We start from the raw sequence: 68,242 nt of genomic DNA on the forward strand, positions 1-68,242 counted from the left end.
CTACCTCAATAAAACAACGACGTGGTGGGTGTTTGTGATACTATCGACGAATAACCATATGATGTTGTAAAAACCAGATACATCAACATTGATGACGAAAATGGTGTCGCCATCGATGTCGTTAGATGTGCCGACATCTGTGTTGGTATTTGCGTAAGCATTGGAGAATAATATGTAGGGGATGGAGGTGCCCCAAAATACGTACCTGTGAGAGGTACAAATGTAGAGTGTTGTGGTGGCGCATAGTGTGGTGTACAATGTGGTACTTGTAAATAAAACATGTGGTTAATGAAATGAACAAGAAAAAATGGAGTGAACTGGTTGGGATGTGGTGTAGACATCAGTGGCATTTGTTGGGTTGGAGCCGAGGACAAACTTGTTGTGACACCTCCTCCAAACTTACGCCATTGAGGCAGTCATCATGGCCTCTTTTGACGAAGTTCCTTACTCATCGCTTCCACTAACAGTAGATATGACTTGCTGGTGACTTTGTATCAAGGCATTTACTCCAAACAGGCCACCGTGTCCGATAAGAAGAGTTCACGGATGGGTAAAAATTTCATCCTACGATCGCAAATGTCGATGTACTCATTATGGTAATCTCGCCAATTTTCATTGATCTTCCCTCACAAATTAAGTTTGTGTAATACTTCCATGTTTCACGGCGGCAGTGGAATTTGTTGTCTCCACTCGAATTTCTACATTACTCTATTCGATTCATACATCTCCATCATTATGTGAACAATCAATGACACATTTGTTTCCCACATACTCCAAATGGTTAAAAATTTGAGCGGCACACATTCTATGATATTCAGATTGACATATGACATCTATACAAACTCTGGTGCACAATTATAAAAATTTTTATGTTCAAAATTTAAATTTTAAATAATTGCGTAATTATTATAGGTTTGAAAAAAAATCAATAACTATCACCAGCTTTTGACCGTTGATCTAACAATAGTCAGATATCTTCGAGTTGCTCCGATAGTCCCACATAACTCAGCCCATGATGTCACCTATTCAAGCAATATGTTAATTCAAACATATAATAAATAAACAACATTTACTATATTAACTACGTATTATTATCAAATGAATTTTACCTTGCCACCAATGGAAACGTATAAGGGTAATTCCCTCGAGGACGTAGAAATGGTAGCCGTCATTACGCTCATGACTACAGCAGAAGCAAGTAATCAGCTGTTGACAATTATTCGGTTCCGTTGCCCAACACAACTCCCGGTACAACATGACCAACACGACTAATCCCCAACTTAGCCATCCATATTCTTTAAAGTTAACTAGGTGTAGTAGTCATCTTATGTGTACCAAATTTCGAGATTTATTGGGCATTAGTATGCCCCTGATTAACCCCAAGATGAATGCTCTGACATATTGGTCTTTGATGACGTCAGACACGTCCTTAGGAAGTTCTTTGAAATTATTCTCCAACCATTTCAAATCTATCCGGTCACCTTGAAACTTGTTTGGCACCTCCCCAAAACTACCTCACAAAGGTCCTCTTTACTGGGAACGACCACTGACCCTATAACGACTGGCCCATCCACTGGTAAATCGAGTTGTAAAGCTACATCCTCAAGTGTGATTGTACAATCATTGCATGGAAAATGGAACGTGTGTGTCTCGAGTCTCCATATTTCCGCCAACGCACTGATAAGTGTAGGATCCAATTTGCAACCTCCGAGCATACTAGACGCATGTAAGAATCTCATGTCTTGCAGATAACCATGAATTTCAGTGTCTGGGCTCTTTGACGAATTATGTATGAACCCCTCCAAAACACGATCATCCGCCTATTTATATCGATAAAATAAAATATTGTAAAATATTTTTAAAATTAAAAAAAATTAAATTTAACTTAATTGAAAATAACAAAATTTAAAATTTATTCTTACTGTTTTTGATTGAGCTGCGGAAATGTGCTTGTCGTTGAAACGAATCAAAAAGTTTGCTATTCGTGAAAATTTAATCAAAATGAATATATGAAATAATTAAATAAAACTATAGTATTTTTAAACAAGTGTATTCAAAATTTTTGAACAAAACATGATAAAATTGAGAGAGTTGAGAGAATTGAAAGTTTAGGGGGAATAGAAAGACTTGGATTTGAGTAAAAAAATAAAAAATGACATGGTATTTATAGAAAAAAAATATAATTGGCCTTTTTAAAAATTTTACCTCTGATAACGTTCAAAAACTTATTGAAAAAACGACCATTAGAGTAAAATGAGTCCAGTTGAACAGACTCTTTATTTAGTTGGTAGGAAAATACGTACAAGTGAGCACACTTTCACACTTTTTTTTCAAAATCAATCTATTTTATTAAATTAAAAAAAACCAAAAAGAACAATTAAAAATTAAAATAAACATATGCCTCTAAATTTGCCCGCGAATGAAATTAAATAAAAATAATAAAAACGTCCATAACCTCTTAGCATTATGTCATTACAAGAGTTTTGGTTCCCCGCCCTAATTATCAAAAGTAAATAATTATCAAAAGTTTATTTAAAGAAAAGAAAAGAAATCATTGTTAAATCCAGAAGTTTCTTGGGAGCGAGCTGGGTGCCATTGTTTTTGATGGTTGGTATTTGCTAAAGCTTCAATCCTCCATTCCCTCCTCTCCAATATTTTCAGTGACGCCCAAATTTATTACAAGATGCCGAAGAAGATGGGTGTAAACAGCAAAGCCGAGGCGGCGCGTGCGCGCAAGAGCGCCACTGAAGCCGAACGAAAAGATCGGGAAGCACGGTAGGAAGAATGGTAGTACCGGCGCGAAGTCGAGGGTCCTAAATCTAAGGCCACCACGAAACGCGAGGAAGAAGCCGAGAAACGAGCTGAAGCCGCAGCTCCAAGGCTGAGGCGCGCCGTCAAGCCGAGATAGGAGGAGAAAGAGATCGAAAAGGTGTTGAAGAAACCGGATAAGAAGGCCAACCGTGTGGCGATTCCGGTGCCGAAGGTGACCGAAGCGGAGCTACAGAAGGAGGAGGAGGAGCAAGCGGAGGAGGCGAAGAAGAGACAGAGTAGGACCGTGGCCGAAGTAGAGTATGAGAGGCTGGTGTCAGTGACAAACACGAATAGGGATGATTCGTTGATTGAAGCAAGGAGTGTCCAGGAGGCGATTGCGCAGATGTCTGTGGCGGACAACCTTCCCCCGGATCGCCATACTGAGAGGTGGCTTAAAGCTTCCTTCAAGGTTCATTACATTGCTTTGCTCAACTGTAGGTTACTCTCTTCTTTAGATCTAGAAGATAGTATAATTTAGTTCCTTAGTCTTTATCTTACTGCACGGTAATTAGTTATAGTACTGAATTATTTTAATGAATGAATACAGGCATTTGAAGAAGCTGAGCTTCCCAGGCTTAAAGAAGAGAAGCCAGGTCTTACTCACAATCAATACAAGGATATGATATGGAAACTATGGAAGAAATCTCCTGATAATCCTCTAAACCAGGCAAGTCTATATCCAACTTTGAAACAATGTCGGGTCCTATGTTGAAATGATCTATGTGTTAATTTGGTTAGGTTTTGGTCATTACCAATGAATAATTGTCAGTGTTTCTGGTGGCTTAAGTGATTTTTTTTCCATTTGCAGGTTGCTGAGTGAGTGATCTCTGCATAATTTTTCTCAGGCTAGAATGGCAGGCGAGTTTTTTTGTTTATAAACTTATGGGGTTTCTTTCCTTCTATATGAGCAGTGTTAGTTTAAATATCATTTGTTGCCCAATTTTCTATGTACTTGAGGGTCAGAAAAGATTGACTGATGTACATGGAGAGAAATAGTACTTGACATGGATTGTGTAAATTACTGAATAAGTTGCGAACATAAGATAGAAAGCTGGGAACGTTATCCTTTTTCCCCTTGTAGATTAATAAAGATTGTACATGATATGCATGTGTGACAAAAAATTACGTTAGGCTTGCTTCTGAATTATCTACTGATACCCTTGATAACCTAAATTTTCAATCGCTATTGTGTCACTCAAGTGATTGTCATTGCTTGTTTACATCAAAGTCTGCTAGCCCTAGGGAATTGGTGAAAGATAATGGCTTTTGTGGAGGAATGAATTATCAATGCAACACCTCAATGACTGTAAAGGTCAGATGAAGCTTGCCTCCTACTGTATCAATGTGACGGGAGAGCCGGAATTCTTGTCAAATTTTATGGGATAATGCTTTCTGATCCCTAAGTTGAAGGATAAAATTTTACTTATGACTTGGTGCATCGATGAAAAATCAGTACTGCCTGTACAAGTTCTTGTTTTATCTTTCAAGGATGAGCTAACCAAGAAGTTCCTTGCATCCTGAGATTGTGAAATATATTGTTGTGATCATAGAATTCAACCTGATTTTTTAGGTGAGAACATTGCCTCAATCACATTCTTATGAAATGGCTTTAAGCCATTCATCTTTGCATATGATGCAACAAACTCGTATTAAGTACTTACAAAATTTGCTCCTCTTTAGGATATAAATTTAATGGGGACCGATGCTCGGGTGGTATTGCAGCCTTAAGACCACTTAATTAAACATGCATTTTTAGTCTTAACAATTTTTGCCCGACTGCCTTGTCCTTAAGAGACTTGCTTCGTTTCACATGAATTATGAAATCCTGTAATGTATATCCAAATACCTCTCGACGGTTTACGTTATAGATATGGTGCTTGGTAGGGTGTTTCAATCTCACATTAGTCAGGAAAGTAAGGTTTTTTGGGCAAACAAGCATGACTCCCCAATAGGTTGTTTTTGTGGGGAGAGATATATGATCTTGCAACACTTGCTGGAGATTTTGTGCTATTTGTCCTTCGTTTTAAGCATGGATGTTTTAGCCCTCAAGCAGTATGCATCAACATTGTTTCTCTTCCTGCTTATAAGTTTCATTGATATGTATACATGTATCTGATAAAAAACAATTACAAGAATACTCGAGTATACAATAAAAATTCACCCCCCTTATTCTGTATAAGCAGATAAATTGCTCTCAGCTATTAAGGTAGGAGAATTTTATAGATTATACTAAAATTATAGGCACATTCTCAATTTTAAGCCTCTGCTAGTTGAGAAGAGTTTATAGGAGTTGCGAATCTTGAATCACCAATGAAGAGGATAGAAGCTACCAATCTGGAAGCATCTTGTGTGGGGTGGAACATGTCCCAGAACAAGTATTTATGGCGATTTGAGCAAAGGCTTGCTAAGGGAGTGCAAGGAAGTGTACCGTTTCCACAACAAGCATTTTTGACATCTGTAAAACCTGAGGTTTAAAAGAAAAGATGAAAATTGAAGATTTACAACATTTGGTTTGGGGAATGGAAATAGGATAATGCAGAAATGTTACTTGGGAGTGAAAAAAAAGGCTTACTGGAATTTTGAGGGTTATCAATAATGGGTTTTGTGATGTTAAATGCATTTCCAAGAGAATACTTAATGTCCTTGTTTTCGTAGCTGAGGTTGCGCATTAGGGTGTCCATTGTTGAAAAAAAAGCTTCGGCTTGGTCGTTTAACTCCTTCAAACATTCACCGTTGGCCGAAACCCTTTGTGATGGGCAACACCCGACTGGTGGAACACTTATTATGCCAAACTTCCTTGCCCCGAAACTAATTAGGTTCTGCATATTACCTTATCTTCAGTTTAATTGAACTGAGATTATCCTGACAACTTGTATCAAGCATGGCTTATGCCCTCTTAATGATGGTGATGATGATTAAAAGAAGCAAAAAAATGAACCGGGTGTTTAGCTTAGTGGATTCATGCAGTTGATTGCATTCAATACGTTTGGGATTCGAATCCCACTAACTGCAACCCCTTCTCCCTATTCTTAAAAGAAGAAAGATGAACTTCTCACCCTCAAGTGCTTTTCGTACACGACTGCTAAATTGGGTATGACCTGTTCTTTAGGTATCGGGTTCTTCGAATAGTGATTCCCCACAATGTCATTGCTACCAACGCTGATGAAGATGAGAGATTTTGCGAGGAAGTTTTGTGCTTCGGATGTACCTTTGCTTGCCACTAGATCATTGTAGACCATAGAGAATTGGTATACCTGCTCCCCCATTGGGACAACATTCGCTTTCTGGGTCTATGAAATCAACCGTGTTAATGTTAATTGAGAACAATGATCATCTAGCAAGCATGGACTAGATGTGTCTCATTTGCTATCGAGAAACTAACAAAGCCTTACCGATGTTTGTCCGGTAATGTCGAGAAGGCCAGATCCAGCTGACGCGAAGTTTACACCCCTAAATTTACGTTTCTTAATAGCAAGTGTCCCGTTTAGAGACAGGAAGCTCACTGGACTTCTCTTGAAACCAAAGTATTTAGCTGACAAGGAAACCAAAAAATCAGCAAAATTTGAGGAATACTACACACACATATGCATATAGTATAATCCTAACCAAGAAAATCAGCAGTGTTGAGGCCATTGCTGAATCTTCCAGTTGCTCTTTGGAAAGGAAAATCAACCCCGTTGTGCGGGAAATTAGCCGTTATATTACTATCAGGCAAGTAATTATTGGTCCCAACATCAACTGTAGAATCTCCTAGTATGAAGATGGCCGGAACCTCCGCATTTGCTGATTGAAGAACACCTATGATCAATGACAAGGCTACAAAGGCCAACCCTTTTGCCATGAAAATCCAGGGAAGAAATTTTCCTATGTTTCTGTACTATAAGATTCATTTTACGGACTATTTATCTGTAAAGAAGTCATAAGCAAAACTATTGGAATTACCGGTGAGGTGATGCAAGCTACAAGAGAAATTTATTGTCCTATATGCTATTAGCTGGAATATAATAATTCCAATGCTTGTTAACCGTTCCTTTTTTTACAGTTCTTACATTCTCTTCTATGCTCTGAATGGCTTTATCTGAGGTATGATAAAAACAAGGAATCATATTTCATTGACCTAACTGGCTATTTTTCGTGTATCACATATTCTTTATAGTTTCCTGATTGTGTTGCAATGATATTTTGTCTCCCACCCAACTCCCAAACTCGTCTTTAAACACCCAATAATAACATGTTTCATTCACCCTTCATATATCATATATATTATTACAAAGTTGAAAAAAATTAATATTTTACATCATACATGTTTTAAGTTAAAAAATATTATGTAATAGTATAGATATATTATACAGTCATATTATATTTTTTAAAAGTAAAAATAATTTTAAACAAGTTAGGTGTTTTGTTATTCTGATGTTTTAATTTTTATTTTATTATATGGTTATATTATTTTTTAAATTTAAAAACATAATTTCAATTGCATTAGTTAAAAAATATCTTTTAATATTTTTTTCCTTAAAATCACATATTAGATTAAATGAATGTTATAGTATAAATACTTTTTTTAAAAAAATTAATGTCATTTTTTAAAATATTATTATTTTTAAAAAAATGCTTAGAAAGGTTTTTAAAATTAGCATGTTTTAAAACTAGAATACTTGGAATTATTGTATAGAAAAATATTTTAAATTAATAAACACTATTAACTTGTGGATCGCACAGGTAAAAAATCTAATCATATAATATAATAAAGTACAAAAGTATAATATTGTGATGAGTGGTATATCTCTATTTTTTTTTTCTATTTAATTTTATAATTTTAATTATCCATTAAATTTATTTTTAGGAGATTGATAAAAAAAAACTCTGAGGTAAAATTAAACTATTAGTAAAATATTTCCTTTTCAATATTTTAAATGAAAGATAAAACATTTTAATTGAATTATCTATTAAAAATTATTTATTCTTTTAAAGTTTTAAATATTCATTATATTTTATATTATATTTTCATACTTTAAAATAGTTATTAAAATATTATATAAAAATATTTATTACAATAAAATTATAAACCTACCCTTTTTGTTATTTTTAAATATTAACTTTTAAATTAAGATAGAATTTATTTAGTTTATCTATTTATTTTAGTAATGTTATTTATCCTCTATCTCCATATATAGTTGTAGAATAAAAAACTGTACTTTTGTCTGTTTGTTTTAAAATGATTTTTTTTTGTTTATGTAAACTTAATAAATATTTCAATATTTATGATTTTAAAGTCATACCAAAATTAAGTTTTACTAAAAAAATATATATTTAAAAAGCTTATTGATATCAGATATAAATATAGTTTTTATTATTTTAATGAATAGTAAGTTTTAGTAAAGGCACAACTCTTATATATTTGTTTTTTTAAGTTCACATTGTTTTCATTTATATATATTATGTTAAGAATTGTTATCAATATATATGTGCAAAACATATTTTTTTTCATTATTTTGATTAATTTTTAATTTTTAATTATTTTCGTCAGCATCTTTGATGTTTTGTTCAAAATAACCAATACCCAGTCTTAAAGTATTTTATAATTTCTCAACATAGATTTTTTTTTCATTTATATTTTATCTAAATTATTTTAAAATTTATTAAGATAGTAGTTTAGGATAATATATCTTAATTTATTTTTTTCCTTTTTATTTCTTAACAATTTTAAATAAAACATATGTTTCATTTTTGTAAATTTGAAATTATAAAATTATAATAAGGTAATGATGTGCATATATTTGTTTATTTTAAATTTATTATTCTTTAATTTTTTATGTTAAATAAATTTTAAACTTGAATTATTATTATTATTATATATATATATTGAAAAACTCATTTGCATTTACCATTGAAGAGGTAAAATTTGAAAATTGTAAACATGAGATTAGTGATTTATTTTACGACAATGAAAGTAAATTTTGTTAATAGATAAACTTTTATTAATTTAGACATGTATCTAATGAGTTTTTAATAATTTGATTTTAAAATTAAAAAAACTATCTTTTTAATATGTGGTGTAAAAGTTTAAAATATTGTAAACTAAAAATATTTTTAAAAATACAAATTTAATATAATATTATCAAAAAATTACGTATATGAAAAACATATTAAAGATTTTTAAAATGGTTATTGTAGCATCATATGTTTTATATAAACAATTTTATTTATATTTTTAGACTTTATGTTGAATCCTTTTATAGTATTAAACCATATAAAAAAAATACTATCCCTACTGTCATCTTTTTGCTGAGACAAAAAATTAATTAATATTTATCAATGGAGTCTTAACTTAATTGTTACTACTGTATGAGGACATGAGTTTGAGTGTGCTGAAGCACATTATCCTCCTATTTATGAGTTAGGAAGAGATTATGAGTAATTATACACATTATATAAAAAACAACAAATATGATCAATAAACTATTAAAAAAACAACATTTATTAACTTATTTCATGAGAAAATTGTCTTGTCAATTGCTGGCTCTAATTTAAATGCTTGACAACTACTTTGAACAAATAATTTTTTAATTCAATAATATCAATTTCATGTCATTTATTTTTGCAACCATGCCACCCTATTTGTAAATTTCAACAATTTTCTCCACTTGTTAACATTTTGAAACATATAAAAAAAAATTATATTTTATATTTTATTCTGGACCATCATAAGTCATTAAAAAATAAATCATATCGTTGATTAATAGATCATATTAAAATATCGGTAATTAAATCACACTAATTATATGAGATACGAATTGGGAGAATAATTTGATACTTAAATAAGTCTTTCAACTCTTTTTTGAAAAACATACTTATTTTTTAAAATATAATTACAATTTAAAAGAGAAACACGTTCAAAAATAATAACAGAAGATATTAATAACAAGAGATGTAGCTATTGTCTGAATAATTAAAATTTGTTACGCTTACTTTGTAACGTCCAACACCCCTTTAATAAGTAACAAAACTTATAATGCCATCAAAGAATAACAATTTTATGCTTATTTATATTTGAATAAAATGGAAATAAAAAATAAAAATTTATATCATACACTTTCTCAAATTATACAAACACTTTTTCACTAAAATTTAAATTTTATGTTTTTCTATTAATATTACAACAACCAAAAAAACATATGATTGTTGTCTTAATTGAAATGATAAAATCAAAATTTTATGTTTTTTCTTGATATATAGTCAAGTTAGAAATTAGAGAGAAATTACGTTGTTTGAACCCTAATAATGACAAAGAATCATTTGGAAGTGCGGCCGTCTAGAGTCCAAGGCTGAAAGAGGTCCAAAATATTATTTTCTAGTTTTTAAAAGGTCCAATTTTTTTTTTTACTTTTAAAAGTAAATAAAAAAATTTATCAATTTTTAAGGGGCACAAAAAAAGAGTTTTTAACTTTTAAAAGCCCAAAATTTTTTTACTAACTTTTAAAGGACCTAAAAAAAAATTCTCCCAACTTTTAAGAAATCTAAAACTCCATTTTATTGTTTTGCCTAGAGCAAAAAAATGTCAAGGACAAACATGAACTAGATTTGAGTCTAGTTGTAAGAACCATGTGTGAATGAGTTAATTTGTTAAACTGATAATTCAAGGGTTAGTATTTGATGCGTCTATATTGTACTTATTTTTATTTCACAAGTAATTTAAAAAAAATTATCATGTACCTTTTTATTTTTTAATATTTTATTATATATTTGTCAACCTCTTAACTTTACTTGTGGAATTTAAAAATTATCGAAAATTATTTTATTATTTAATTCATATAGTTGTAACTTGTAAGTTATAAAAAAGAAATACAATTTATTGAGAAAGAAAGAGGCGATGGATTTATTTATTAGCATGATATTTGACTTGCAATCAATTCAAAGGAATTAACAAATATGAAAGCTCACTGTCATCATTCTGTCAAAACTGCCCACACAGCCCGCCATTGTGAAACCATTTTTCATTATTTTCTCCGCGTACAAAATTTCCATTGTCGAAGATCCTATCTCCACCCTTCATTAAAATGGGTCCAAAGTCGTAACACCAACATCAGCCGTTGATCAACCCCCCAAGCTTGGAGTTGTTAGGTCCAAAGTCCACAGTAAAGCAATTAGCCCACATGCAGATGCCGTGTGTAGCGTCAGAAATCACGGGCAATACACCCACCTCCGCTCAGCTCAGCTCATGCTTCAAAGCCGCCTTACCCCCACGCGGTTCCCCTATCTATCCTTCCTCATGTCAAGGGCATTTTCATCGACTTATTTGACATGTACCTACGTGTCCATTTCTCAATGGACAGTTTTATGAAATGAAAGACCAACAATTTGGAAGATTTTGTAGGCTCAATCGCCCCCACTAATCACACTATAAAAACATGATAACACTTTGTCCAACCAACACTCAAATTTTCTTTTATCTTCTTCTCTTTTCTTTTTTAGGGGGGCGTTGGATTTTTATTATTTCATTCATTAATTTGTTCATTTTTGCTTTTAAACAAAAGGGGTTGCCATTTTTTTTCTCTTCTTTCATGGCATTGGCAATGCACATTAAATAAGTCACGTATCAGTTACTAAAAGCCACATTGAAGTCTCCTGTTCTGTAAAGGTTGTAACCTTTTTGTTGTTGTAAATTGCCAAAGCCTTTTTTGCTACACACCTTCTATATCTTCACACATTGTACTTAAAAATCATATCCAATTTCATCACGAAATGGTGCTTAAAGGATCAAGCTTATGGCAAAGATTTGCCGTCGTTTTAGTTCTTTCTGTCTTTGCTCTTGTTCAGTCTGAGGATCCTTACAGATTCTTCAACTGGAATGTTACTTATGGTGACATTTACCCACTTGGTGTTCGCCAGCAGGTTTGTAAATTATTATAGCATGTAGCATAATATGTGCGTTATATAAATTATTTCCGGGTTTAGCTGATCTTCATCGTTTGTGTTGTCATTTTTACAGGGAATTCTTATTAATGGGCAATTTCCAGGGCCTGATCTCTATTCTGTTACTAATGACAATCTCATCATCAATGTTTACAACAACTTGGATGAACCTTTTCTTTTATCATGGTGAGCAATTCCCATGACACTAGCTAATGTGCTTTTTCTTTCTTTCTTTCTGAAATCGAGTTTATAATCGAATCGGAAACTGGAGATCTAACTGGTGAAATATAATGAACAAACCAGTAAAAAACTCAAATGGGGATATACTTAAAATTGTCTTGAATATCCACATCATTCCAGCTTTTGACGGTGATATTGCCTATTTTATATCATCGTATTAAGTATGAACAAAATCTTTAACACCTGTAATTTGGGAGCTAATTGCTGATAATATATTATCATTGTTTCATTAAATTTGTGAAAGTGACAATGATCATTTAGACCAAACATTTTGACTTTAGTTTGTTTTTCCGACATGAAAACTCATTGGTTGGCTACTCTTACACGAGGACATAAATTATGAACCAATGTTAGCCTATAATCTACTTGTTTATAGAAATTTTGTATGTATGCTGATTTGGGTTATAAAATAGGAATGGGATGCAGCAAAGGAGAAACTCGTACGAGGATGGAGTGTACGGCACAACATGCCCAATCCCACCGGGCAAGAACTTCACTTACATTTTACAAGCGAAAGACCAAATCGGTACCTTTTACTACTTTCCATCCCTTGCTTTCCACAAGGCTGCTGGTGGATTTGGAGGCATCAGGATCCTCAGTAGGCCCAGAATCCCGGTCCCTTTCCCCGACCCTGCCAGCGATTTCACTGTTCTTATCGGAGACTGGTTCAAGACTGACCATAAGGTAAAATAAACAACTTATACCCATCTAATAAAACAATTTTATAGTGCAACATTGACAAATACTAGAGTTCGAGTGTCACCAGCAATTTCATTTATTGGTCGTTATATAGTCTTTAACATTCATTTTTTTTTTCAGAAACTGCAAGCCAAGCTGGATAGGGGTCATAAACTTCCCTTCCCTGATGGTATTCTAATCAATGGTCATGGTCCTAATGGTGCATTCTTCACAGTTGAACAAGGTACACACTGGGGGTTAAATTGAACCATTTCTTGTGTAAATTTGAACTCATTTTTACGGATGATAACAATTGGTATTATTTTTGTGTGTACCTCTACAGGCAAAACTTACAGGTTTAGGATCTCAAATGTGGGGCTTCAAAATTCACTAAATTTCAGAATTCAGGGTCATAAAATGAAGCTGGTGGAAGTAGAGGGAACCCACACCGTTCAAACCATGTATGAGTCACTTGATGTCCATGTGGGTCAATCCTATTCTGTGCTTGTTACCATGGATCAATCTGCCCAGGATTTCTACATTGTGGCCTCAACTCGTTTCACTGACAAGATCCTTTCAACCACTGCCACTCTTCATTACAGTAACTCCAACAAGGCAGTTTCAGGCCCTATTCCCGGTGGACCAACCGACCAAATCGACTGGTCTCTTAACCAGGCTCGATCCATCAGGTAAAAATCTTGCTCCAATTGTTATTCTTCATGTTTGTAAACCCATTTTTGTGCCATTCATAATATTTCATTTTGGTGCATGTCAGGACAAACCTGACAGCAAGTGGACCAAGGCCAAATCCACAGGGATCATATCACTACGGTCTTATTAACATAACCAGAACAATCAAACTAGTGAGCTCAGCTGATCAAGTCAAAGGGAAACAAAGATACGCAGTTAACAGTGTTTCTTTCATTCCAGCTGATACACCTTTGAAACTAGCTGACTACTTCAAAATTGGAGGAGTTTTCCGAGTTGAAAGCATCTCGGATAAGCCAACCGGTCAAAACATGTACCTAGATACATCAGTCATGGGTGCTGATTTCCGTGCCTTTGTGGAAATTGTGTTTGAGAACCATGAAAGCATTGTCCAGAGCTGGCACATTGATGGATATGCCTTTTGGGTTGTTGGGTAAGAAACCAACTCAAAATATTCTTCTCTTATGCACAATCCAAATATATATATATATTGGCTAAACTTACACTTCATTTCCATGGCAGCATGGATGGAGGATTGTGGACACCGGACAGTCGTAAAGAGTACAATTTAAGAGATGCAGTTTCACGATCCACCACACAGGTTAGTAACTTCCGCCATTTATTTCCACTGAGCTTTTAACAAGAGATGGGAAACTACAACAATGGCTGGTGTTTGCAGGTATATCCAAGATCATGGACTGCTATTTACATGGCACTTGATAATGTTGGAATGTGGAATGTGAGGACTCAATTTTGGGCTCGGCAATATCTGGGACAGCAGTTTTACTTGCGAGTTTATTCACCTGTGAATTCACCGAGGGATGAATATCCTATTCCAAAGAATGCCCTGCTCTGTGGCAGAGCTCAAGGGAAAAGCACAAGACCTCTCTGAAACATTTGCACCTGAAACTGTTCTTAATTATTTAACACCGTTACAAAAGTATAAAATGACCAAAGCTTTAAGCTCTCTTATTCTTTTTTTTTCTTCAGAATTTGTATTTGGTTTGTAACCATAGAATTGTCAATAAATGTATCACATTAAGCATTCTTTTGTTGTGTAAAAGATTATGTTATAAAGTTCAATCTCTGTTATAAATAAATCCTGTAAACCTTACTCTATTTGAAGGCATTCGTTCTGAAGACAATCCCTTAACTTGCTAAGTGCGTGGAGTTCATAATTTTTAGCTGCTGAGCTGTGTGTTGTTGGTTGCGAGAAGGAATTGCTCTCAACTTTCAACCCATTAAAAGCCACCGAAGCTTTTATTTTAATTAACTTCAAACACTTAGTATTAATGAATTTTTTATTTAATATTAATGAATTATGGCAAGCAAAAGAGGTTGCATCACGTTATTTTCACCACTCAATTATTTATAAAAAAAATTATAAAATATATTTATAATTTATTTTTTTATACTATACTTGAAATAACTCTCCGTCAACACTTAAAGCGTGCGGATAAAGAAACTTTCAACATCCTCAAACTTGTATCTTTTTACACTAACAACAATTTGAGATATATAATAACTTTTAGCAAGGGTATAATTAAGTTGAGCCAATTTGTAACTTTTTATGCAATTCACCATTTAACAATTTGACCATTATATTTCATGTTCCATTTATTTAAATCATGAATGTTTTGAGTAAAATAAAAATGTCTAAGTATTTCTTTTATATAATCGATACAATCGATATTTTATTGACGTGGCTCAAACACAATGATTTTATGTCTCTAAAGTCTTACTCAGGATATATTTTTATTCAATCACCAAAACAAATTAACAATACACTTCCTTCTCTATCCACTAAGGCTCATAACTCTTCTACCAAGCAAAATCATTTAGCTCCAATAGAGAACAATCAGTTTCTCAACACACAACGGTAACAAATCAAGAACACTCAAACTAACCAAAACAGCATTCAATACAAGAAAATAACGCTGGAGTGCTCACGGTTTTGAAAGTAATTCAGCTTTAAAAGTTGAAGTCGCATGTCTATTTATAGTTTGAATTATTAACAAGATAAACCTTTAAAATATCTTATAATTATCTCTAAATTAATTCTTTAATCACCAAAAAGATAATGATAAGAGTTAAACACTTATCTAATAACCTCAAGCATATTAAGGAATCGGTTGAAGGTCTTTACACCCAAGCTGAACCATATTACTTGTTTTGTCAAATATAGTAGACTGAAAACAACAAGCTACAACCTTTCTAAGGCCCATTTTAGTGGTCCATGCAGAATATTAAATTCGTTTTAATAGGACATGAAACGAGCCCCAACAAATATGATAAGAATATCAAATCATTTTTTGAAAATTTATTTGCACAAGTACAATTACATTTACAAATTCAACGATCAAATTGCTGATAGATTAATTGTCTAAAGTGTGCGAAACTCATAAAATTTTAAAATTAATTATTGATGATTAATATATTTTTATTTTCTAGAATTTAAACGTATATAACATATTTTTAATGTCCGTATTAGTATTATAGATTTAACTTTTATGTAATATAAATAATATGGTACTTAATTAAAAAACAAATCAAATATTGAGTATTGAAGTATTGGAGGTTAGAGGCTAAGGATTTAAAAAATATTAATTAAATGTAATTTGAATTTGCAAGCATAAATTACTATTACATTTAGCCAAAATTGACTACTTACCTTGATTAACTAAGCTTTTGTCCATAATTTTGAAACGCATGAGGTAAAGGAGCAGTTACAAACTTTTAAAAAGAGAGTCACACTTTGTTCACCTATTCAATTAAGGACCTTTTCTTTACATATTCTACAATTTTGCTCTGACGATTGTAAGGGTGTGAATCCCTTCTCCATTCTTCCATAATAACTCACTCATACTAAATACTACATACTATCTTCAGTTCATGTATCCAAAGTTTTAGTCTGTTATAAGCGTTGAATTAATAATTTTTAAAATTAGACAATATATGAGAGCAAACTAAGTGACGAAACAGATTTTATCATCTTCTTTTAAAAATTTGTCCTCCTTCACACTAAAAGAGAAGCAACCAAAGCTGAAAAGAATTTTGAATCTTGTATTTAGGCAATGTCCAAGTTTGCATTGGCTCTATAAATAGAGAAGAAAGAAATCAATAGTAATAACAATCTCCATTTCATGTTCTAAATTATTAAAGGGACTAAAAGAGGATTTGTAACTACAACTATTCATCCAAATCTCAAGGTTTGAGAGGATTTGAACAAAAATATTAAGTTTGAAAAATGAACTTGACCAAAAAAATAGGCTTGTTAAAAATATGAGTCGGGTTCAAATTTGAACCTTCAAGGCCCGAGCCCGACCCGGAATAATATTTTATATTATGTAATTTATAACACATAAAAATTAAATCTATTATATACTACTATAATGTAAACATTAAAAAATATTAAAGATGACTATATATAAAACTTTAATAAATAAATAATTTATTAAATTAAAAATAATATAAATATATATATTTTTAAAAAAATAAAAAAATAATATGGACAGATTTAAATCGATTTACAAATATGGATGGACTTAGACAAAATGTTAAGCCCATATTTTAGGTTGAGCTAAGCTTAAGTAAACATAAAGAATACTAATGTTATATATAAGCCTGACCCGAACTTAATCCAACTTGACCATGTACATCTTTATTTGTAACTTAATAAGACTTCATAATGAAGAATGATACCAATCTGATTCAAGTTTATCTTATTTTCCTTATTTTTCTTTATTTGCTATGAAATGAAACTACTTCAATTAATACCTACTTTGGACTTACCAATAAATCCTTCTTTCTGTTTTTATATTTTATGGATTTGGAAATGTAATTAATGAATTAAAACCATGCTCCTTATTTGCCCTTCATCCACTTCCATGAGATTTCATAGTCAAGGATGATACTAGTCTGGTTGCAGTTAGTTTTGGAGAAAAAACCACTAGAGAGAGTAATTTTTAATTAAAATCGACTAAATTGACCTTATCGATTTAGTCTATTTTTATTTGAGCGATTTTTTCGATTATAGGTTCAATCTTATTGATTACTTTAGTCATTATTGATTTTTAAATTTTCAAACTGATTCAATAGAAAATATTGATTTAATTTAATTTTTTAAATGATTTAAAATATGTGTACAATTTATAATATATAAAATAAATATATATTATTCAAACCAACAATTAAAGTCAATTAACCAACTGACCTAAAATCAATTCAGTTATTTTGAATTTTGAACTTTAATTCAATCAAATCAATTTATGTATATTATAGTCAATTAAATTGATTTAATAAAAAACTGATCAAAAAACCGAATACTCCCCTCTAAAAAGTACAATTATCTTGCAATACTTTGATATTTTAAAAAATTTTAACTGAATCAGAATTGACTATCAATGGTAACCGAATGAATCAACTAAATTCAACATATATGAAGTAGACAATTAGTTTAGTTCATCAATATTTAAACAATTTTTTTTTAAAAATTACTTCTTACCATATTTTCTTAAAGTTACTTTTATTATTTTTCATTATTATAAATAAATTTTTGTCCAATAGTAAGAGCATTATATTGTAAGTATGGAAGCTTGAATTCGATCCGAAGCAGTCTCACTCCACTCTCCCAAATATTAAAAGAAAGTAATTATATTATAAAAATTAAAATATTTATAAATTAAATAAAATATAAAATTCAATACTGAACTGAAACCGAACTTAATTTAACAAAAGCGAATCAGAATAGTTGGAATCGAGGTAAAAGTACCACAAAACTCCTTGTACTATACCTTAAATTGCATTTTAGCCTCTAAAAAAAGGGCAAATTAGCCCTTATTTGTTAGACGAGTGAGAAAATAGTCTCATCCATTAAAATTTGGTGTTAATATAAGGCATAATAACAAATTTAACCCTCAACCTTTACACATTTATTAAATTTGACCTTTAATAAAAAAATTTAGAATTTTTTGAAACTAGTAAGGCTAAAGGGTCAAAAAGGCCTTAGTAATAATTTTTTTTAAAAATCAATTAAATCCTTTTAATATATTTAAAAATTTATAAAAAATCATAAAATTATAAAAAAAATTTATAAAAAATTTAAAACTATAATCTTTTATTAAAAAAAATAACAATGACCAAATAAAAGAATAGAGGTCAAATTTTTTTAAAATCATATAACCATTAGATTTTAATAGGTCGATATTGTTATTTTTTAATAAGACAAAATTTTTATAATTTTTGTTTATAATTTTTTATGATTTTTAAAATAATTTTTAAATTTGAAAAGTGCTTAGTTGTATTTTTTAAAAAAATATTAGGACTTTTTTTATCCTTTAGCTTTATTAGTTTAATTTTTATTAATTTATTTCTAATAAAAGAGTATGAGTTAAATTGAATAAATATGTAAAGATTGAGGACTAAATTTGTCATCATATCTCATATATTAACACTAAAATTTAACAAAGGGAAATTTTTGCTCACTTATCTAATCTAAAGAGGTTAATTATTCATTTTTTAAGTAAAAAGACTAAAATGTAATCTAAAATATAATATAGGGGTTTTATGGTACTTTTATCTTAGAATAGATTGTGGGGCTTCTATTTATTGTTATTATTTTGTCAACCCTAGGCGACAGAATACGAAATTCCATGGGCCATGGGCGAACAGCGGCTAACGACAAGTCTTATGTATGTGTTAATGCATGTAGGTTTAAGTCACCCAACCCCCAACTAAGTTCAATTTCAAACTCCAACAATGGGCTTATGTTTCTTACTTTTTAATGATTCTTTATTTAAGCCCCATGTTTTCTTTTCCCTTAATCTGCCTGGCTTTTTGGGTTTGACTGTTTTACTCTTCCGTCTTGTAAGTTATGGGTGTTGAATTAATTCATCATTTAATTTAATTAATCGGTTAGTGGTTGAATTTAATTTAGTCGGAAGTCGGTTAATAATTTTTTAAAATTTTATTTATCGGTTAAATCAGTTTGAAATTAAGTAATTAATTGAATTAACCAAACTAATATAGTGTTTTTAATTATAGATAGTTTAAAGACTTAAAATCCCAGTTAATTTTCAAAACAAATGAACACTATAAATGTACTTTTTATATGTTTTATATTTGTTTTAACCAAAACATAAAATATATAAATTTCGGTTAATTCAATTAATTAACCGAATTAATCAAAATATTTCGGTTTGATTAACTCTTTTTGAAAAAATTTCGATTCGATAAACGATTAAATGATTATATAATTCAATTAATTCGATTAATATTAATTCGGTTCAGTTAATAACTAAACCAACTATTATAAATAAATGCAATTAATCAATATCCTCATTTATTCATTTATTGGTAATAATATAATATTTCACGCCTGATTCAAAGCACAACAAAATTTGGCACTACCAACTCAAATTTTATAATTTACATTTGCTTATTGCTTGCTCTATTTTATAAATTTGATATTTGTTAATATTTTATTTTATTTTTAACATTTATATTCATTACTTGATCAATATACAGCTAGCATATTTAAAAAATCTGAAGTTGGAAAAATTCTACATTATTATTTTCTGTAATTTGCTTATTGGTCAATACTCAATATACATAAATTTATTTCTTAAGAAAAGGCAGAATTTGACTTTAAAAGGTCAATGAAATAGAAATAGACAATTTTTTTAATAGGAGGCAAACTTCATGTTATGGTTTAATAATAAATGGTGTTGATTGTCCATGTCTGATTTTTGAGCTCGAATTACAATTACGCTAATTATGTTGATTATTTGAGCTGTAATTAAAGAAACAAACTAATGTTTATTGGTAAATTGAATTCCAGACCTATTCACTATTGTATTCGTGTTTCAGTAAAGTGGAGGATTGATGTAATCAATTACAAGCAGTTACTTTTTAAAATATAAATTAGCTAGACAGTCCATACCCTAGAGGAAGATAAGTAACGGTCCTTCTGATTTGATTAGTGAGTGAAATGATGATTAAATAATGGCCGTTGATTTATGTTCACGTGGGCCAGGCCCCCACAGTAAGCCCAGCCTGCCATTATTTTATCTCTCCCATTTTTATTCCAAGAAGAAGAACACAGACATGGGAACCATCAGACAAAAATGGAACAATTTCCGTGTCTCGTGATACTCTAAAACCTTAGAAACTCCAAAAAGCTAAAGACCCTCCCTTTGACACAATAAACAACGCACCTTCCCCTTCTTCTTCTTCTTCATCTTCTAACATTCCTTGTCTGTCACTTGAAAAAAACCATAGCTTTGTTGTTGTTGTTTTTTTTTTTTAAATCTAAGAACAAAAAAATGCATGCAAAAACGGATTCAGAAGGGACGAGTATCGATGCGTCATGGCCGCCAAGGTCGCCTCGAAGGCCTGTATACTATGTTCAGAGCCCTTCTAACCATGACGTTGAGAAGATGTCGTATGGGTCAAGCCCCACGGCTTCACCAACCCACCATTATTACCATTGTTCCCCCATTCACCATTCCAGAGAGTCATCTACGTCTAGGTTCTCGGCTTCTCTTAAGAATCCCAGGAGTCTTTCTGCTTGGAAGCATGTGCAGCTTGGCCGTGGCGATGATGACGACGACGACGATGATGATGAAATGGAAGGTCGTGATGGGAGTAAGGCTAATAAAATCAGGCTTTATCTTTGCCTTGTTTTCTTGTTTTTCGTGCTGTTTACTGTCTTCTCCTTGATCTTGTGGGGTGCTAGCAGGAGTTACAAGCCTAAAATCCTCGTTAAGGTTAGATTTCTACTTTGCAAAATTGATTCTTTTTTTGAGTTGACTCAGTTGTCACCCGATTGTTCTTTTATTTGACTGAGTAAACGCGGTGATTATATGTGTTTTTACTTTAAATGTGTAAAGCAATATCTTTTTAGCAAAACATCAGTTGGCACTCGGCACTTATAGCATTGAAAGTTCCTAGGAAAAGTTAAAAAGGAATTAACTTTCCATTGGTTGATGAAATTATAAACCCGCACTACATGAGTCAACTCAGTGACTCAGTTAACGAGTTTTCTCATGGAAATAGGGGCATGTACAGATATCTAGGGAGGCTTAGGAATATGGAATGGAACGCCAATGTAATAGCTTTATCCCGTAAATTGAGCCATGTTTTGCTATAAACTTTTAATTAATTTAATCAAATCACCACCAATAAAACATTCTCTAATCTGTGTGTGTTGGTTTGTGGGCAGCACATAGTGTTTGAGAACTTCCATTATCAGGCAGGAAACGATCAATCAGGGTTGCCAACAGATATGTTTTCGCTAAATTCAACGGTCAAGATCTCATACAGAAATCCAGCTACATTCTTTGCCGTCCATGTCACTTCTACCCCTTGGGAGCTTCACTATTTCCAGCTCAAAATTGCCTCTGGACAGGTAAATAGAAAAGGACCCATTTTTCTTCTAATCCTTCCTTATTTGTTATGATTTCAATCAATAGTTAAAAATGATAGCTTAGCTGTGGTTAGACCATTGGGAAAGGGGGCAGTTTTGGGTCAAAAAGACTTTTTTGGGTTAGCAGTTGGCAACCTAGAGAAGTGGGAAACTCCAGCAGAGGGCTTTGAATACTATTATATGTCTTTATTCGAGTGCCTTAAAAAGGCTGCAAAGACTGAACCTAACATAATCTCTATGGGTCCCCACATAGAAACCAAAATGTTATTCGTTTGTTCAAGTTTAGTTGTGAACATGGCCTTTTGCTTTGAGTGTGCCTTTGAAACAGGACACAAATATCTTTGCTCTGCTTAGCTGGCTTTCAGACATTGGAACAAAACATAGTTCACACTTCACCCTGGAATGTTCCATAGTTTTTAAACTGGGGCCTTAATGTTTATCACCTGTCAGGCTTCATTCAAATAATGGCTGGCTTTTGGTTTCGGCTACTGAATTGGGCTTTTATCCTACCAGTTTTGGTTTTGGTCATCATCCCCAACCATTGTATCGACAAAGAGATATGACAATATGTGCTTGCTGATTCATTAACATAATATTGTGAAAATGGTTTGATGTTTGTCATTAATGTATGATACAGATGAAGAAATTTACTCAATCAAGAAAGAGTCAGCGGAAAGTGGTGACGATTGTGAAAGGGTCTCAAGTTCCGCTATATGGTGGGATACCAGTTCTTGTAGCCTCTAGGGAGCACCTGAACACCATAGCAGTACCTCTTAACTTGACATTTGTGATGAGGTCAAGGGCCTACATTCTGGGCAGACTGGTAAAGACAAAGTTTTATGGACGAATCCGATGTTCTGTCACCCTGAGAGGAAACAAGCTTGGGAAGGCCCTTAATTTGACAGATTCGTGTATTTATGAGTGACTGCTCCTCTCCTTTCTTACATGACCAAGCTGAGTTATCATATTTTTTGCTTTTTGAAATTCTTCATTTACCAAGAATTTTAGGAGCTTCAATTTGAGGTAGATGGTCAAACTCTGAATATATGGACGTTGTCTGAGGATTTTTTTTGTTAAATTTGTTCACCTGTTTCTCCTTTTTTGCTGGTTTATTGCTGTTCATTTAATGTACGTTGTATCTAGCATAGGTTTTCTTGCGTATATGGTGGATAAACTTTAGTTATTTTTACCTAAATCTTTGTCTGCTACTTTGATCTTTCTACATATTGCAATGTGAGATTTCTAACTAAATTAAAGGATATTAAGCGTGATGGAATTGACAATCTTTCCCACATGCAACTCTAAATTTTTAGGAACACTTTTTAGAGTTTAAAAACACAATGCAATGCAAATAAGTATAAAAATATTTTATAAATAATTTTTTTTAAAAAGTAAAACAAATAATGAATTGGAATATCCAAACTAATATTCACGAAGAATCTGGATATCTATTATTCAAGTCCACATTTATTATCTACAAAAATAAAGTAGGTTCAGATAGATAATAAATATCTAAAGGTCGATATTCATATCCTTTCCGAATATGTTGTGGATGGTAATTATAATATTTGAATTCGAATGTTATCCAAACCAGTAAAAAAAAGTCGGATATCGACAAATATTAGAATCTAACACTATTAATCTCTACTTTTGTATGAATAATCTAGATTAATTTTTTGAATTATCATTAATTTAATTAAATCATTTTAGATGGATAAACATTCTCCTGTCAAAATGTATATTCAATCAACCATTATGATTTTTTTGAATAGTTAAATCAAGGCAACAAATTCGGAACATCTGGCCAGGGCTTGTTGATGAAAGAAATCCAAATGAGATACGATTATGCATATGTCAATGATACAACAAATTCTACTAGTGATAATCATCAATGTAAGAAATTGCAAGCTTTTGACTTTTGATAAAATAAAGTAGAAAAAGGTTTATACTGAGCTGTTCCTAATTCATTATCAAGTTTTATTGCTAAGCTTTAATCCCAACCTAGTAAAGACTACGAAGATTGTTTCTGTTCTTCTACCTTTTTCCTAAACGATGTATATATATATTTATATATGTGAAAGAATACATAGTGAAAGGAACTCACATAGAAAGAAAAGAATGAACCAGAAACTTTAGCTTGAATATTATTGAACTAGAGGGGGGTATTTATACATATAGAATGAGAGAAATCTAGAGTTTAACCAACAGCATCTAGAGTTTCTGGCTATTTCTCTGGTCGCCTTTTGCTTTCTCACACATATATTATTACGGGCATGTTAATTAATTTGCCTCTATTTTCATGAACAAGAATCATAATAATAGCACTATGATTATGAGTGTTGGAGTTTGCTAATTTTAGGTGAGAAATGGTAATATCTATAATGATTGAGATTTGGACCGTCTTTCCCATACATTCAAAGTGTAATTCCCTTGAGGCATTTCACCTATCACTGGCCACAAAATTCAGTCACCCCTGGTACACGCGTCTCCCGGCTTAAACCAAAGACTTAAAGAAAAAGCCATTTTGCAAAAGAAAAGAAAAAGTGGATATGAGAAAAATAAGTGATGAACACTTGCCTTTGGCATGGTGGGAATAGTGGTTAATGTGTCAGTGTGACTTTTTTTGAAGCAGCGTGGATATGGAGATTTTTGGGTTAGTCAAAGTGGGCGTTCTGGACCTATACATGTTTTTCATGTTCAATAATGGCGATTACGTGTACATATTTTGACCTTACTGAATGTATAGTGTATGAAGCTCAGCAACTAAATTGCTTCCAGGAGAAGAATTGGGGGGGCCTTATTCTTCTCTCTCCTTCAGATTTATTTCTAACTTGGTCCTTGGGATTCGTCTTGTCCACCCTCCTGATTTTGGTCCGTATCGCACTGTCTTCATCACTTACTGGTGTGGTCGAAAGTGTAGGAAACTAAAAAATCAGACAAATATTTTTGCTTTTGTGTTTTTGAAAATGAAATACATTAAGAACAAAATTGGTTGAAGTTATTTTCAAAATTAAAATTTTTGAAAAAATATATTTTTAATTTTGATGGATTGCCATTGGTACCAAATCATCGTAAAAAAAAATTTAATTATTTTTGCAAAATTAAAATTTTTGAAAATATATATTTTTAATTTTGATGGATTGCCATTGGTTCAAATCATCGTAAAAAAAAACCTATTTTTTCAATATTTTTAAATATCAAATCACAAGGTTGAATCATATAAATGTAAAATTTATTTTAGTTCTGAAAAAAGATTTAATTTCTAAAAAAAAATAAAAAAATTCTATTTAGAAACCAAACGAATCTTTCTTTCTCATAATTATTTTGATTTCATGATTATTTTTCAATTAATTCTTGGAATATATTGTTTTTTAGCTTACGAACACATTGAATTATGTTAGTTTATGATTATTTTTCAATTAATTCTTGGAATATATTGTTTTTTAGCTTACGAACACATTGAATTATGTTAGTTTAAAAAAGGAAAGAAATTTCAACTGTCTTTTTAGGATTGCCACTGCATTAAAGGAACATGAGGCTACAAATTTATGTTAATGAAACGAAAGTAAATCCGATTTACAAACTAGTTAATTTCTTAGATTTCAATTATCATGCACACAAACAATGATTAATTGGCCAAAAAGAATTAGATTAGGCCTGATTTAAAGTTTATAAATATCCACATGACATGTATATCTATCATTAAGGCCTGAAGAAGTTGGCATTCAGGCCTTTGTCATCTAATTTCCATACAGCAGCAACTATTAGCAAAAGGCTGAGTATAATGCCAATAGAACCCACTCCCAAGTTGAGACTCCACATTGCACCCTTTGGTCGTGGTTTTCTGATTGAAATCCACATGAAACATGGATATACAAACGTCAAAGGCACAGCTGCCATTCCTCCAATTAAAGGTGCCAATTTTCCCAAGAAGGGAAAAGCCACTGCTATGAAGAACGTGACCCCTCCGAAGAAAAGGCGTATACCGGCACGAACCCACCCTGGGCATCGCCTTTTTTTACTGCTGGCGTAAATAAACTCTAAGTTGTCGAAAGAAGGCATGGCATAGATTTGGTATGAGGTTATGCAACTTATAGTTAACCATATGTAGATCAGGCCTATTACATACTTTGAAGTGTCTTGTCCATGAAATTTTGTAAATGCAGTTAGAATCCCTTCTTCAGGTATCTGGAAGAAATGGAATTACTGTCAATAATGTTAACCAATGAAGTATATTATTAAATCGCAATGTTGCCTACCTTGTTTCCATAAGCCCAAAATCCAACAATTGCAAGTGGAAATAAACACATTGCTATTATCACGTACGATACCATTACTCCTCTCCACATAGATTTCCGTGATGGGTGCTTTGAATCTGATGGCAATGTCCCCTTCACTCAACAATTAAATATAATTAGTTTCCACATGTGATGAACTGAAGTAAAAGAGTTCATAGCGGTTAAGATTATTCACCTGAATCTCAAGAATAAGATTGTGACCTCTGAATGCAAGCATAATGATGCCAATGGCATTCAAGACGTTACCAAATCCAGTCATACCAGTTCTGTCAGCAACTGTTATGCCGTAAGAGACATTATTTGGCCTGCCTTTGCTGATGGATAGAACCCATATCATAGTACAGTACCCAATGGAAGTTATGGCACCGGTTAGAGAAACTCGGGCTATTGAATTTAAATTGGGGAATAATTGAGCAATGATAAGGGCTATGCAAGTAAATATGAGGAACCACTGTGTACCACTCAGGGACATGGATCTACACATGGTTCCTTCTTCACATATGATGTTGAAAAGTTGTTCCATGGAACTTCCTGCTGTGATAATAAGCATAACACAAGAGCCTCCTGATAGATACATTACTGGGAAGATTGCCAGCAACTTCCCAAGCTTTGGGCCTGCAATGGGATCAAATTAGGAAAGTTTTTAGTCCATTTGGGGAGCACAATCAAGATTGGTGAAAGTTGAAGGACCTTTCACTTGGGAAGTGGGGGAGGTATTATTTTAATGAACTACTAACCAAAGGCAAGAATTGACATGCGGACGAATCTGCTGCAACGGATTCCAGGAACAGGTTCATGAAGATTTACTAGAAGCCATGTGGTGTAGAGTTGCCACATGTATGCTATGGACAAACATATGATCCCCCATGCCCTACACAAATTCAAAATTGTATGAAAAAATTTAAGCAATAGCACATGAAAAACAAAGAAAAAGAAAACCTTAGCTTCCAAGTTTTTTTTCCAACTTTTTTTTTGGGGGGGTTCAAAATGGAAGACAAAAGAAGAAAAAATGGGCCATACCAACAATGGTTGTTGGAAATAAAGCTGGAATTATCTGAAGTCTAGGTTCAAACAGAACGACAATTTTCTTTCTTTCAACAATTCTTTTGGGTCTTTGGAGATTAAGTTATTGTATTAATTAGTATTTAGAACATGGAAAAGAGACTCTTTCTTCTTTAGATGGTCCCCCCTAAAGACCCCACACTGAAACTCGGAAATTTTGGAAACAGGTCAGCTTTGTGATCAACAAATATTGCCATATTTGAGTTGAGCAAAACAAGACAGACTAGGACCATGTTTTTTGTTGGATTGTTTGAGAGTGGTGATTTGAAGAGAGTGGGATAAAAAGTAATAACAAAATGAGTTGCAAAAACTCACCATCCAAGACTTGCAAAAGCAACAGGGAGGAAAAGGACCTGAAACCCAATCCCTGAACAAAGCAGATGTAAAATAGAAGAGAAAGTGCTGCCATTTCTGGACTCGGTTAGAGGCAGCCAAGATTCAAGATCACTAAGGTTGACCACACCCTGTGGTGGCGGAGAAACTCCAGCCGCAGCTCCAGACGTGTCCTTAATGGTGATAATTTGGAAAGGAACGGGCCTAGGGGGTAGATAAAGTGGAAGCACATGCTTCGAATTGTCTTCAATGGGTACTACTACTTCTCCCATAATCCAAAAACTCCTTCCAATCTCAAAGCTAAGAATAATAGAAATGTTGGGGGGTTGAGTTTAATAATATAAGGAACCAAGAGTATTGGACATGTGAAACCTAACGCACTGCCCACCAGACCGGGAAATCAACAACAAGACCTAAGATTTCTGCTGTTTCATTTCAACAATGAATTTCACGACAGTTTGTCTCACCAACGAGGGTGTGGCCAACTTTTAAAGGTATAATCAATAATGGCATACGTCATATCTATTACATCATCAATCCTCTCATTTTTTTTTCTAAAATAATAGTCGTATAGATTTATTGGGCTAATTATTAATCTGAAATTTTATTTAACCACCCAAAATAGGCCATTTCAGCATCACACTTTTCTATTTATGCATAAAATATGCAATAACTTTGATAAAAGATAAAAAGTAGTTGACGGCTACGGTGTTTATAACTTTCTTTCTTTTTCTTTATCAATCGATTTAATTATAAATTTTATAAAAAAAATTAATCCTTTCATTTGTCAAAATTTTATTCTCTTATCTTATGATAATGGAGATATTAATTAATTAAAATATTAAATTACTGATTTAGAAATCAATATTTCATCATAAATTTATTGGTGGTAAAGTGAAATAATAAAAGTTTAAATTTTATTTCATCATAAATTTAGATCGATATAGCCAAGATCAATGCACATTAATAGATTTCACCAGTGGCCAATACAAAAAGATTTATTTCTTTAGATCCCAAAAATGATTTTTTTCTACATAAAAATAAATTTATTTAATATACTAATTTAATTTATAATTTAATTTTTACCCTTAATTTTTTTTTTTCATCTTCACCTTTTATTAAGTGTAGCAATTTTACATGTAGGATATATATATATATATATATTATGTGTAGCATCTTTTATACAATTGGTTAGTATTATATATATACATATTTAAAAGAGTAGTGATAAGTCTAAAATGATGCATGGAAATAAATCAGTTCGTTAAATATCGATATTAGTAGAAAAATGGTACATCTATTGATACGATATTAACTATCTTTATCTACCATCAACAGAATTAATTTCTTTAATTTTTATAAAATACGATTATTATACTATGAAAAATCATTAAGTTGTCAACTCATGAAGTGTTTTTATATGTTCGGGTAAAAAAATGAGTCCAATATATCCCAAGAAATATTGCTGGTTGTTGAGTGGGGTCGATTCTTTTGGGAGAAGTCTCCTTGAAAAGACTAGTTATACCTTGATTGGTGGTTTGATATATATCGTGCGCAACTTCATCGGTTAAATATCTACAAGTCCTTTAGGTACGTACTCTCTCCACCAACTAAGGCGTTCCCACTCCGTAAATTCTTGGAGCTCTTCATGAAATTGGGAGACAAAACTTGAATCCCGAAATAATACCAACAATTGCTAAGGACCGTATTAACTGCCCGATAAACAACACTTAAAATGGTGAAGGAGTCAATCCCCTATTAGTATATAGCACAAGTATTTGCGTTAAAGATAAACGTAGGTCGAAAGTGTCGAAAATACGGTGGGAATATGACGGTGAAATGCTGATATAAGGTAATGACGTTTACTGTTTTTATACCAATGACATAATTAGATCAGGCATGGGATTTTCCACACGAACCAGCCTTTTTAAAAAAAAAAAAAAATTATGTGTAGTACATAGGTTAATGGGACAACTATACAAAAATGATTTGATTTAGGGGAAAATGATAGTTTCTTGATACTAATCATGTTAAGGATGGATTAACCACCAAAAAGAAAAAAATCATATCGTGGTTGGGATCCATATAAAATGGAATAAAATCATGTTCAAGATCCTACAAATTTTTGATTAATTAATTAATGGTTTCTGTTCTCACTGGAGACTCTTTTTTTTAAGAAATAAAAATTGTTTCATATTCGGTCAGAGATATAAATTATATATTCTGTCACTAAGTTTATTATTTATATTATATTCAAAACAGTTAATGTGACTATTTATAAAATTTTAATTTGATAAATATTAATTAGGATAATAAGTTGTTAATAATATTAAGCAAATCAATTTATTTTCAAATTACTGTTAATATTAGTAATAATTTTAAAGTATTTTTAAGATTTAATAGATATTAATGTTAAATAATCATGATTACCAAATTAATGATGATAAGAAATGGTTATATTGTTTTATGTCGCATGTAATGTGTTTGCATGGAGCTAAGGGCTTAAATCATTGCTTAAGTTTTCAAATGTGAGGAGAAGAATACAAGATTGTGTTAGATTTATGGGTTTTAGATTGTGAGAACGTCATACGCATGTGCATGCGTTGGGTTGCAGTGGAAAGTTGGTGATGTTCTAAATTTCTTTTTCTTACCAAACTCAAAACTAAAGTAATAAAGAGAGAAAGATGGAAATTAAACTTGGACACGTTGTTTTCACGGCTAATTAAGAAATAGATGACCCGCCAACCCATGTGTAAAAATACAAATCCATACCAAATTTTTATTTTTGGTCAAGTCGCTTGACAAATGTAAATATTTAATTTGATGGTCAATTTTAATGTTGCCTATGATGAAATGTAATTGGAATATTAAGGGGTAACTTTTGTTGACATCCATTCTCTCATACCTATTTACTTTTTTTTATTTTTGTATAATTAATTTAAGTTATTATTAAAATATATAAAATATTCTAAACTATTGTATTTGTATAACTTTTGAAAGATCAACATCTTCTCATTAATAATAATAAAATGTTGCAAATTCCATATTCATTTTGATGTCTATACAAAATTTATTGATTCAAATAAATTAGTTATATTATGAATGAATTAAATAAAGGTTCGCTAAACTATTAATAAGTATACATTTTAGTCATTCAACTTTAAAAATTTATAAAATGATTATTGAACTATTCGAAACTTTTCGTTTAAGTCACTGAATTGTTAAAATCATTATTGTATATAGCTTTCTTTGTTCGCATCGCCTACACCAATCGAAAGTCCTTATTCCCTTCTTTTCTATAGTTTAGGTTTTTTTTTTCTCCATGAAACAACTTTAAACATCACGAATTTATGAACCAAAATGCAAACAAATTTATTTTCCAGTCTCCGACACAAATTGTCATATCGACTTGAATCTAAGGTATGTTTTCCTACTGGTTGATGGGTACTGATCCACCATATCAATCATCAAATCATCACTTAGAACTCGTTAGCTGAACTTTAAAAAATAAATAACAATCCGTGACTTAAATAAAAACGTTCAACGACCATTTTGTAACTTTTTAAAGTTAAATGACCAAAACACAAACTTACCAATAATTTAATTACTATAATTATATTTTACCCATTAAATAATAATGTTATATTGAGTTCTAAAATAAATAATAAGTATAGTAAAACAATCATCCATCTCTCTTGAGTGTTGTTGTCGACTCAGTTTAAACAAACCTTTGACAAATCTATTAATAGCATTTTGCATTGCAATTTGGTGTATGGTTAAGGACATTCTTCAATCCCGAGATTGATGCATTAAAATTTTGTTGTGTTTATATATTTACATAATTGATTAAGAAACTCGAAGCTTAAGATATATATTTCAGGAATATTACGTTCATGAAATTATTTCAATTATAATAGTTAAGGTGTTGATTCATTCAGTTAAATTAATTGACAATCGAAATTTTAAAAAATTAAATTAATTTTGATATAAGATGAATTAATTTAATTTTGTTAATGTAAGTACACCTTTAATTATTATAGGGAAGGGAAGGATTTTAAAAGTGTTTACATTGTTTTGTGCACCATTAAATATTTTGTAACATGAAATATATAAATAGGATGTGAAAAGAAGTGATTCGACATGGGGTACGGATTTGGTGGAATTGCTTTGCATTTGTGCATTCTTCGTCAAAATATAACAAGTTGAGTGGCCACTCTCCACTCTTTCTGTTTCTATTTCCTCTTCTATTTATATATTTATTTATTTCATCTCATATCAGAATAGTAATACTAGAATAAAGTTATTTTATGATTTTTAAAGAAGAAAAAGGATTCTATGAAATAGTTAGGTCACATCATTCGAGTCTCTTTCCAATCAATTAATAACATGTCAGTTAATTTTTACATGTTATTTACATCTCATTTAATTAGATTTTTTAATCATTTAATGACATGTTAGCTAATTTTTACATGTCATCTACATCTCATTTAATTAGATTTTTTAACCATAAATCCTTAAAATCTCAATTAAAAATTACTTAACCCTAATAAAAATTGTATCTTCACGTCTCTGCCCTGCTGCTATTATTTTTTCGGCAATTGCTTTTTTTGCCTCTTCGCGTCTCTTTGCAACCCCCGCTGCTATTATTTTTTTCGACAATTGCTTTGCTGCCTCTTCACCTCTCTCTGCAACCCCTACTGCTATTATTTTTTTCGGCAATTGCTTTGCTGCCTTTTCACGTCTCTCTACAACCCTTGTTGCTATTTTTTTTCCGTCAACTACTTTTCTGCCTCTTCACGTCTCTCTGCAACACCTATTGATTTGTTTTTTTTTTCGATGTGGCTGCTGCAATTGATTCTACAGGTGAGTTTTTTCTTTCTTTCTATTATGCTAAAATAGATAGGAGATCAAGAAAGTCAATGCTTGTTCCTAACAATTAAATGGATAGGTTAAACTATTCTTGAATAGAAAACAAAGATTTAATCTTTAGGCAGCCTTTCATGTAATACAATATATTTAAATAGTTTTAGATAAAATTAGTGAACTCTAGCATTATGCTCCACTAGATCAACATGTTAAGTTATTCAAGGCTGGTTGGGTGATTTAGTTTGGGATGTTAAGTATTTCTACTTGATTTTCATTTGTTTAAAATATAGTTCTATTTAGAATCTTTGAAATAAATGTGATTTTTAATAATAATGACTTAGCGTACTAAAAAAAATTATATGATTTTCAAACCGTGTTTTTATTAGATTTTAATTGTTCTTTTAAATTTGTTAACGATTTCTTGTATTATCATGATTTTTTATTATATATTATTATATATTAAAATTTATTCTCAGGTTTTGTTAATTTATAATTTTCATTTATAGAGACAAATCAAGATGAAATATTTCATCTTGTTAAGAAAAAAGATAATTCCGTTGAAGAAATAAAAGTAGGGCTGAAAGTGCATTCCGAAGAAGAGGCTTATAATCTTTATAATCAATCTGTTTTGAGTAAGGGGTTTAGTATTCGAAGAGGCAATAAGAGACGAAGTATTACTGAACCTATAAGACAACGTGAATTTTTATGCTCGAAATTTAGGTGTCATGAACACTTAAATGCTGGCAAAGTGAAAAAAATTAATCGTTTAGAGACAAGGATAGGTTGTTAAGCTAAAATTTATTTTACAATAGAAAAAAATGTTTGGGTTGATTCTTACTTTAATAATTATCATAATCACCACTTAGCAACTTCAGAAGAAAGAATTAATTTAAGATCAGGAAGAAAAATTTTGGAAGGACATGCAGATGTTATTCGTTCAATACTTGCTACAGGAATTAAACAAACAAGTTCATATTCGTTTCTTAGGAAGGAGATTGGGTTTGAAAATATTACATTTACCAAACGAAATTATCATAATTTCTTGCGAATTGAAAGAGAGAAATTGATTGAAGCAGGGGATGCACAAAGCATTATCAATTTTTTCAAATATAAGCAAGCTGAAGACCCTATGTTTTTCTATTCAGTGCAAGTGGACCAGAATAATTGACTAGCTAATTTTTTTTGGAGAGATGGAAGATCAAAATTGGATTACGATTGTTTTGGAGATGTTCTTGTGTTTGATACCACGTATAGAACCAATAAGTATAATTTGGTTTGTGCTCCATTTTTCGAAATCAACAATCACTGGAATACTGTTTTGTTTGATTGTGCTTTTTTATCGGATGAAACCATTGAGTCATTTACTTGGCTATTTGAAACATTTTTAGAAGCCATGGGCGATTGACAACCGAATAGTATTTTTACTTATCAAGATCAAGCGATGATGAAAATAGTAGAGATTGTCCTCCTAGAATCTGCTTATAGATTATGCATGTGGAACATTTCAAATAATGCTAAACAACATCTTGCTAGTCGTTTTGCCAATGCCGAGTTCAAAGCACAATTCAATAAATGCTTTTATGGATGTGAAAGTGAAACAAAGTTTGAATCAAGTTGGGCTACCATGATTGAAAATTTTGAACTTCGAGATCATGCTTGGCTTAAGAGACTATATGAGTTTCGAGTAAAATGGTACCCTGCCTTTAGCATAGAGTTTTTTTGGCTCGAATTAGATCTACTCAAAGAAGCGAGATTATGAATAGCATATTACATCAGATTATGAATTACTCTTTATCTCTTATTCAAGTTATACGACATTATGAGGAAAAGGCAAAAAAATTTCGCCAATAGAGTTAAATCAAGATTTTCGATGTAAAAATGGAGCACCAAACAAAGTTAATGGACGTGGGATTTTGAAGCATGCATCCAATGTTTACACTCTTGCTATGTTTAAAAGGTTTGAACATGAGTTGATAGATTGCATAGGCTTGAATTGTGTTGAATTTAGTAACATCGAAAATATTTCTTTATATCATGTAACTAAAGATAGAAGTGAAAGAATTTACTGTGTGGAGTTTGACGTTCCAAATAGCATCGTCTCATGCAGTTGTAATATGTTTGAAAGTCTTGGATTACTTTGTTGTCATGCTTTACGAGTTTTTCTTATGAATAACATTAAAGAGATACCCGAAAAATATATACTTATGAGATGGACAAAAAAAGCAAAGTCGTTGCTGGCAAGTGATTTTAGAGCTTCATTAGCACATGAAGAAAAACCTAGTTGTTTATTGCGCCTCAGTGAGTTGAATCATATCTGTTACAACCTTTTTGAAAAAGGTTCATTGACTCCTAAGTGTACTCAAATTTTCAAAGAAAAACTATTTGAGGCATTGCACTTTGTTGTAAAGGAGATGGTAACTATGCAAGAAGCTAATGATTCGAAAATTTCAAAGCATACATCTTTTCAAGATGTTATCAATGATGGCAATGGAAGATCAAGTGAAAAATTAATGTTTGATCCTGTATGTGTCAAAACAAAGGGTTCAAGAAATTCTTGAATGAAAAGCCAATTCGAGAAAAATCAAAAGAAAAAAACAAAGAAGGCAATGCTCTATCAAGTTTCAAAATGTAAGGAGAAAATATCAAGTGAGTATGATTTCCTTTATTACTATATTTGCATCTATTTGTTATGTTATTTAATTAATTTATGTCTTGAATTTAACAAATAATTATTATTTTGATCAAGGGAAAGAAAGCAAATCACTTATGTATGAAGTTTCTCTAGTAGTGCCTCTCCTAATGGAGTCTCAAACTCATTGTTATTCTTCCTATCATCAAATTCCAATGTTAATAACTCCAAACTACCATAATCATTTTTTTTCATCCTCTACAGGTATTGATTGAATGCAATTCTTTTTAAATGTCAAAAGTCGTAAATATTTAAGTACATGTATTGTAAAAATATTTTTATGTAAGATTTTTCTTCAAATTGGAGGTTCAATTCTTCATCTAACATGAGTCTTACTAAATTGCTGAAAGAGAATGATCTATTGCCATTCAAGATTCAAGTAATATGTTTTTACTTATATTATCACAAATTATTATATATAATTCAAAGGTTTCTCTAACAGTATAATACTTTTAATGCAGGAACATTTCTCAAATGGTTTAGAATCTAAAAAAGACTGATGATAATTCATGAAAAAGACCTCAATTTTATTATTATTTGTAATTCTTTTATAATGTTTTGAGAATAATACTATTATATGGTTTTTATAGTGTTATCTTGTATTTTGTTTTAGTTATTATTTAATATGGAATAAGTTCAATCAATATTTTTGTAAGTATATTGTTTTGGTAATTCGATGTTAGTTTTGGAAATGACACAATTAGAAACTTTAATATTTTTTCATACTTTGTAAAAAAAAACTCAAAAATAATAAACTCATATATAATATGCATTTGTTTGGTATAAATTCTCATAAAAAACACTTATATATAGTAACTCTTTTTTGCTTATTAATTTTCACGCTTTTTTATTCTAGCTTTTGCTTTTTATGTTGGATTATCAAAGCACTTATAAATAATTGAAAATATTAATTTTATATTATTTAACTATTTTCAATCGGTTATCTAAACAAGGATCATGTTACTTCGATAATAACTAATTATTTTTTTTACACAAGTGAATAAGTACACTACAATGGGGAAAGGAGGAAAGGATTTACAAATATAGAGACTGGACCTTGAATTTCATGTAAATCAACTTAAAATCCGTACAAATTTATCGCTGAGCAAATGGAACATCCATAATAACCAATTAGTTGCTATATTAACTCGATTGCTGAATAGAATAGCCAAAATCGAAGCTCAACTAAATATGCACAATATCAACACCTAATTTGTTTGTAAATTGAATCACAATGATAAACATTATAGTAGTTTGTTTTCGAATGTGGCCTTTCTAAAACTTGCAATTTTATTGAAACATTACCAGAAACTTAAAGAGAACAAAGGCAAAATAATAGTTATTATAGGCACTTGCTTAGCCGCAGGGTTCTTATTGTTCCTTGCTGGAGTTTGGTGACTTTATAGGAAACTACATAAAAGAAGAAAAATAAAACGCAAGTAAGAATAACCTAACATGTTGATCCAGTCGAGCATAATGACCAGAGTTCACTAATTTTGTCTAAAACTATTAATAGATCTCTATTTTTCCTATCTATTTTAGCATAATAGAAAAAAAAACCTCACCTGTAAAATCAATTGCAACAGCCACATCGAAAAATCAAAGCAAAGCAACAGGGGTTACAGAGAGATGTGAAGAGGTAGCAAAGCAGTTGCTCGAAAAAAATAATAGTAGCAGGGTAGAGATGTGAAGATTCAATTTTAATTAGGGTTAAGTAAATTTTAATTGGGATTTAAGGGATTTATGATTAAAAATCTCTATCGTTCCTATCTATTTTAGCATAATAGAAAAAAAAACCTCATTTGTAAAATCAATTATAGCAGTCATGTCGAAAAAACAAAGCAAATCAGCAGGGGTTATAGAGAGACGTAACGAGGCAACAAAGCAGTTTCCGAAAAAAATAATAGCAACAAGGGCTACAGAGAGATGTGAAGAGGTAGCAAAGCAGTTGCCGAAAAAAATAATGGCAGGGGTTGCAAAGAGACGTTAAGAGGCAGCAAAACAATTTTCAAAAAAATAATAGCAGCAGGGTAGAGACGTGAAGCAACAAAGAACTTGCCAAAAAAAAATAATAGCAGTGGGGTAGAGACGTAAATATAGACCTATTATTAGGGTTGAGTAATTTTTAATTGGGATTTTAGGGATTTAAGATTAAAAAATCTAATTAAATGAGGTGTAAATGACATGTAAAAATCAACTGACATGTCATTAAATGATTAAAAAATCTAATTAAATGAGGTGTAATTGACATGTAAAAATTAGCTGACATGTCATTAATTGATTGGGAAATGACACGGATGACGTGGCGTAATTGTTTCATACAATCCTTTCCCTTTAAGGAAATTTATTTGTCTCATTCATTAAAGTAGGAGAAAAAATAGTTGTGAATATAAAAGTTTATTTTTAGAATTTTTCATATATAACATCTTTAAAATATCGTAAACAATGGGTGTTGAGTAATTTTTGTCTCTTGGCTTATTAATAAGAGTATTCGGGTATTTATACATGCTATTACAACTCACGATATGACCCCACTGTTTTGTCTTGACTCCCCCGTTCCTATTACTGACATTCCGTACGAGCTTCAAGCCTACTAGACAAGTGTTTCACTCGGGGTTACCTGCGGAGAATGCGATCCCCCTTCTATGAGCTTCTTGGACACATGCGAGTTAAGATTGTGACCTTTCCTTTGATTTGTGAGAGTTAGATCCGTGAGCCTGCCTTGCGAACTGGGTCTACGAACTCCCCTTGCTATCTTCTTGCGGTTCACCTCTTACTCAATCATCTGGTGGGACCTCTTTGAGTTACGGGTAGGTGATCCGGATCCTATCTAAGACTCAGGTTGGTGATCACTGATGTATAACAATAGTCCCCCCTTAGTGGGTCTAAGGAGGGTTATAGAGTGGCGCTTCTTAGATCCATCACATCGAGTTTAAATGCGGCTTGCTTGGTATGTTTTGAGCTGTGATGCACAACAGTTGTTCTGTTATGTGCACGATGGGTCTTGAGTGCATATATCTGACCGTTAAAAATTGAATCGTTTCCATCTGCTCACATCTGGATCATTGATTTTCCTCAGTTATTTAAACCGTCAAAATGTAGAAAGAGAGACCCCCCATTTGAAAGGAGAATCTCCGGAGCCCTAAATCTTTCACATTTATTATTTTTGGAAATTAAAACAAAAGGTAATTTAAAAAAAATTACATTTTAAATGTTGTTTTCTTATTTTACCCAAATTATGACGAGAATTAGAGGAATTGACAATCGAATAATCTAAGCCCGTCCACAGCAAGAAAAATCGCTTGAGGCTCCAGTAGATGTTAACATCTACCCCTATACCACGAAGGAGGAGGAAATACAGTGAATTTTGGTTGTGCGGGGGATAAAGACTCCTCACTTAGAGTATGAGTTCTCCATCTCGGAGGGGCCACACAGGTTGAGTGAAACTACCGAAAACAGCTTCCTACTCCCCTTTCATGCACTCGAGGCTGGGTTCCACTTGCTATTACAATCTTTCTTCTGCAGCTTGCTCTTGGACTACAAAATTGTCCTTGGTCAACTTTCAAGCTTTTCCTAGTGGATCGCGGTGGCCTATTTTATTGACTGTTGCTAATGCAACAAGGTTTCATTGCTCGCTATTTTTCAGCACCTATACCAATTAAAGAACCACAACTGGGAGAACTCATCAGGGTTTTACTACTTCTTTTTGCTTGAAAAGGTAAAGACCATTATTTCAAATCAGTGCTCCAATCTTTATCTGATCCAACAGAAATATATTTGAGTCCGAAACAAACTCATCGAGAGGTTTGAATTTCCTATCAAGTGGTTTTTACCAAGCTCGGACTAGTGTTTCTTTCAGCGAACCCTACCAACAACAGATGCCCTAACTTAATTTCGAAGGTTTTGCACTGGGCGCTTGCTAATTTTGGAGGATCTCATAATAATAAGAAATGTTTTTTGATACTATTTGGAGGGTTGTAACCCTAACGGGTAGAGGCATGGTAACAATATTGAGGCCGCTCAATCAATTGGTGCATAGCTGAGAGTAATTCGTAGCCTCACGATTCTACGGATGAGCTAGGTTTAATATTATGGGGCTATCAAGAGGAACCAATGAATTTCTTTTATAGTTTCTATAAGACGAGACCTCGCCCATAGATCTCTACTGCTTCTCTATGTAGGGAAATGGGTAGGAAAAATGTTAATTTGCTAATTGATCCTACTAATCTTGAAATTGTTACTAATGCAAGCATCGCCCACAGTTCTGGGAATGATTCATCAGAGATTAACAGTATATCCCATGAAATAAACGAGGTTATGAATATAGATTCTTTGATAAGAAATATGCGCAAATGGCGTATGACGAATGTAGGAGCCACGGATATTGTTTCTACTAGGGAAGAGGAAGAAAACAATGGCCGTTTGGAGTAGTATCGCAAGATGATAATGGATTCTGCTAGTCCTACCACTATAGTAGTTGAGGTCCTAGTTTCTCCCTCGGCGAGCACACAATCAGTACCCCTTGTCAGCTCGTCGATTCTTATTTATGAGGACTCTTCTCCTATTGCTTCTTATGTTCCTTCACATGTGCCTGTTAATGAAGAAGCACCAATTGGGGGTAATAAAGATTCATTCTCGTGGCGTGATTATCTTTATAATCCTGCTAATGTGGCTAAAAAATGGAAGGCTTCTTTACTGAGGTGGCGAGGTCATCAAATAATGCACAAAACCCCTCAATTTCAAATCTTACTTCATATCTATAGTTTCTTCTTGTTGAGGTTAGCATGGTTTAGTTGGATCTCAGTGAAGCCTGCCAAAGTGAGTTCGTAAAAACTAAGACAGAATTGGAGAGAGCTCGTGAACTATACCTCAAAATGAGAGAGGAGAACAAAGTCATTAACAAGTAAAATGAGGGTTTTTCGGAGCGCTTAAAGGCTGCTGAGGTTAAAGTTGAAGAACTATCGTGTGAGGTGGCTACTGAGAGGAAGGGTAAAGAGGGCATACAAGCTGAACTAGATAGGATTACTATAGAGCATATAGTTCAGCTGTATAAGATCATTAGGGAGTGCCACACTAAAGTAGCAAGGACAAAGCACAAACAATTGAAGGCCCCCAAAAAATTCAAAAATAGGACCAGCCAAAACATTTGTCATTCCATTTCTTAGCTGAATATGAATATATTGTTGCACACTCAGGTCGTAGGTGGGCCTTTTGATGCTCGCAGAGTTGACTTCAACGCTCTTTGCAATGTAGATATAGGTGAACTGGGGTTTGATATCTGCTTTTTATCGCGCATAGGATGAGTTTGCAATGAAATAGAGGGGTTCACAAGACTTCTACCTTCTAAAAGGTCCTCTTGAAATGAGTGTCGCGCCTGTTGATAATGTTGTTGCTAAGCCTACCATTGAGAACATCGAAGTTGTTAGTGAAAAAAAGGTGAAATTTGGTTTCTTATAATTTTTGAAAATGATCAATTATGAATATGCAAGTTGTTTTAAGTTTAGGCTCAGTTTTTGATATAATCAACAAGGCATATAAATCTTCGAGTTGTTTTGAAGTTAGTCATATTTTCTAAAACACTCAGTTGAGAATGTGAATCCTCGAGTTGTTTTGAACTTAGGCATATTTTCTAAGATACTTAGTTGGGAATGTAAATTCGTGAGCTATTTAGGGGCTACGATGTTAAACTTGTGATCCTTAAAAAAATGACTAGGAGCTTTTGACTCTCGCTAGTTATTTGGGTGGTGTGGTATTGAACCTGCGAGCCTTAGAATAAGAGTTGTGAGCTTTTAACTTTTGATCACTATTTGGTTGCTACGATATTGAACCTATAAGCCTTAGAATAACAGCTAGGAGCTTTTAACTCTCACTAATTATTTGGGGGCTACAGGTATAAGAGCCCTAGAACGATAGTTGTGAGCTTTTAACTCTCGTTAACTATTTGGGGATTGCAGTATTGAACCTGCGAGTCTTAGAATAATAGCTGGGAACTTTTAACTCTCGCTAACTGTTTGGGGCTATGATATTAAACCTACGAGCCTTAGAATGATAGCTGACAGTTTTTAACTTTCGCCAACTATTTGGGGGATGCGGTATTAAACTTGTGAGCCATAAGATAGTAGTTGGGAGTTTTTCACTATCGCTAACTGTTTGGGTTTTCGATCAGTGCAAGTTTCGGTAAGAAAACATCTTTTATTCAAGTAGTAAAGAACTATACATAGTATTTTTTTTTGGTGTCTGGTGTTCAATGTTCATGATACAATTGTGCCCTCCATCCTTGCTAACTTATATACTCCATAACCAATTTTTTTTACAACTTTATATGACCCATTCTAGTTTAGAGCCAGTTTCCTTATTGCGAAGCTGGTGGACTGGCTTCAGTATTTCTTAAGACAAGGCTGCCCACTTGGAACTACTTTTTTTTAGCCTTGATGTTGTAGTAGCGGGCCACCTGCTGAGCTTGTGCTGTATTTTTTACTTCAGTTGTTTCCTTGAGCTTATCAATCAGATGAATGTTGAGCCTGATAGCTTTCTGATTAACTTTTTCATTGAAGTGTTGGGTTCTGTGCGACCTTATACCAATTTCTACAGGTATTACAGCTTTTACTCCATAAATAAAGGAGAAAGTTGTTTCTCCTGTTGCAATGTGGGCTGTAGTTTGCAGGGCTTATAAAATTCCAAGTAGCTCTTTTAACTATGCACCTTTAGCTTCTCTCGCTTTCTTCTTCAGGGCTGTTAAAATTTTCTTATTCATAACCTCTACTTGCTTATTTTTCTGCGGTGTCTTAACAGAGCTTTTAGCAAGAGAAATATATAGGTTAATACAAAAGCTCTTAAATTTCCCTTGGAACCACGTACCATTTTTTGTGATAATCCAACGCTGCACGCCAAATCTACACACGATAGATTTCCACATGAAAGACTCTATTTGCCTTTCAATGATAGTTGCTAGGGCATTAGCCTCAATCCATTTAGAAAAATAGTCTACTACGACCACTCTGAATTTCTTTTATGCTATTGCAATAGAGAATGGGTTGAGTATCTTAACTCTCTATGTTGCAAACGACCAATGGCTTGACATAACCTGAAGAGGTTCTGCTGGTTGTCTCTGTACTTACGCATTTCTTTAGCAGGAATCGCATGTGCGAACTAATTCATGCGTCTCTTTTAGGATCGTTGGCCAATAATATCATTGCCTAAAGATTTTTTGTGCAAGTAGTCTACTCAAGTGATTACCACAGATTCCTTCATAAATTTCCCACATTACGTATTCAATCTCAAGTGGTGATAGACATCTTAGCAGTGGATGTGAAACTCTATTCTATATAATACACCCTCTAGAAGGGTGTATATATCAAACGCATGACAAAATATGTTGTTTTAATTCATTATGTAATTGTACGAGTTCGCAACATTCAAGTACTCGATTCATGCATTAGGGGTTATGCAGATATTTGGAATTTATTTTCATGACATACCTTACAGTTTTGTGTTGTAGTCACGTGAGCTCTTTCTTATCTTGGTTCTCTTGTTCGCCTCAAAGAGTGTGAACTATTGGAGTCATCTAGGTTTCCTTTTGATCTATATATTGTACCCATAGTGTGATGTAGCTCAGGGTCTCTCTATGTTTTGGCAATAGAAGATAACAACTAGGACAAAGCATTGGCACGCGTGTTATGGCTTATCAAGAGTGCTTAATACGAACTTTGTCAAACCTCTTGAGCAACTGGACTATGATAGTTTGATATTTTTTTAAGACCTCCTTCCTTAGGTCATATTCGCCGTTCATCTATTTCGCCACCAACTGTGAATCTATTTGGAAAATTAGGTTATTCGCTCATAATTGGAGTGCTAACTACAATCCTGATATTAAAGCTTCAAACTCAGCATTGTTATTGGACGTTTGAAACCCAAATGATAATCTAAACTGTCATTTATTGCCATTGGGGTCAATTATGAATGCAGTAACTCCTGATCCTATTTTGGCTGTGGAGCCATCGACATAATCTAGCCAACTTTTTGTATTTTTAGTTTGCGTGTACACTTTCTGGAAGTAGGTTAGCTACTAAATGGCGCACAATAAGTGAAAAAAGAAATCTTAGTATAAAGTGTTGAATTCATCGTGCCTCATCATAAAATATATAAAAGATTGAATTGTTAACAATGTTCACGTGACATACAATTTTTTAGGATGCTTATTATCCGATATTTCAAATTCCAAACTATATTACCTACTGTGTCAATAGCTTTCTCAAAAGAACATTTCACCATGAAATCAATTAGCACTTGCACTTTTATTATTGTTCGTGACGTGAAATCTATTCCAAATTCAACTAGCTCGATATCCCACTTTGTTACTCTTCTTAAAGTGTCTGCTTTGGACAATACCTCCTTAATGGGTTGATTGGTCAGAACAATGATCGGGTGGGCTTGAAAGTACAATTGTAACTTGCGAGCTGCAATTACCACCTGCGGCACAAACTTACCCTTCTTCTGTTTCACTGGTTTTGCTTCTAGGAAGACATTCAACCTATGGATGATTACCCAAGGGTCCACTACTGACATATTCGCTACTGACCATGTGAAAATGTCTAAATTCTCCTCTAAAAACCGAACTAACATGTTCTTTTCTTCTATCACCAATGCTGATAAGATCCTGACAATTTTTTCCTCATTTTCACAAAATAACTGCAAAGTTTTGGTATGCTCCGTGACCTCGAGTTTTTTTCCCCTCTTTATCCCTTACGTCTAAGTTGTCTAAATCAAAGACTTGATTCGTTAACATTGTTCCTTGCAAACTCTGTCTTGGAAATGAGCTCTCTTGCCTGATTAACGGATAACATATGGCATTGCCTTGTAGTTCACTGGTCTGAGCGTAAGAATCCGACCTCTGTTTTTGTTAAGAATATGATCTTCATGCAGAACATTGTGACCACCGTATTTTTCATACTCATTATTGGGCGACCGAAGATGGTATTGTATGCCATTGAGGTGGTCTACCACGTAAAACTGAACAAACGCCGCAATTATGTGCTTGCCATTCCTTAAGGTGACTCGTAAGGTGATTGAGTCTTTCACTTTGACGGGATAGTTCGCGAAGCCATACAACGAACTAACTTTAGAGAACGCTTATTCTTTCAACCCCATATTATGTATGCATCCCAAGATAATACCTCAACCGCATTACCACTGCCTACAAGTATTCTTTTAACTTCAAAACCTGCAACGGTCGCCAAGACAACCATCATATCACTGTCCTCTTCATTACAGATCAACTCCTCATCATCACTACTAAATTTCACACTCCACTTTTCCTATTAATGCGACCTCTTAGGAGCATTGACCGACGTCACTTTTTTATGTGTGCCCCCTTATTTGCATTGAAATCTATCCATTCTTCATTTGTGCCTACAATCACATGGATGGTACCTCTAACCTTCTACTTACTCTTTGGATTGGTACGTGAGCCTTGACCTTGTTGGGGACCACTCTAATTTATAAATTTTGTGAGCTCGCCATTTTGCATACTTCCTCTATAGCATCCTTTAGCGTGAAGTAATCCTCGATTTTGTGTCCTATGTCACATATAAAACACATCTGTCCCTTAAATTTAATTTTCTCACCTCCACATTGGGGGTGGTTTGGGTAATATGCCAAGGCTCTTGACTTGGCTAAGAATGTAGGTACGAGTGGCATTCAATGAGGTATAAGCTTCAAACTTGCTCTAGGGAATGTATCTCCTAGTGTGCTCTGGTTGAGATTCTTAGGGGGCCTTAGAAGAAACACATTGGTCTTGATTTCTCAGTGGCCTATCATTTCTTATTCGCAACGAAGGGCTAGGACGACCATGTCTACTGCGAGGCTCTTCTTTGTTCTTATCTTTCTATCTTCCCTTTGAAAGGTTGTAACACCCTTAACCCTTATCCGTCGTCAGAACAAGGTTACGGAGCACTATCAAACTTTACGAACTAATTACGAATTTTTTATTACCTTTATTACACAAATTAAGAATAAGTCATATAACACTCATATTGTCCCTTAGATGGGACCTCGAGGCCCAAAATACACATTAGAAGTGAATCGAGACTAAACCAAACACTCAGGTAATTTTTCCCAAAATCTTAAATTTTTTCTTATGAGCAGGAGACACATGCTCGTGTGGCTCACACAGTCAGTAGACACGCCCGTGTGTTAGACCGTGTGGGCAATCGATGTGAGGCACACAACCGTCTCCTAGCCTGAGTCCAAATTAGGGTAGTTACTAACTTAGGTTACACGGCCAACCACACATCCGTGTACTAAGCCGTGTGCGAAGTGCAGGGGTCACACAGCCAAGCCACACGCCCGTATGCTAAGCCGTGTGCAAAAACCTGGGCATTCTATTTTGAAATTTTAAGGCCGTGTGTCACACACGGCTAAGAGACAAGCCCGTGCCTCTACTCGTGTAGACAAAAATAGGCCATTTTAAGGCCACTTTTCTCACCCTTACTGATATCAACCTATAAACAGCAATTTAGTATACCAAATAGCCCCAATCAAGCAATAAATACAAGCCAAAAATCATGTTTTAAGCATAATAAGCTATCACCAAATTCAATTGTCTAAATTTTCCAAACTAACTTCATTTATTGATTTACCAAGGCCTACTTGTAATAGCCCGATTTTAGGTTTAGTCGGAACAGTGGTTTCGGGATCACAAATCCGACGAAAAAAAAAATGTAATGGCTTGAATTTTCAGAGGTGTCGAAACGGTGATTCGAGATCACTAAATTCGACAAATGGGTAGAAAATATTATTAATTTAGTAAGTATAAGTTAAATATGAAGTTAGGAAAATTTTTGAAATAGTGAATAGTGCACTAGAAATAAATATTAAAATAATTAGAATCGAAATGAGGTATCAAGACCTCGGGGATTTTAAACTGAGCCATAAATATTTTTATAAATATTCATGGAGTGTTAAAAAGTTAGTATTAAAGTCTCGTTAAGAAATTTTAAAGTTCCGATAATTAATTGAACAAAGGACTAAATTGTAACAAATACAAAATTTTGGGAAATGATTAAATAGCTTAAATGATAAAAGGAAGAGGGCTTTAAAGGCAAATAGACCCAAGGTCTATTTGGGCTGGACGGCAGAGGCATGAAATCAGCAAGAAAGTAAGGAGAATTAAGGGCAAAATTGGAAAATTGCAAAATTTGCTTAATAAAGTTAGGACCCAAGTGGAATTATCTAGATTTCTCTTCATTTTTCTGAATTCTCATCAGCTAAAACACCATGGAAGGGCTTCTTCAAGCTGGTTCTTCATATTTTTATTACAAGTAAGTTCAATTCTTGACTATTTCTTGAAATTTTTGTATTTTTATGACTTTTACAACTAGGCCCACTTGTTAAATCCATTAGTTTTTGATTTTATGAAAGAAGTTGAAAGTTGATATGAATATGTGCTGGAAGTATATGATGATTTAGCATGAAATTAGAGCTTTAAATTGTTCATATGCTGATTTTATTGAAAGAATTGAATAGAAAGTGAATGTTTGGGACCTAATAGTAAAAGAGTTTGAAGATAGAGTTATATGTGGAAATTCTGAATTTCAATAGTTGTGTAACAACTTATAATGTCTAGTAAAGTACTAATTGAGAAAATTAGATTAATTGAGGGGTTAATTGAGAAAGGACCGAATTGTATAAACTGTGAAATTTGGGGCAAAATGGAAATCAACATTTTGCACTAAAGCAGTTTTGGACAGCAGCAGTAGTGTAACTTTGAAAAATCACCAAAAATTGTAGAGATTGAATTAGAGGATGAATAAAATATGAAATTAAAGCTTATTGAGTCTAGTTTCTTATAAAAGAAATGATGTGAGCAATGGAATTGTAAATCATGAGATATAATAGATTTTGTGAGACAAGGTCAGAATGAATTCGGGTTCCCCTGTTCTGACTTTGGAAAATCATTAAAAATTGTACAGAAATTATTATGAGTTATAGTTTATATGGTTAGAATCCTTAATGAGTCTATTTTTAGAAGAAACAAGCTAAAACATCATCCGAATTCTGTACAATGAGATAATTAATTTTTAGTGAAGAGTGGTCGGAACTGTCAGACAGCGAAACAGGGGAAACTTTAAAGAATAAACTGTACTATTTGGCTGAACCAAAAATTATGAAAATTTTATGGTATGAAGATATGTGAGTCTAGTTTCAGGGAAAATTAACGGATCTTAATTTGGAGCTCTGTAGCTCCGGATAAAAATAATTTAGTGACTCTGACTCGGATAAACAGCTTTGAATATACATGTTAGTGAATATTGAAATTATGGTTAATGTTGTTTAAGTGTGTTATACACATTAAGGATGTGGAATGGAGAGGAGGAGGAGGAAAATTGGGAAATATATGAATGATTCGTGTATAAATGGTCATATGTTTGATTATAACTCATAAACGATGAAATATGAATGATGCTTATTTTTGTGCATTATTGGTCATGGTTTAAGCTCATGTGTGAAAATAAAGTTTCATAGTATGTGTGTATGGTATATTCAGTATATGATTTGGCATGAAATAATACCATGAATGGTTTATGAATTAACACATGTTGGTAAGCCTGATATATGAATAAATGATCAAATTGAGCGGAACGCCGGATTTGAGTACTTCTGATCAAGTGATAAAGTGATAAGTGGTAGCTTTAGCTACACTTATCTGATCAAGTGACAAGTGGAAAGTGATAAGTAATAGCTTCGGCTATACTTATCTGATCAAGTGATAAAGTGATAAGTGATAGCTTCGGCTATACTTATCTGATCAAGTGACAAAGTGATAAGTGATAGCTTCAGCTACACTTATCTGATCAAGTGACAAGTGGAAAGTGATAAGTGATAGCTTCGGCTACACTTATTTGATCAAGTGACAAGTGAAAAGTGATAAGTGATAGCTTCGTCTATACTTATCTGATCAAGAGACAAAGTGATAAGTGATAGCTTTAGCTACACTTATCTGATCAAGAGACAAAGTGATAAGTGGCTACACTTATCTGATCAAGAAACAAAGTGATAAGTGGCTACACTTATCTGATCAAGAAACAAAGTGATAGTTGGCTACACTTATCTGATCAGGGACAAGTGATAAGTGATCATACGTAAGACCATAGTTATACTATGGCAAAGTGAAAGTGAAGTACTCAATTTTCCGTGACCGTTCCCTAATTTGATTAAAGATGGTAAGTGACAAATGGGCCCAAAAGAATTAAAGTAAATGGATAAGTGGTAGTGTATTTATATCAGGACGATGTTGTTATTCAAACTAAAGTGATATTTTCATTGCTAAATTGAGAATTTCATAAATGTGTTATTGAATGGTATAATCAATAAACATTGAGTTAAATGGTAAATACGTATTAGTTTTGAATTTGATGTCATTGAATTGTACGTGAATTAAATGGAAATTGCTAGTGATATGATTTAAATTATGAGCATGAGAAATTGCGAATTGAATGAAATGGAAATGAAGCATTAAATTGCATGAGTATGTATCGGGTCTCGCAGGCCCTAATTATTATGATTATAATATTTTGAGGATATATTGTGAAAAGTTATAGAAACATGTTAATTATTTTGAAAGTTTTAATTTTGATGAAATTTTATAACTCGGTTAAATACGTTTACAAGTGTATGTGTTTTGGTAATGCCTCGTACCCTATTCCGGTGTTGGATACGGGTAAGGGGTGTTACATTTAGTGGTATCAGAGCTACGGTTTAGTCGGTTCTCGGACCAAACGTAGCATATGTGAGCCTAGCTATACATGCCACGTTATTACTCTTGATGATGTGATATCTCCGGGCTCTAACGAAATTGCTTTGTTAAGACAGAGATGATTTTCAATCGAGCTATTTTCGATAATGCTAAAAATGATATTAAGATAAATGAAATATGCTCACGTTATGTTGGAATTTGGAAAGGTAAGTATAAAAATTTGTGATATGGATGTGTTCATGTATGAAAAGAGATGACTATAAGTTAAAAAAAAAGTTTATGTTGTGACAAGCTCATCCAAGTATGTTGGTGATTATATAATGCTATGTGCTCAACATATTTGATTAAGTGAATATGATAAGCAAATTTACTTAAATAGATGGAACGTGTGTATGTACATCTGCTTGAATAAGTGAAATTAGTATGTTCATATGATAGAATCTTATGTTTAATTGTTAAATTAAAGATAATAAGATATTTTGTTTTATGTCTAAACCATGAATATTATAATAGTATGAAAAATTGAATTGGAAGTCAAATTGAGTAGAACGCAGGAATGAGTACTTTCGTTCAGTGATATGTGATGAATTGACGGAAAAGACCATGGTTTGACCATGGCAACATGTGAACATGTGATTATGTGATTCCGTGTAAGACCATAGCTGGGCTATGGCATCGGTAAGTGATATGTGTGATATGTGATTCCGTGTAAGACCATAGCTGGGCTATGGCATCGGTAAGTGATATGTGATTTCGTGTAAGACCATAGTTGGGCTATGGCATCGGTATGTGATTTGTGATTACGTGTAAGACCATAGTTGGACTATGGCATTGAGAAAACGAAGTACTCAATTCCGTAAGACGTTCTCTAATTTGGCAAATGTCGGTAAGTAAAATAGAAGCCAAGTATTGGAATTTAATTAGATATTAACGTTGAGCTTGAGTAAGTAAATTCGTTGTGTGAAATTGTGAGTGACAGAAAACATTTGTAATAAATAGATGTGTTAATTTGCTTGGAATGAATTACGTGGTTATGATGGTATTACATTGATGATGAATACAAAATCATATATATATATGTATCTATGAGAGCAAGTTGAAAGATTTATAACTTCACCATCACCCCCTTATCAGTATTGTTCTATGACGAAAATTATCTTGATGAGACAGATATGTTTTTCAACTGAGTTAATTCTAATAGTATAGAAATAAATACTAAAATGTTTGAGTGAAAATGTATTGATTATGAGTTGAAACTCATAAAGGTATGGATCAAAGAATAAAACATTTTTTTTATTGATGAATGTTATAATTATACAAGCATATGAGTTATGATATTTGGATTATGATGCTATATAGAAATTTTGATTGTGAATTAGTGATTTGAGTTAGAATTTTGTGTTGAGAACAAAAGTGATTAAAAGCAAATGTTTATTAAATGCTTTGAGAATGTGAACTTAGTAATGAATTGGCTATTTGTGATGGTATGTGTTATGCGCATTTATGTGTAAGATAAATTTGAGGCTTTACTACACTCACCCCTATATTAGTAAAATGTTACAATGAAATTTGTGAGATTTTGGTTAAATAAGCTTACGAGTGTAGTGTTACAGAAGTTCGTGTACGGGAGAATAATAATGTGGTCGGAAAAGTGAATGAATTAGAAAATGAGGACAATATAAAAAGAGAGAAATATTTGATAGTTCTGAAAACTACTCAGGTTATCAAAATAGATATCATTCTATATGGATTGTAATTTTTCGATACTTTGTGTAGCTTCAGATGCTGAAATATCGCTATCCTGATTTTCTTATGAATCTATGTGATTATCTGTAAAAGATATGAAAATCTAAAATCATGTGTGAATTTGAAATATACTGTGGAAGTAAATCATTAACCTACCATCTGGTAAGATTTTCGGGGACGAAAATCCCTAAAGGGGGGAGAGTTGTAATAGCCCGATTTTAGGTTTAGTCGGAACAGTGGTTTCGGGATCACAAATCCGACGAAAAAAAAATGTAATGGCTTGAATTTTCAGAGGTGTCGAAACGGTGATTCGAGATCACTAAATTCGACAAATGGGTAGAAAATATTATTAATTTAGTAAGTATAAGTTAAATATGAAGTTAGGAAAATTTTTGAAATAGTGAATAGTGCACTAGAAATAAATATTAAAATAATTAGAATCGAAATGAGGTATCAAGACCTCGGGGATTTTAAACTGAGCCATAAATATTTTTATAAATATTCATGGAGTGTTAAAAAGTTAGTATTAAAGTCTCGTTAAGAAATTTTAAAGTTCCGATAATTAATTGAACAAAGGACTAAATTGTAACAAATACAAAATTTTGGGAAATGATTAAATAGCTTAAATGATAAAAGGAAGAGGGCTTTAAAGGCAAATAGACCCAAGGTCTATTTGGGCTGGACGGCAGAGGCATGAAATCAGCAAGAAAGTAAGGAGAATTAAGGGCAAAATTGGAAAATTGCAAAATTTGCTTAATAAAGTTAGGACCCAAGTGGAATTATCTAGATTTCTCTTCATTTTTCTGAATTCTCATCAGCTAAAACACCATGGAAGGGCTTCTTCAAGCTGGTTCTTCATATTTTTATTACAAGTAAGTTCAATTCTTGACTATTTCTTGAAATTTTTGTATTTTTATGACTTTTACAACTAGGCCCACTTGTTAAATCCATTAGTTTTTGATTTTATGAAAGAAGTTGAAAGTTGATATGAATATGTGCTGGAAGTATATGATGATTTAGCATGAAATTAGAGCTTTAAATTGTTCATATGCTGATTTTATTGAAAGAATTGAATAGAAAGTGAATGTTTGGGACCTAATAGTAAAAGAGTTTGAAGATAGAGTTATATGTGGAAATTCTGAATTTCAATAGTTGTGTAACAACTTATAATGTCTAGTAAAGTACTAATTGAGAAAATTAGATTAATTGAGGGGTTAATTGAGAAAGGACCGAATTGTATAAACTGTGAAATTTGGGGCAAAATGGAAATCAACATTTTGCACTAAAGCAGTTTTGGACAGCAGCAGTAGTGTAACTTTGAAAAATCACCAAAAATTGTAGAGATTGAATTAGAGGATGAATAAAATATGAAATTAAAGCTTATTGAGTCTAGTTTCTTATAAAAGAAATGATGTGAGCAATGGAATTGTAAATCATGAGATATAATAGATTTTGTGAGACAAGGTCAGAATGAATTCGGGTTCCCCTGTTCTGACTTTGGAAAATCATTAAAAATTGTACAGAAATTATTATGAGTTATAGTTTATATGGTTAGAATCCTTAATGAGTCTATTTTTAGAAGAAACAAGCTAAAACATCATCCGAATTCTGTACAATGAGATAATTAATTTTTAGTGAAGAGTGGTCGGAACTGTCAGACAGCGAAACAGGGGAAACTTTAAAGAATAAACTGTACTATTTGGCTGAACCAAAAATTATGAAAATTTTATGGTATGAAGATATGTGAGTCTAGTTTCAGGGAAAATTAACGGATCTTAATTTGGAGCTCTGTAGCTCCGGATAAAAATAATTTAGTGACTCTGACTCGGATAAACAGCTTTGAATATACATGTTAGTGAATATTGAAATTATGGTTAATGTTGTTTAAGTGTGTTATACACATTAAGGATGTGGAATGGAGAGGAGGAGGAGGAAAATTGGGAAATATATGAATGATTCGTGTATAAATGGTCATATGTTTGATTATAACTCATAAACGATGAAATATGAATGATGCTTATTTTTGTGCATTATTGGTCATGGTTTAAGCTCATGTGTGAAAATAAAGTTTCATAGTATGTGTGTATGGTATATTCAGTATATGATTTGGCATGAAATAATACCATGAATGGTTTATGAATTAACACATGTTGGTAAGCCTGATATATGAATAAATGATCAAATTGAGCGGAACGCCGGATTTGAGTACTTCTGATCAAGTGATAAAGTGATAAGTGGTAGCTTTAGCTACACTTATCTGATCAAGTGACAAGTGGAAAGTGATAAGTAATAGCTTCGGCTATACTTATCTGATCAAGTGATAAAGTGATAAGTGATAGCTTCGGCTATACTTATCTGATCAAGTGACAAAGTGATAAGTGATAGCTTCAGCTACACTTATCTGATCAAGTGACAAGTGGAAAGTGATAAGTGATAGCTTCGGCTACACTTATCTGATCAAGTGACAAGTGAAAAGTGATAAGTGATAGCTTCGTCTATACTTATCTGATCAAGAGACAAAGTGATAAGTGATAGCTTTAGCTACACTTATCTGATCAAGAGACAAAGTGATAAGTGGCTACACTTATCTGATCAAGAAACAAAGTGATAAGTGGCTACACTTATCTGATCAAGAAACAAAGTGATAGTTGGCTACACTTATCTGATCAGGGACAAGTGATAAGTGATCATACGTAAGACCATAGTTATACTATGGCAAAGTGAAAGTGAAGTACTCAATTTTCCGTGACCGTTCCCTAATTTGATTAAAGATGGTAAGTGACAAATGGGCCCAAAAGAATTAAAGTAAATGGATAAGTGGTAGTGTATTTATATCAGGACGATGTTGTTATTCAAACTAAAGTGATATTTTCATTGCTAAATTGAGAATTTCATAAATGTGTTATTGAATGGTATAATCAATAAACATTGAGTTAAATGGTAAATACGTATTAGTTTTGAATTTGATGTCATTGAATTGTACGTGAATTAAATGGAAATTGCTAGTGATATGATTTAAATTATGAGCATGAGAAATTGCGAATTGAATGAAATGGAAATGAAGCATTAAATTGCATGAGTATGTATCGGGTCTCGCAGGCCCTAATTATTATGATTATAATATTTTGAGGATATATTGTGAAAAGTTATAGAAACATGTTAATTATTTTGAAAGTTTTAATTTTGATGAAATTTTATAACTCGGTTAAATACGTTTACAAGTGTATGTGTTTTGGTAATGCCTCGTACCCTATTCCGGTGTTGGATACGGGTAAGGGGTGTTACACTACTCCTACATATAAACATACAAATACACGCACACACACACACATATATATATTTGTCATTCATAATTATACTTCAAATTTAGCCCTTTTCAATCCATCCCTATACATGCCATATAAACTATAAAATGAACAACAAAATCTACCGGAGTAATTTGGATAGTGTGATCTGATGTGTTGATCCGATTATTTGAACTTCTTGAAATCTACAAAGAACATTGAATAATACAAGTAAGCTTAACGAAGCTTAGTAAGTTCATTGGCTTAAAACATAAATTTCACGAACATACTATAACAATTCATTTAAGTAAATCAATTATTACACATTTCCTGTCAACCATAACTTTAATAGATGAATTCACTTATTTGAGTTCAATATCAATAATAACCTAAATTCTTCCACATTAATTCCATATAGCACTTACCAATTCTTGTTAAATTAGAGAACATCTTACGTATTTGAGTACATCATAAACAGAAGCCCGAAGGCCACACAGAAGCACATAAGTGCTAAACGAAAATCCGTAAGGGTTGATCAGAAGCTCATAGGAGCTGACCGAAAACCCATAAGGGTTAAACTGAAGCTCAAAAGAGCTAAACGGAAACCCATTAGGGTTAAATTGAAACTCATATGAGTTAAACAGAAGCTCGTGAGAGCTAAACGGAAAGTAAACATGAAAGTTCGCAACAAATGCTGAACCTTGGTTTACTTGGGTAATTTTTCCGTCAATTCTTCATTTGCTGTCTTTCGCCACAAAACAATTGTACTTAATCTCGTGTTCCATTTGTTCTGAACACTCAATTCAATTTCATAATTTCCAAAATATTTTTCTTTCAACAATAGATATGAATACATACATAATATCATTCATCAATTTAATATATAAACTTTAAAGTTTAACCATACAATCTTACCTGGACTAAATTGTAAAATTCGTAGTATTTCGGGAATTATTCTTCTAATTTTTCATTTCCTAGTTGATCTACAAGCTCTTGATCTAAAATATAAAATTATTCATCCATTAGCACATATATTCAGCCTCACTCCACTTTACAATTTATACCCTTCAATTTTTGAAATTACACATTTGCCTCAACTTTTATAATTTTTATAATTTAGTCTCTCATCAATAAACCCATCAAATGAGCTAATTTTTCTCAATTAACACTTTATCTAATTATTTTAGGCTATTACACAACCTTTAATAAACAAAGTTTAATACAAAACTCTAAAATTTAAACTTTTTCACAATTTGGTTCTAAAATCAATTTCCCTTGAAATCATTTAATAAAATCGTCATATAACAAAATTAAAGCTTCAATTATATGTTAATTCATCATAAACTTCCACCAGTCATCAATAGTAACTTTCAAAATCACCCATAAAACCAAAACTAATGAAGTCAATGGTTGGACCTAGTTGTAAAAGTTTCAAAAACACAAAAATTTCAAGAAAAAGGCAAGAATTGAACTTACCTGATGCAAAAATATGAAAAAATAGCTTAAAACCTCTTCAATGTCTATTTTTAAAGCTGAAAATGATGATGATTTCTCTAGAATTCTTTATTTTCTCATTTATTTGCCCTTAGTTCACGTTGTTTTCTTACTAATTTTTATGCCATGCTGCCCAAGCCTATTTAATTTAGGTTAAATTTCTCTTTAAGTCCTCCTTATTTACTTTTTGGACTATTTAATCACTATTTCATTAATTTGCAAGTTTTGCACCTTTTCCAATTTAGTCCTTTTTAATTAATTGACTATCGAAATATTAAAATTTCCTAACGAAAATTTAATACTAACTCAATGACACTCCGTAAATATTTATAAAAATATTTATGGAATGATTTATGAAATTTAGGTCTCGATACTTCGTTTACGAGACTAACTAACCTAATAAATTTTAAATCACAAAATTCACTAATTCTTATCTTTCCTAAATTCTCAATTAGCTCATATACACTAACTAATAAAATTTACAAGCTCACTTGTTAGATTTTAATGGTCTTGAACCATTGTTTCTGACACCACGAAAATTAAGCTGTTACAAAGGTGTCGCGGGATGTCCTCTTAATTTCCTCCACTTCCGTGAACTTGTGGGCTCGCTTATATAAGTCAACCAAACTTTGTGGTATGCTATCAGTAAAGGAGTATTGCATGTGATCATTTTGTACTATTATTATAAAAGCGTCTATGGCCTACTGGTCCTCCAAATTTTTCGTGTTGAGGGTTGTTGCATGGAACCTCTTAGTGTAATCCTAAAGGGGATTACCCTCTCTCTGCTTTACTGAAATTAACCTCATAAGCTTACATGATTATTTTGTAGGCTCTAAACCTTCCTAAAAACATCTATCCCAACTACGAGAAGCTTTTAATCGAACCTTGGGGACGAGACAAGTACCAGTCATTGGCACTTCCCTTAAGCGTCGTTGAAATGGCTATGCACTTTGCTGCGTGAAAGGCCTTACAGTTTGCTGCTTCTAATGTCCCCCAACACATTCATGTAGTCGTTGTATTGCATCAAGCAGGCTCGTAGGTCCTTCCTTACCTTGAACATATCCGTTAGTACCTTGCAGTCACGCTACAAGATCACTATTGCCATCTCAAGGGCCAATGGGTTGTTGGAGCAAAAGAGTCAATCTATGTCTTGAGATTCAGGATGCAACGCCCTCACATCCCTTCATAACTCATCCATCTAATTTTGTCACTCTTTCACCTGCATGCCTAATACCTCATCCTATGTGTTCACATTGTCCTGAAAGCCAAAGTTACCAAAATGCGTCTTTCTTCTCAGCTCCTCATTTTATTTCAGTAGCTCTTTCTAGAGAGCCTGTTGTTGTTCGAATCGAACTTCTTGAGCAACCATTTGCTTCATTATGAATCTCATTTGCTCCATTATGAATCTCATTTGCTCCTAGAGGGCTAATAATTGTTGCGAGGGTGCCTCTTGATTAGAAGAGAGCGACAACCCCTAGTCGACAGAAACATTTAGGTCTAGAGGGTAAAAAATTCCCTAATGAATTGTATTGCCGAAGTTCTTCAGTCCATATATGATGTAACAGCCAGATTTAGGGCTTAATCGGAATAATGGTCTCCAGACCACAAATCCATAGTTGGAAAAATTATTTTATTATTATTTTGGAGTCATAGCATGTTTATATTAGTACATGAAAAATTTTTTGAGTTAATTTTGACGTTTGTGAGCCCGATTGTAAAAAAAGACTAAATCGCATAAAGTGTAAAAGTCCTAAATTGATAGCTAAAGGTGTTAAATAGCTAGAGAACCTAAATTGGGGGCCTTTAAAGGGCAATTAGACCCCTAGAAATAGGGTGGCTAGCCATAGGAGACGTGTGGTAAAAAAAATTCAATTTTTAGTGGGATTAGGTGACCAATTTTGACTAAAATAGAAAATATAAAATAGAAAAAAAGAAATGATATCACCCTATTTCTCATTTCTTCTTAGCTGAAAATATCAGCCATTGTCGGGGTTTTAAGCTTCAAAAATTTGCAGCAACTTGAAGCACTCACAAGTAAGTGATCCTAATGGCTTTTCTAAAATATTTTTGTACTTTTAAGACCCTTGAAGCATGAGTTTTCAAATGAATGTGCTATCTTGCAAAATAATCAAGAGTTTAGGGTTTTTCCATGAAAGAATTTGTGTTGTTTTCTGAGTTTTTATGGAAGAAAATAAGTCTTGGTTGTCTTATGAACAACTTTTGTGAAATGTGTTAGCATGAAAACACCTAAAAGGACTATTTTGCATAAATTACAAAATAAGTGATAAGTGTATGAAATAGTGGGAATTTTAGGTTGCTATAAGAGTAAAAAGAGTTCAGCTAAGTTTAAAAGGTAAAGAAATTCGATAAAAACTAATTTTCGGGCATAAGGGTAAAATAGTCATTTTGCCAAGTCTAGGGGCAAAATGGTTATTTTGCCAAAGTCTTGGGGCAAAATGGTCATTTTACTAAAATTTTGAATTTTCAATTGCCTAATTGTAATTAGTGACTAAACGAGTGTATTTTGCTAATATAGATCAAGAATTGTCAAATCCGAACCAAGACTGGGGGAAAGCTAAGCAAATCGACTAAATCGTATAGTCGCTACATTTTAAAATTCGAGGTAAGTTGTATGTAAATAATATAATTACATTGCTACTATCCGTATTTAAATTGTTATTGAATAGATATGGCATGAATTGCTTGATTTCGAGATTGAGAATGTGTAATTATCATTGAGATAGTAAAATTCTAGTTGGGACCTTAGAAAGTAAACTGGATATTCATGCCGTATCACTTGGGTCATTTGTGTGAGCTGGTGTAAGAGATGTCTGGGAAATGCATCGGCCACATTATGAGAGTCAGTGTAAGACCATGTCTGAGACATGGTATCTGCATTGAGACGAGTACTAGTGTAAGATATGTTTGGGACATGCATCAGCCTCGGGACGTAAGCCAATATAAGACATGTCTGGAACATGCATCGGCTACGAGATGTGTCAGTGTAAGACCATGTCTGGGACATGGCATCGACACAGTTATGTGAGAGTTAGTGTAAGACTATGTCTTGGACATGGCATCAGCCTCGAAGATGATAGCCAGTATAAGACCATGTCTGAGACATGGCATTGGTACTTCACCCATGATTGAGGCCTATGGAATATCCAGTAGTGTTTCGAATGGTTTAACGACGAGAGTTATAAATTTAATTTAAAGAGAAAAGTATAACCGTATTGTGAGTATTACAGGTACGTAAGTGATACATATGTATAAGATGTGAACTCATTGTATATGCTATATGATTTTTATGAAGTAAAGAGTAAGTCATGCTTATTCCCACTTTGGTATTATAAGTTGTTGGTAAATTGTAGACTTATTGTTGTATATTTATTTATATGCAACTTACTAAGCTTTATGCTTACTACCTTTCCTTTCCATTTCTTTTAGTGCTGCTTAACTAGCTCATGGATCATCGGAAGTCAGAGATATCGATCACACTATCAGCCGAAACATTCAGTATAATTGGATTTATATTTTTGAATATGGCATGTATAAGATTAGAACTTATTATTTTGAGTCTTAGAGATTTGGCCAAATGTGTTGGCTTAGGATAGATCTTACACTTAGTATAAAGCCATGAATAATGGCTAATATTTATTTTGAGTTTATAAAAGTTGTATCTACATGGTTGAATGAATGTCTATTGTGGTTGATTTGATTTTGGAAATTATGTATTGGCTGGTATTTGCGTGAAAATAGGTATGCAAGGGTGGCAATGAGGTTTGGTAAATAGCCTTATATTACCCACACAGGTAGACACACAGGCGTGTGTTTAGGCCGTGTGTGACTCATGGTCAGCCCTATAGGCGTATGGTCCGACCGTGTGACCCTTGCACGTAAAAATTTCAAGTCAGTACGCATGGTATTAAGCACACGGGCAGAGACATGGGCGTGTGTCTCAGCCGTGTGGAGGACCTGGCCTAGTACACGGGCGTGTGCCTTGGTCGTGTGACATTTTAGGAATGCTGACATCAGAAACAGAATACCCAAGTTTTTGCACAAGGGGTTCAGACACTGGCGTGTTGTGGCCGTGTGAGGGACACAGGACATTGACACGGGTGTATGTCTGGCCGTGTGAAAACCCCTGTAAGTGTGAATTAGAATTTAATTCCACACGGGTGTGGGACACGGGCGTGTCCCAAGGTGCTTAGGCCGTGTGAGCCACACGGACCACCAGTACGACCATGTCGAAATTGTAACACCCCGAATTTTAGGCCTAGAAGTTCTGGGTTTTGAATGTAGGGGTAGTGGGAAGGTTGCACACATGTGTGTGGATGTGCAGTTTAGTGTCAGAATGGGCCTGCTGGTCTGGTGGGTTGGTGGGTGTTTAGTGAACCTTTAGGTTCTGGGTTCAAGTCGCTGTGTGTGTATTTAAGGAGCCTTTTTATTTTTGCTCAGTTTAAGTGAATAATTATTTTATTATTGGTTATATTTATTTTATTTTATTTTATTTTATTTCATTCTGGGTTTTATTTTTTTTCACGTTCTCTTATTTTTCTAGCTCTTCCGTTCTTCTTTTTGTTTTTTTTTGCTTTTGCTAATAACACTCAAGTTTTAATTTGACTTGTTGGCTTGGGGAATTCCGCTTCTTTGTCGTCTTCTCCGATCCCAAACAGGTGTGGGATTCAAACTTTGACTACTTTTCTATTCATTTTTAAATAATTGTTTTGGTTTTTCTTGGCTTTATGCTAAGCTGTTGATTTTGAGTTGCTAGTTGATAGAAGTGGTGAGAAATCACCACTTTCTGATGTATTGTTGATAAGGAGAGGATTAGGGATGGTTCCGGTGGCTTAGATGGTGGTTTTGGGCTATTTTGGGATGGTGTCGTGACCTCCTCGCTAGCCACACGGGCATGTTCTATTTTAGGGGTTTTTGTCGGAAATCACATGATCGTGTCTGTTAGTCCACACCGGCGTGTGAGTTTGGGAATTAGGGATTGAGATTTGAGGTCACATGGCCTGGCCACACGGCCGTGTGACTGATTTAGGAATTAAGGATTCCACACGGGCGTGTGTTTTGGAACACACGGTTGTGTCTGGTGGCTACACGGGCGTGTGAGACCCTCACACAGCCGTGTCTACTCTGTACTTGAATTTAGTGATTTTAGACAATGTATTACACGAGTTGATCACATGACCGTGCCTCAGCACCACACGAGCGCGTGCCTCTGTCACACGGCCGTGTGGTCAGGCCGTGTGCTACCCTTCAAATAGGCGTATGGACCCCCACACGGCCTGCCTTGCTCCACACGGCCAGGGCACACAGGCGTGTGGCCCTATCTTGCTAAGTTTTGAATTTAGTCAATTTAAGTGTAATCATGACCTCTTTATGATTCAACCCTTGGCTAAGCTTTAGTAAGGGTAACTGTGACTTTGATTTTGCTTCGGTTTATATGTGTTACTTGTGAGTGAATGTGTGACTTGGTTGATATTGAATTCGAGCTATGAGTGTGCACATGTCTGATTCTGCATTGTCTGACTGAATGTGAATGGCTGTTTCTGATTGAATGTCTGGAAATGATTTTCTGAGTTGATGCATCCGCATATATACATCTGCATACATTCATTTGCATACAAAGCTTTTGGGTGAGATGTTGAAGAGAAGGGAGATTTACGATTTGACGGTTTATTTGCATTTTGAAATCCCTTAATAATACCCAAAGGGTCATGGGCGGTCCCAATACCCTGAGGGTCGTGGACATTATTGATAATGGTATAGCGAATTATTGCCTTGCATTGTACCACATGTACGTTAGCTACGCTACGTACCATTATCTGATCTGGAAGTTATACTGCACGTTTGTACCGCGGTTTACCATATTGCACAATACAGCTTATACGCTAGCTTTGCTGCGTAATATATCTGATCTGGCAGTTCATACTGCATACCTGTACCGCGGTCTTCCGCATGGAACTGTACAACTTTTTGATAGCCCCTAATACCCAGAGGGTCGTGGGCAGTCCCAATTCCCTGATGGTCGAGGAAAATATTGATGATCATCGTTGCTGGGTAACCCGGGATGACGTTCTGTGGAGTATAAGGTTGGATGGGATTTTTGAGGTCCTGTTCGGTACAGGGATGGGTGGGTTGATTAAATCTCCACAGGATGTGTAGGGTTGGACAGAGATGGTGTGTTAATTGGATGGGTGGGTTATTTTATAACTCATTTGCACTCATATGTATCTGTGTGATTCTGTAACTGCAGTAACTGTTTGACTGTTTGACTAAAATATTTGACTGTCTGATTGACTGTGAAGTCTGATCGTATTATTCGACTGAAAGGCACTCGTGTCTAAAGTAACGATGTGTGAAGGGCTAAGGCCCAACTAATTCTGATTCTGGAAAAGGGCTTAGGCCAGTTTGTGACTACTGGAAATTTCTGATATTGTGTCTAACAGAGCCATATGATTGTAAAGTTACATATGGTCTGTTTTGTTATAGTCGCTCTATAAGTGTGTTCCACTGCTGAACTATTTTCAGGTTTACTGTATATGTTTCTGCTTCGATAGCTAGTTAGTTTGATCTCACATTAAGCTCGTATAGCTTACCCCCTCTTTCGTTTCCCCTTTCAGGTACATTTCGGGATTTTGGATGCTGGACTCGGCATGCGGAGGACTCAGGCAATTTTGAGGCAAATAAATTATTAGCTTATGATTTCAGACTTTTATTTGTTATTTGGTTTCGAATGTAAGGTTTTTAAACACTGTGGTATGATGTTGTTTTGTGATTTAATCGTTTTATTGTTTTGATTTTAAATACGTGATATTAATGCTTTTGAAAATCGAATAAATGATGATTTTATAATATTTTCTCGCGGTCACTTCGATGATCAATGTAGCATTCTGAATTCGGTCTAAACTTCTAGGCTAGGTTTGGGGTGTTACAGAAATGGTCACACGAGCGTGTTACCCTTCCACACGGACGTGTGCCCTATTTTAAGGCAAATTTCTTAAGGTTGGTTTAAGGACCCAGAATGGTTCCGAATAGTTTTTAAAGGTCGATTTGGGGCTCGTAAACCCATAATAAGAAGGTTAAAGTAGAAATTGAAAAAGTTTTAATTTGGACCAAGTCTCGGTGACTTGAGACTATTTGTATGCATGAGATAAAGTTAGATAATGCCTCGTACTCTGACCCGGCGTGGGTTACGGGTATAGGGTGTTACATGTGAACCATTTGACAAACAAATCCATTTCATTGTGTTGACTATAGGATGAAAGGTTGAAGGGAAAATTCTCACTCGGATGAGTTATTTCTCTTCTCTGACTAAAGAAAAGAAAACCAAACTTATCGAAATCTAATGATTGAAAGTCTATCCACGCTCATTACACCAATTGTTAAGTAATTTTTGTCTCTTGTCTTACTAATGAGCGTATTCGAGTATTTTTAGATGCTATTATAGCTCATGATATGACCTCATTATTTTGTCTTGACTCCGACGTTCTTAGTACTAACATTCTGTGAGGGCTTCAAGTCTACTGGACACATGTTTCACTTTGGGTTGCCTATGGAGCATGTGTCATTTTTGTTCTTAGTATGAACATTCCGTGCAGGTTTCAGGCTTGCTAGACACATGTTTCACTCGGCGTTGCCTACGGAGAATGCGGTCCCCTTTCTGCAAGTTCTTTGGACGCATGCGAGCTGAGATCGTGGCCTTCTCTTGGTTCATACAAGTTCGTACGAGCTAGATTTGCAAGCTTGCCTTGCAAGTTGGGTCTGAGAACTCCCATTGCTGTCCTCTCGTGGTTCACCTCGCACTCAATTATCTGATTGAACCTACCCAGGTCATAGGTAAGTGACCTGGATCCTATCTAAGATTCAGGTTGGTGATCACTGATGTATAAAAAGAGGATAATTTCATGATAAATTATCTACCAACATTATATATATCTTCCAAACAACATTTTCTAAAAAGTTTCAACATAAATGTGTTGATGAGACATGCCGCGTAACAATAAATACTGTATCATGTAAATTAAGTATTGTTTACTCATAATTTTATCTTGTCATTTTTTTAAATTTTGAATCCTTAAGCTTTATAAATATAAAAGGTTTATAGCGGTTTGAACCGACTATTGGAAATACGGGTTTGGAAAATGTAGCGAAAAATAAATTTAGGGAAAAACCAGAGTTTTAAAAATTTTTACAAAACAAGATCTTGATTGTGATATCTAAAGTAATAAACAGTTAATCAATACTGTACCTTTTCGATTCGTTTAGGATGAGCACTTCGATCGAATAGTCTTTTCTGCTATCCTTAAGCTTACGTCTGCCGAGTGTGAGCTTGCTTTGAATTAGAAAATTTTTCACAAAAATTACCAGTGGCGTAATTTTACTATTTCTCTAAACTTTTGGGTCAAGTTGTAAATAAAAAATATCTCTAGAAATTTTCTGGAATAATCTCTTAAGATAATTTTCTCTTTACAACTTTCTTTTGAATTGAAGTGTGTGTAAATAATGACCTAATACTCTCTTTATATAGAGTGAGTTTAGAGAGTTCAAATATGATTAAACTTAATCACTTTAATAATAAATTAATAAAATATTTATCAAGATAAATATTAGATTAAATTTAATATTAAATCTTATTAAAATAATAGAATGTTTATCTACAAGATAAACTTTAAATTAAATTTAATATTAAAATAATCACTTTAATATTAAATTACTAAAATATTATTAAAATAAGTATCAAATTAAATTTAATATTAAACTATTAAAATAATATTATTTTTAGAATAATTAATCTGAAATCAAATTCTCTGGTAGAGTTTCAGTAATATGTAACTCTTCTAATGCTTAACCACCGACGATCAACAGCCGCCAGCCACTGGGACACTGCCTTCGCAACCACCGACATTGTCGTGTCCGGTGATGTAGGTGTGACACCCTTACTGCACCTCGAGTCGGTTCGGTCTGGGTCAATGACAACTCGGCCGGTCTGGTTTAATCACCAGTTGGACCATCAGCCCGGTTTCACATATCGGGCCTAGTTCGACCAGTTTTTGGGTTTTGGTCTTGGTTTTGAGCTCCCGAGCCCAATGTATGATCTCAGGTCCAATTTTTAAGTCCAATTACCCATTAGGTCAATTGTTTGACTTAAAAATTAAGTTCCAAAAATATCATATTAAATTTAATTGATTTGATTAATTTAATTTTACTTTATCAAAATTAATTTATCCAATAATCACTTAAAATTTTCAAATTAATTTTTCAAGAGAATTCTTTAATCAAATTCTTTAGTCAAATTCTTTAGTTGAATAATTCTTACGACCACTTAATTTAATTCCACATCAAATAAATCAACTCGATTAAATTATTCCCAAAGTCATAGAATTTTTTTTTCATTCAAATACAATCCAATCGAGCTTTTATTGAGCTAGCAGAGGGACCAATCAGACATATCTAATTGACTCTAGTGATTGCAATTATGTCAAGAAGCATCGTTCTGATAATTCGCAATTACTTAATCATGAAGTCAGTTCACAATAAGTATCATGATTGAAAACTCCTTATTGTATACTCTTTACAAAAGCAATTCATCCAATTGCTTTGTCCTATGACCTCTTTATGTGTGTGTTACCCTCATATGATATCCTTGATCCATTTGAGTTAAATTCGTTCACTCAATACAATCCTAATTTATCTCATTGTCACCATTATGTCTTTTTAATGATTAATATGACCACTATCAACAAATGACTGTGATAAATTACTCGTTCGAGAACGAACAACCCATAACCACATTTCATATTTATCAATCCACACAATGCCAATGAGAGGATATCATTAACTCTTTAATTGAGCTATGTATTCCACTATTGCTAGTAAAGTCATGCCATACACAAGTCATGTACCTAACATACTGACTATGGACTCGACCATCTTTAGAGCATAAGCCTCCACTTATATCAAAGCACATGAGTTGCATACACATGGTCAGTAACTAACTCCGGATTTAGGAAAATCACACCATGAACGTCACAAGTGAGTTAATTCACAAACAGATTCAAAATTGATTCATCTTGGGTTCAGTCTAATGTATCATTCTACTAATGAATACATCTATATCGCTACTCGTGGAGTTAGCTGCTGCGATAGCCAAGACTAGCCATCTCTCTAGTTGGAATTGTAGACGATATAATAATCCTTCTTAGTATTTGAATCAAATGCTCATTTTGATTCTTTTACGGGATTAATGAGTTATTTAGATTATTTACTAAAGTAAGTTGTCTTTCTTGCAATGTAAATGTTTTTTATAATGTCACTTATCTCCAGTTTGAATTTTAGACAATCAATGAGCTAATATTTGATTGTCATAATTTTGTTATGTATGTAAAATATAAAAGACATAAATACAAAAAAGAGATAATAATTAAATGTGAAATTAACTTTATTTATTTATTTATTGTTGAAATAAATAGAAAACAGTTACATGTTTACTATAATATGTGCGCATTTCCCAACTCCCATGAACTCTATAAATATAGAAGGTGAAAGGGTAACTATGGTGTATATCACTAGCTTTATTAGAGTTAGAAATTTGGAAGAATTGCATCTTAGTTGTATTTTTAAAGTGGATGACAAAATTTTGAGGAAGCCCATGATTTTTAGTAGGACAATACTTGGTTCATGCGATGATAGTGAACCTTGTAATGAGTTTCATCAATAAAAAAGCTAGTTCAAAGTGATATTAATATTGCCAAGACAACTATTTTTAGAAATTAGGAATTGAGACCTAAAAAAGACGTATTTTATCTTTATTTAAAACGGTGATAAAATATTAAATATACTTAATAATATTAAAAAAGACAATACTTTAATTTATACAAAGGTGCTACACATAATAATAAATGTAAATGCTTTAAACATTTTGAAATATAACAAAATATTTTTACAATAATATTTGTTATATATTAAAAATAATATTTTAATAATTTTTCATCATTCGTGACACTGGACTTTATTATAATAGAGATGTTAAAAGATATAAAAAAAATAATAGAAATAAAAGTAGGGAGAAGAAGGGTTCGTATATGAAACAACTTTATATTATTAAATAGATTGGCAAATGCCAAATTGATGAATTATTTGTTGTTATGAATGGGATTAGACCAAGTCGTAGCAGACTTTAATTAATTAATTTAAGTGATGTGATCTGACTACGCAAGGCTCAATTTAGGTGGATTAAATTTCCAAATATTATTGTTTAATTTTTCACATATAGCTCTCTCCAGCTTTTAATGCAAAAGAGGTTTGCTTTAGGAAAAGTAAGAAAAAGCGCATGAATCCAAATCTCTTTTATAAACCTAGTTTTTGTTTCTAATCTTAATTAATCTTATCTATACTTACTCTACCTTTAATAATAACTTTTTTTAACTTAAATTCATTAATTCACTCAATAAATAAAATTATACAATTTAAGGAAAAATAATAATAAACACTCATCGTCAATAGGGAAGGACAAGTTCTATTAACACAACAAAGGTTTTAGCATCAACATCAGCATCAATAGAACATTATGACACGTTGACAATTGGCTTTGTCACAACTCAATCACGACATATCTGGAGTGATTGCAAGCACTTAACATAATAAGGAAATCAATCACGAATGGTTCAAAGCAACGGACAAAAATCGATAAAAGAATCAAACATTCACCAAACTATAGAGGACGATAACAAAGTCATCCCTAAAATCACTTGTAAGACTAAGATTACATGCAAAAACAAGACGAAAAAACGTGCTATAAGAGTAGACAAAAATTTCTAAAACTGAAAACTTATTAAATAACGGAAAAATGAACAAAAAAACATAAAAAACTTAAGACAACACAGGTCCAAATCGACTCGTGAAATCATTTATTATTCTGAAATATTATCAAAACAGAAATAGATTAAGAAACTGACAAAAAGCCACCCACATTCCAAAAAAGAAAAACTATTGGTGGCTGATGGAGTTTTAACGAATAACAAGTATCGTCATCTATCCGTCATAACTTGTGAAGACAACAAAGATACTCATAAAATAAATCTACGCGTTGAAAAAGGGAGAAAACATGTAGAGTGAATAAGAAGGAGAAAAAAAAAACAGAATTGATGGGGGTAGAAAAAAACTTGCGATATATATAAATCTTTTACTTCAATTTTATTGTGTCTCCTTTTCATGTTAATATATATAAGAAAGGAAAATGCAAACTTAAAATTTTAAATGTAAATATGATATATGTCTTATTATCTTAGGAAATTATGGAAATATCATTCTGTAATTAAAATAAATAATATTATTTGAGAATATTTTAATTTTTTTTATTTCAAAAATCAATAAAAATATGCATATAAAAAGATTTAAATACTACATCAGGTATATTAATAATGTTTTTAATTTATCATCAATTAAAGATTTATTATTATTTATTTTTATATATTTTAACTTTATTATGCATATTTTATTACCTTTATCAGTTGTATATAGTAATAATGTATTTAATTGAGTTGGTGTCACAAGTTAACTTGAAACCGACTCAAAATTGATGACAACATCAATCTAAATTTTTTATTTTAATAACGTATATATTTTATGTGTTATTATTAATTAGTTTCAAGCCGTACATTTCATTATTTATTGTATGTAATTTTTAAATAGATATTTGTATCCTAAATTTATAATTTTAACAAGCATACACATATAATAAGATTTCTAATATCTACTACGTGATTATACACATTTAATATATGATATTTTTAATCCATTGCATAAAACAATTAATATTCAATACTTTAAATTAATTTTATTCTATGGTTTAAATAAAATATGATTAAAAGCATAGTAATTTCATAATGAGAAATCAGAGCGACAATAATAGGAAACCGAAAGGGATTA

At 32.9% G+C, this 68,242-nt stretch overlaps 4 protein-coding genes, 1 long non-coding RNA gene and 1 pseudogene across 5 annotated transcripts; 3 read left to right on the forward strand and 3 right to left on the reverse strand.

The window, feature by feature from the left end:
* Positions 1 to 2,536: 2,536 nt before the first annotated feature.
* Positions 2,537 to 3,922, forward strand: LOC107920556 (coiled-coil domain-containing protein 124-like; annotated as a pseudogene).
* A 455-nt stretch (positions 3,923 to 4,377) lies between these two features.
* On the reverse strand, positions 4,378 to 6,939 carry LOC107920558 (GDSL esterase/lipase At5g55050). Its single transcript, XM_041092739.1, has 5 exons — positions 6,418 to 6,939; positions 6,192 to 6,343; positions 5,868 to 6,101; positions 5,384 to 5,630; positions 4,378 to 5,275 (listed from the first exon to the last, which is right to left on the reverse strand). The coding sequence occupies exons 1-5, from the start codon at positions 6,650 to 6,652 to the stop codon at positions 5,067 to 5,069; spliced, it is 1,077 nt and encodes a 358-aa protein (XP_040948673.1). The 5' UTR covers positions 6,653 to 6,939; the 3' UTR covers positions 4,378 to 5,066.
* A 4,309-nt stretch (positions 6,940 to 11,248) lies between these two features.
* LOC107920555 (L-ascorbate oxidase homolog) lies at positions 11,249 to 14,472 on the forward strand. The gene is made up of 8 exons (XM_016850313.2): positions 11,249 to 11,706; positions 11,804 to 11,913; positions 12,381 to 12,651; positions 12,787 to 12,889; positions 12,989 to 13,334; positions 13,421 to 13,786; positions 13,876 to 13,954; positions 14,033 to 14,472. Exons 1-8 carry the CDS (start codon positions 11,557 to 11,559, stop codon positions 14,243 to 14,245), a joined length of 1,638 nt encoding a protein of 545 aa, XP_016705802.2. The 5' UTR covers positions 11,249 to 11,556; the 3' UTR covers positions 14,246 to 14,472.
* A 5,833-nt stretch (positions 14,473 to 20,305) lies between these two features.
* LOC107920769 (uncharacterized) lies at positions 20,306 to 22,973 on the forward strand. The gene is made up of 3 exons (XM_016850615.2): positions 20,306 to 21,119; positions 21,575 to 21,760; positions 22,416 to 22,973. The coding sequence occupies exons 1-3, from the start codon at positions 20,676 to 20,678 to the stop codon at positions 22,701 to 22,703; spliced, it is 918 nt and encodes a 305-aa protein (XP_016706104.1). The 5' UTR covers positions 20,306 to 20,675; the 3' UTR covers positions 22,704 to 22,973.
* A 2,392-nt stretch (positions 22,974 to 25,365) lies between these two features.
* On the reverse strand, positions 25,366 to 27,931 carry LOC107918706 (lysine histidine transporter-like 7). Its single transcript, XM_016848290.2, has 5 exons — positions 27,454 to 27,931; positions 26,814 to 26,947; positions 26,252 to 26,691; positions 26,038 to 26,169; positions 25,366 to 25,966 (listed from the first exon to the last, which is right to left on the reverse strand). Exons 1-5 carry the CDS (start codon positions 27,741 to 27,743, stop codon positions 25,481 to 25,483), a joined length of 1,482 nt encoding a protein of 493 aa, XP_016703779.2. The 5' UTR covers positions 27,744 to 27,931; the 3' UTR covers positions 25,366 to 25,480.
* An 8,137-nt stretch (positions 27,932 to 36,068) lies between these two features.
* LOC107919608 (uncharacterized) lies at positions 36,069 to 37,054 on the reverse strand. Its single transcript, XR_001690395.2, has 2 exons — positions 36,592 to 37,054; positions 36,069 to 36,436 (listed from the first exon to the last, which is right to left on the reverse strand). It is a non-coding gene; the product is annotated as an uncharacterized lncRNA (long non-coding RNA).
* Positions 37,055 to 68,242: the final 31,188 nt, after the last annotated feature.

Source organism: Gossypium hirsutum, chromosome A01 (assembly GCF_007990345.1).
Source record: "Gossypium hirsutum isolate 1008001.06 chromosome A01, Gossypium_hirsutum_v2.1, whole genome shotgun sequence".
Lineage (NCBI taxonomy): Eukaryota > Viridiplantae > Streptophyta > Magnoliopsida > Malvales > Malvaceae > Gossypium > Gossypium hirsutum.

Excerpts from the sequence above, each read along its gene's own strand:
- LOC107920558 (XM_041092739.1), bottom strand. The coding sequence starts at position 6,652 with ATGGCAAAAGGGTTGGCCTTTGTAGCCTTGTCATTGATCATAGGTGTT. Across the intron at positions 6,102-6,191 it reads AAACATCGGTAAGGCTTTGT|ACCCAGAAAGCGAATGTTGT; the intron begins TAGTTTCTCGAT and ends TTGATTTCATAG. Across the intron at positions 5,631-5,867 it reads TGTACGAAAAGCACTTGAGG|AACCTAATTAGTTTCGGGGC; the intron begins GTGAGAAGTTCA and ends GGTAATATGCAG.
- LOC107920555 (XM_016850313.2), top strand. The coding sequence starts at position 11,557 with ATGGTGCTTAAAGGATCAAGCTTATGGCAAAGATTTGCCGTCGTTTTA. Across the intron at positions 12,652-12,786 it reads GGTTCAAGACTGACCATAAG|AAACTGCAAGCCAAGCTGGA; the intron begins GTAAAATAAACA and ends TTTTTTTTTCAG. Across the intron at positions 13,787-13,875 it reads TATGCCTTTTGGGTTGTTGG|CATGGATGGAGGATTGTGGA; the intron begins GTAAGAAACCAA and ends TTTCCATGGCAG.
- LOC107920769 (XM_016850615.2), top strand. The coding sequence starts at position 20,676 with ATGCATGCAAAAACGGATTCAGAAGGGACGAGTATCGATGCGTCATGG. Across the intron at positions 21,120-21,574 it reads AGCCTAAAATCCTCGTTAAG|CACATAGTGTTTGAGAACTT; the intron begins GTTAGATTTCTA and ends GTTTGTGGGCAG. Across the intron at positions 21,761-22,415 it reads TCAAAATTGCCTCTGGACAG|ATGAAGAAATTTACTCAATC; the intron begins GTAAATAGAAAA and ends TGTATGATACAG.
- LOC107918706 (XM_016848290.2), bottom strand. The coding sequence starts at position 27,743 with ATGGGAGAAGTAGTAGTACCCATTGAAGACAATTCGAAGCATGTGCTT. Across the intron at positions 26,948-27,453 it reads GCTTTTGCAAGTCTTGGATG|GGCATGGGGGATCATATGTT; the intron begins GTGAGTTTTTGC and ends GAATTTGTGTAG. Across the intron at positions 25,967-26,037 it reads TTTGGGCTTATGGAAACAAG|ATACCTGAAGAAGGGATTCT; the intron begins GTAGGCAACATT and ends CATTTCTTCCAG.